At 38.6% G+C, this 72,089-nt stretch overlaps 2 protein-coding genes across 2 annotated transcripts; one reads left to right on the top strand and one right to left on the bottom strand.

Annotated features, from left to right (window-relative positions):
- Positions 1-12,162: 12,162 nt before the first annotated feature.
- LOC126702076 (LEAF RUST 10 DISEASE-RESISTANCE LOCUS RECEPTOR-LIKE PROTEIN KINASE-like 2.4) lies at positions 12,163-40,599 on the bottom strand. Its single transcript, XM_050400691.1, has 3 exons — positions 39,706-40,599; positions 13,453-13,488; positions 12,163-13,351 (listed from the first exon to the last, which is right to left on the bottom strand). The coding sequence occupies exons 1-3, from the start codon at positions 40,475-40,477 to the stop codon at positions 12,258-12,260; spliced, it is 1,902 nt and encodes a 633-aa protein (XP_050256648.1). The 5' UTR covers positions 40,478-40,599; the 3' UTR covers positions 12,163-12,257.
- A 14,904-nt stretch (positions 40,600-55,503) lies between these two features.
- Positions 55,504-56,526, top strand: LOC126704075 (zinc finger BED domain-containing protein RICESLEEPER 2-like). Its single transcript, XM_050403110.1, has one exon. The coding sequence runs from the start codon at positions 55,504-55,506 to the stop codon at positions 56,524-56,526; it is 1,023 nt and encodes a 340-aa protein (XP_050259067.1).
- The last annotated feature ends 15,563 nt before the right edge of the window (positions 56,527-72,089 follow it).

Raw genomic sequence — 72,089 nt, forward strand, 5'->3', positions numbered from 1 at the left:
AAAAGCTGCTGAAGCCTGATACTCAATAGCTAACTCAATAGATAAGCTATCTATCGAGATTTATGACTCCCATTTAAAAATTTTGCGACATGTGTCCCATGACTCCCATCTAAACTAAGTTTTTTAACTTTTATACCAAATGAGTTAATTAAGTGTAAAAAACTAGGAGTCCAATATAAGTAAATCATAAAAAACATAATTTTTAAATGATTTTATGTTTATGAGGCTTTTTTTTTTTTTTTTTGGGTAGAACTAAAAACAATTCAAGTTTATAAGTTATTTATATATATATATATATGTGTGTGTGTGTGTGTGTGTGTGTGTGTGTATACATATATATTTTATTAAGTAAAGTTAAGAGAAAATCCAATTAGATTTTAAATTGGAATTCAATTAGAGTCTAATTTTGCGTCATATGTCCTATCTAATCAAAATTTTTAAAATTTTGAACCAAGTTAGTTAGTTTAGTGTAAAAATTAGATTTCAATTAGAATTTAATTTTATGGCACGTGTTCTATCTAATCGAAGTTTTTTTTTAATTTTTGTGTCAAATGAGTTAATTTAGAGTAGAAAACGATGAGTCTAATATAAATAAATCATAATAAATAATCATTTGCCTATCACTATATATAAAATTAGAGGAAGAGAGAGTTTGAATGATTTTATATTTATGAGCCTTTTTTTATAACTAAAAACAATTCATTTGGCACAAAATATATATATATATATATATATATGTGTGTGTGTGTGTGTGTGTGTGTGTGTGTGTGTGTGTATTAATAGGAAAAGCTTAGAGAAATTCCAATTAGATTCTATAATTGAAGCCCAATTTTGCGCCATGTGTCCTAAATTATTTATTTTTAAAAAGAGTTTTATTTCTTAATTTTGGAATCAAATGTGGGACCATGTCATAAATATCCATTTAAATGAGTTATAGTGTACAAAAACCAAAGAGTCTAGAATTAATGAACATAAAAATATTTAAAAAATTGACAATTTATATGTTCTACCTAATAACATTCTTACGAGACTTTTTAAAGAGTTAAATATATATATATATATATATATATACATATATGAATGACTATCAATAATATTTTAATTATATATACTATGTATTTTAATGTGTATCTTTTAAGTATATCCATGAATATGCATGGGGTTACAAACTAACATATAATAATAAGTGAAACTGAGAGAAACTCAAATTAGAATTCTAAATTAGAGTTCCAATTTCGTGCCATGTGTCCTAAATTATTTATTTTTAAAGAGTTTTATTTCTTAATTTTAGAATCAAATGTGGGACCACATCATAAATATTCATCCAAGTGAGTTATTAAATACAAAAACCAAAGAGTGTAGAATAAATGAATTGTAAAAAAAAAAAAAAAAAAAAAAAAAAGTGCTTCATAATAATAATAATAATAATAACATGGACAATTTACATTTTATACCTAATAATATCCTTACAAATTGTTTTAAAGAATTAACAAAATATAAAAATAACTATCAATAGTATTTAAATTATATATATAAGAATTATATTATGCATCTTATTGTATATCTTTAAGTGAAATGCATAGAGTTACAAGCTGGTATGGATAATTATACAAATCCACCATAAACAAATGGGTACTTTCACTTTGCACTCCAAAATATAAAAAACTTTCCATTACCATCCTAATTAATCATAAAAAATATATATAAAAGAAGAGATCTTATGTGGGCAAGCGTTAAGTTTTGTCAAGTGACGCATTGTATGCAAAGAGAGTTGAAATATTCTCAAGTGCCACATTTGAGATAAGAACAAATTAAATATTGACCTTTTGTTTCATTTGATTCAATGTTTCAAAACTTTTCATCCCTCACACATACATACAAAAATCTTCGCATTTTAATTCACAATTTTCACCTCTTGCACTTCTACCCCTTTATATATACCCACCCATAGCCTTTCATGCGATCCCATGTCAAATTAACACATGACCAAAAACGATGTCATTTACCTTCAATCTTTTGACAAAACCTACCTAGCTCTAAAATTGCTATATCATCTAATCCTAATCCGTATGAGTTGGATACAACCAAGGAAGGGGATTTGTATTTTATATTGAGTGACAATGGCAATTACGATCTTTATGTTAAGGTCAGACGTTGTGGATTTGTGGATTTTGTAAATGATGTGATTGACTGTAGGTGTTTGAGATGTATATTTTGTTAGAATTAAGGAGAAAGAGAAAGACATATTCTATATCAACTTTTATTCTATAATATTCATTGTTTTTTTTTTATTTCTCATTACTTCAATTGAATAATTATAATGAATATGTATGTGCTATTTATAATTGCTATTTTTTATGATGAACTTATTACTAATAAAATTCTATAATGATTATGTTATAATACAGATACAAAATTCTCCAAAACCATTTTACATAAAATATTACAACATTATTTGTGTATCACACGGATAACTTACTAGTTGCACCTAAACATGGATATTGCACCCCATATTTTGAATGATGATTAAAATTAACAGTCACATGTAAGTCACATGATAATAAAATAATTAATTCTCCCTTCTACTCTTTTCCCAAGTTAATTTACTAAATTATTCTCAATTTTTCTATTTTCACATGGATAAAATTAACTAGCTCATTGTTCTTATTAAGGCTTACAAACTACTATAGATGTTGACAAAACTGAAATTGGTTTTCCCAAAAAATGCCCAAACTCAAAAGGTTGAATTAAGTTTTCTATAAGAAAATTAGATTTTCTTTTTAAACCATCATTGAACATAAAAACGAAAGTTGGAATTGAGATTCTCAGAAAGTCCCCCAAACTATCAAGCTAGTATTCCAATATCTAAATAAACATGCTCAAAGAATGGAATTGTAGTTGAAAAAAAGTGACATTGTTTCTTGAGATGTCACCAGAATAGATGTGAGAGAGCAAAGAACATTGAGTGCTTGATGAAGCAACTGACCAAAGTGGTTTCATGTACGAAAACCTCACTATGCTCTCACATGCGCCATGGTCTCTGCACTTGCGAGTTCATATCTACTTATTCTAAACAATGATATGAACCAATTACATATTTTTTCTCAAAATAAAAAATTTGGATTAATTGTATAAATTCACCATGACCACCCCAATTGCATATTTTACACTGCAAATTACAAAAACTTGCCATGACCGCCCCAATTGCACCAAAGCTTGTAAATTGCACCTCATATTTTGATTGGTTGTTAAAATTAATGGAAATTTGTTAGTCATGCGACCATAAAAGACATGATTTTTTTTTCCTTTTTCCGAGTTTTTTTGAACTGAAATTGAAATCTTAAAAAAAAAATTAAAAAAAAAAAAGAAGAAGAAGAAGAAAGATCTTTGTATTAGACTAGCATTGAACATAAATGAAAAAGAGAACTGAGTTTTTCAAAATATCCCCCAAACTATCGAGTGGGTAATCCCAAATCCAAAGAAACAAGCTATAAAAGTGTAAGGTTGAATTTAATCAACCATGTGTTGGCTTTATTCCATGACAAATTTGCTTGTAATATAGCACTTAGAAACCTTGTATTTAGGTGGGAATCATGTAAGGGTAGTGTGTGAGAGAGTGTGAAGAAATGCTCAAGACAGTGCAGTGAAGCAGAGACTCGCGGCTAGGACTCGCGGGTGGCTCGCGGCTTGCAAGCCGCCAAAAGTTGCTCACGTGCAGAGCATGCAGGGGAGCTGAACAGTCACGCCACCTGGAGCACTACACGACAAAAATCCAGACTGGCCATTAAGTTAGCTCGCGACTTGAACTCGCGACTCAGTCAAGTCGCGAGGTCAAGTCGCCAGCCAGCCCTGTTTTTGGAAAAACTGACTCTTCGTATTCCATTCTTACACCAGTATAAATACCCCTCATTCCCACAAGATATGTGTGGCTATTCAGAAAGAAAAACCCTAAGAGAGGTTTCTTCAAAACACCCACCCAATTAGAGAGAGCTACTCATTCTTAGAGAGAAATCTTTGTAGTCTCTTCTCATTCCCTCTCTCATTGTCATACCTATTGAGAGGAGATTTCTATCCAAACACTACCCACACCCATTTAGAGTGTTGAGTGTTCTTGGAGTTTTGGGAAGCATTGAAAGATGCCAAAGATGGCGGATGCTATGGTTTAGTAGCGGAATCCGGTAAGCTAGAAAAGAAAAAGGTTCGGTGCAACCTCGTTGGAGCAAGAAGCTTGGAGGGCTTAGGTACATCGGGTAGATTAGGCTTGGAGGGTCTATTGCTGTTCATGTATCCCAACTACATTTTCTAGTGGATTATTGACCGCTTGGAGGACGGCGGAGAGGTTTTACGCCGAGGGCTTCAGTTTCCTCTTCGATAACACATCGTGTGTTGTCCTTGTGTTTGCATCTCTCTTCCCTTTATCTTTGCCTTTTATTTTCTGCTGTGGATGTGATTTATAATTGGCTTAGATTGTTTTCCAATTCTGTTTATAGCTTATGTTCATTTTCCGCACACTAGTTGTTTGACATAAAGCTTGAATTGGTTAATTTGTAAATTGGGGGTCTAAACGTTCAAGGGTGTTTATACACGTTTTTGAACTTTCAATTGGTATCAGAGCGGGTACACTTGTTGTGGTTTAAATACCTAAATGTGATCCTTGAACCCTTGTGTTTATTTGCCATGGATTGTACTTTGTATGACTCTTTGCATGATTTGGTTGGTGATGAATGTAACATGCCAAATGTTTGTGAAAATGCCTCTATGAGTGTTAATCCTCATAAGTGTGATGACATGTTATTTGAATCTATGGGTGTTGTTGACAAACTCTTGAAGAAAAATGCTAAGAAGTTTCAAAAGAATTTGAGCAAGTTATTTTGTGAAAAGGATGATTTGATTGCTAAGCTCAATGAATCCAACAAATTGGTTGAGAAATATAAAAAACTTGCTGAAATTTCTCTTGAAAAGCTGAAAGAGTTTGAACGTTTGAATATGGACTTGGATGCTAAACTTGTTTTGTCTAACAAACTTGTTGATGATCTTAAATGTGAAAATGAATCTCTTAAGATGCATGCCAAGTGTTTGATTGCTGAACCTACTGTTAAAAAGGATGAAAATATGTGTTGCAATCATGTTGTGGTACCCGATTTTGTGCCTAGTGTGTGTTCTACCGTAAAGGACAAATCGGTGTATATTCCTCCACATAAAAGAAATCAAAAGGTGGAGAGAAAGGTTGTTAAGTCAAAGCCTCTGTTTAGGTCTCAACCTAAGGCTTTAGATGGATCTAAGTTTGTTCCAACTTGCCACCATTGTGGTGTGATTGGTCACATAAGACCCCAATGCCCCGAGTTAAAAAGGGAACAAACCTTTGTTGCTAGATCTCTTCCCAAAAAGCCTAGTAGACCTAAACACATTGTGTGTCACCATTGTGGTGCCTTTGGTCATGTAAGACCTCAATGCTCTAAGTTTCATACTTTTAAAAGAATCAATAGAAAAGAAAAACTTGAGCTTTTTGGAAGTTGTGCTAAAAAGAGTAAACCGGTTTTAAGTGAAAATAGCATGCTGTTAAAGAAAATGTTTAATGCTCTTAACTCCTTGACTATGTGCATCTCCGGTTCTCATTCTTCCAACCCTCATCTCATTTCTCATGAGACACTCATTCCAAACAATCATTCCGTTTGGATGAGGAAGGGTTCCTATGGTTGAGCTTTTGCTCTTTTGGTCCTTGATCTAATTCTTTCGATCTTTGTAGGACCCTTCATGCATTAAATGTCATATCTTCATGCATTTTGTGCATCCTGCATTTATTTGTATGCATTGTTTTGTTTTTGATCTTACTTTTATATTTCAGTTTTGTGTGAGTAAAAAATCCAAAACCACATAAAAAGTGAAAAATTCAAAAAGTTTGATCGTATATGTTTGAGCACATATCACATGTGAGTTTGGCCTTGTACCTTTGTACAAATGGCTTTGTGCATTTACGAGCTTAGCTTGTTATTTTTGCACTTATATCTTTGTGGGAAAAATCTTGACATCTTTGTGTGATTGTTGTAAATCGATCTTCAAGCTTGTCATGAATGATTAGTCAATAGTCATGTTGGTTTTGATACATGCGTAGACTTGTGCTTATATCTCTTCCCACTCTTTTATTTTTATTGCTTAAAGAGCTCAATAAATGTAAATCTCAAAATGAAAAGAGATAATGAGCTGCAAAAACCGTCGCACATACTAGTATTCGACTAGGAAAAAGGGAAAGTGACTTAAATGAAATTGTATGATGCCCAAAAAGCCAAAGGCTTGTTCATCAAATTGAAATATCACAAATTTTAGGCATCGATCTCAAAATGAGATGTTTTGATTCAAAATGATCAAATGTTATGAATTGTAAAGAAGCCAAATGAAAAGCTTCATCATATGTAATCATTTTCTTATGGGAGGTCATATATGTTCATTTCTATAATTGAGATAGACCACTTGACTTAGCACTAGTTGTGTATGACTTGATTGAATTGATCATTGAAGCTTCACTCTAGACTAAGGACTATTCCACATTTGATACACACACACAACACACATGCCTAATGTTCAATGAATGTCTCATTCATTTGTTAGATTGTACTTGTTTAAATGTGATGTGTGTGTGCTCAATCATATATGGTTCAATCCAAAAATATTTTTGATCATTTTATATGTTTTTGGAAGTGATTTTTATCACTTTTTGTGTTTATGTTTAGTGCTTACTTTGTTTTTCAATGTTTAAACATGTTCTGGTTTGAAAAACAAGTGTCAGATTTTTTGGCCACTCATTTTGGCTACTTGCGTGAGCTGCCAGTTTTGGCTACTCGGTTTGGCGGCTTGCAAGCCGCGAGTTTAAGCCGCGAGTTCATACAGAGAGGTTTCGCGGCTCACTCGCGACTTGGCTCGCGACTCGCCAGTCGCGAGTCGCCCAGAATCAGCTTTTTAAAGAGCTTTTTCGTGGGAAACTTGTTTTAAACCTCTCCCATCCTCTCTAAAACCCCTCTTTCAATATTTTTACATCAAAACCCAACCAATTTGAATGGTTTTTCAATCCATTAACATCTCTAAGGTAATTATAAACTCTTTTCATTGATTTTGATCTTTAGATTATGTTTTGGAGAGTTTTGTGCTCTTGGTTGGGATTTTCATCATAGGGGTTGGGAAAACTTATTTTTTGTCAATTTTCTTCATGGGATTGGTTTCTTTTGTTGATATGCATTGGATGTTGGCCCCTTGTGGCAGTAAGAACATATATTAAGGGTGGATTTCATGATGTTCATGCATTGTTTCACATTTTTGTTCATAGTGTGCATGTTAGGTGTTTGATAAAATGCCTCTTAGACATTTTCTCGCTTGTTTGGACTCCGATGAGTACCAAACTTTGGGGTTTCTCATGTTTCCTCATTAGGAACATGTTTGGTTCATTGGTTGTGTATTTAACACACCTTGCCCCACATGTGCATTTTTCATGCATTGGTCATGCATTGCACTTAGCCACCTCTTGCACACACCTTTGCTACCCTTGTCATGCATTGGTCTTGACCTTGCTGTTTCATCCTAGCATGTCTTGCTTACCTTATGCTTTGTAGCATGTTACTTTGTCTTAGGTTTGAGCTTCATTTTCTCATTCATCTTGCACCCCTCATGCATCATTAGCATTGTTCATACCTTCATCTCTTGCCCTCGTTTCTTCTTGACCCTTTGTCTATTCCTGACAAAAAGGGGGAGAGTATACTCTAGAGAATGTTTCGGAGTATTTTGTCATTTCTATATGACTCTTGTGCACATCTTTAGGGGGAGAAATTCTATTTCTCACATGCACATTTGTAGAGGGAGAGATATTCCATAGGGGAGATGCATATACCAAGGGAGAGAAGACATTGTGTTAACTAGAAAACTTTGTTTTGTTTGTTTTCTTGTTGGCTTTATGGTGCTTTGTGTTATGCTTTGGTGTTCTCATTGCATCATGTTTGTGCTTTGGACATGCATATATCCCTATGTTATTATGCTTCATTGAATGCATGTTCAGATGATCATTTGCTTTGCTATGTGATCATTGTAGTCATTTCTATACTTGTTATATTATACTTGTCATTTATTACTTGCTTTACCTTGAGGGTCTAATGTGTTTTGTGCAAGTGTTTCAGGGTACAAGTATAAATATGTTCCAAGTGCATCACAGCTTCTCATCACTTTGAAGGGGAGAAATTTTAAGCACTTTTAGTTTATATTATTTAAGTTTTTATTCAATATAATGTGTTTGTACCCATGTGCTTTTGTAAGCTTTTAGGGTTATGTTTTTATGCATATTTGTAGGCTTTATGGTTTGTACCTTGCTTTTTGCAGCCTTTATGCTATGTTGAAATCAGTACTTTAATCTAAATGTCTTGCATTTTGGTTTATGTACTGTCACTCTTGTGCCCTTGTAGGATTGTTCCTAGATGCATATACCTTGTGTATTATGCATTGGTTGAGTGTTGAGCATACAAGTGTCTTGCCTTGTGCTTGTTAACTTATATGTCCTTGTATTCATTCCAAGTGTGAATGAGCACTGTGATCACTACCTTGTGGTGTTCACTTGGTTGATCAAGCCATGGTTTGTTTCTTAACTCCATCTTTGCTTGATCACATATTGCCTGTTTCATATGCATTTTATGATTTTCTGCTTACAATGATCATGGTGTATTATTGTGTTTCAGGAGATTCATGTTCATATGATTCAAGACCTGCACAGCTTCTCGATTTAGGTGTGAGTGAGTTTTGCCATTGTTCCCAAACTCACGTTTAAGTCTAGAGTCTGTTTTAGGGTGTTTTGTCATGGAATAGCCAAAGGGGGAGATTGTAAGGTTGAATTTAATCAACCATGTGTTGGCTTTATTCCATGACAAATTTGCTTGTAATATAGCACTTAGAAACCTTGTATTTAGGTGGGAATCATGTAAGGGTAGTGTGTGAGAGAGTGTGAAGAAATGCTCAAGACAGTGCAGTGAAGCAGAGACTCGCGGCTAGGACTCGCGGGTGGCTCGCGGCTTGCAAGCCGCCAAAAGTTGCTCACGTGCAGAGCATGCAGGGGAGCTGAACAGTCACGCCACCTGGAGCACTACACGATAAAAATCCAGACTGGCCATTAAGTTAGCTCGCGACTTGAACTCGCGACTCAGTCAAGTCGCGAGGTCAAGTCGCCAGCCAGCCCTGTTTTTGGAAAAACTGACTCTTCGTATTCCATTCTCACACCAGTATAAATACCCCTCATTCCCATAAGATATGTGTGGCTATTCAGAAAGAAAAACCCTAAGAAAGGTTTCTTCAAAACATCCACCCAATTAGAGAGAGCTACTCATTCTTAGAGAGAAATCTTTGTAGTCTCTTCTCATTCCCTCTCTCATTGTCATACCTATTGAGAGGAGATTTCTATCCAAACACTACCCACACCCATTTAGAGTGTTGAGTGTTCTTGGAGTTTTGGGAAGCATTGGAAGATGCCAAAGATGGCGGATGCTATGGTTTAGTAGCGGAATCCGGTAAGCTAGAAAAGAAAAAGGTTCAGCGCAACCTTGTTGGAGCAAGAAGCTTGGAGGGCTTAGGTAGATCGGGTAGATTAGGCTTGGAGGGTCTATTGCTGTTCATGTATCCCAACTACATTTTCTAGTGGATTATTGACCGCTTGGAGGGCGGCGGAGAGGTTTTACGCCGAGGGCTTCGGTTTCCTCTTCGATAACACATCGTGTGTTGTCCTTGTGTTTGCATCTCCCTTCCCTTTATCTTTGCCTTTTATTTTCTGCTGTGGATGTGATTTATAATTGGCTTAGATTGTTTTCCAATTCTGTTTATAGCTTATGTTCATTTTCCGCACACTAGTTGTTTGACATAAAGCTTGAATTGGTTAATTTGTAAATTGGGGGTCTAAACGTTCAAGGGTGTTTATACACGTTTTTGAACTTTCAAAAAGGATGAAATTGGATTGAAAAAAAAGAAAGAAAAGTGACTCTTTTTTTGAAGGCCAAACAAGCAAAAAATAAAAAGAAAAGAAATCGTGACTTTAATGTTTCTTGAGATACCAAAATATATGTGGGTTTGGCTTATTTTTACTTTTTTTTTACTGGAGGTGTCCTTTGTTTTAAATACACAAAAGTAAGTGGTAGTGGGTTTTAATCTCCAGCTTTTATTTAGTTAGTGGGTGATATGACAATTTCTCATATATATATAACCGAAACCTCTGAAACTCTCACAATTTTCTACGTCAGCACAATATTTAAATAAAATTATCATTTTATTTAATTAAAATTATTTTTGTTTAGTTCAAACTTAACCAGGAGTGAAACTCCATCTCTCTAACAAGTCTAATTTAAACTGAAACTCATTATTAAATAAAATTATTTTTGTTTAGTTCAAACTTAACGAGGAGTGAAATGCTGTCTCTCTAATAAGTCCAACTTAAACTCAAACTCATTATTATAATTTATTTATTTATATATATATAACCGAAACCTCTGAATTTCTCACAATTTTCCATGTCAGCAGAATATTTAAATAAAATTATCAATTTATTTAATTAAAATTATTTTTATTTAGTTCAAACTTAACCAAGAGTGAAATACTGTCTCTCTAACAAGTCCAACTTAAACTCAAATTCATCATTATCATTTAAAAAAAATTATTTTTGTTTAATCAAAACTTAACAATGAGTGGAACCCTATATCTCTAAAAGTCCAACTTAAACTCAAACTCAAACGTTAATAATCTATATAAAAACAAAAATTATGACAGGATGACTCCAAAAAAAAAAAAGATTAACGTTGAAAAGAAAGAGGGTTTGGTTTTTAGGTTGAAATATCTACTAATTATTTTTTTTTATTGTACATGGCAGATAAAACATCTCTATTTTTTTGGAGAAAAATAAAAAAATGCAACCTATGTCTTCTAGCCCAGGAAACGATAATTTTTTATTTGATATGTTATATATAAATTTGTTGAATTTGGTTTGGTTTTGAAGTAGAATTTGGGGATTCTATAAATTTTGAAGTTTTAAGTCTTGGGGTTTTTGGTATTTGTGTCTTAGTAGGTTGATATTAATTCTTCACCTTAAATGCTTTTTATTTAGGTTCATGTGATTTTTTGTTTTCTTATTAAAAGTTATGATTTTTGGTTGATTAATTATTTGTTTGGATTCAAGATAAAAGATAATGGAATTAGGTATTATAATTTTGATATTGTTCCATGTTTTGAATTGTCAATATTGTTATTACTACGAGAAACTCATATTACTACTAAAATTTGAAACTTGGTGTTTCTTTCTCATATCATGGTCTTTATTTATATATTTGCAGTTTATATTAGTTTTGAGTGTGTGTGTGTGTGTGTATAACTATTAAGAGTTTTGCTTTATTAATTTAAGAACTGTAAATTATTTTGTAGGTTTCGGTAAGTATACACTTGCAACTTAATAACATTCAATATTAGACAACACTTCTAAACTATGGAAAAGTATAGAAGTTAAATATTTCTTCATTTTTTTTAAAAAAAATACTAACTAGCAAAATGTCTATTTACTCATTGTTGAATTTTTTTTTCAGAGTCAATAGTTTTTCCATACATCGCACGGGTTAACAACTGAAGGTAAGGCAAACCCAATATATGTAATGTCCCAAATCTAATGTATGATTTAGAGATGTGACAACCGGCTCACACCCATAAACTTTTCCACAACTTTGCCACAACTTTGCTATATGGCGATTTGTGAGTGATGAAAATAAAATAGTGGGTCCATGATTTCACCACTCATGAGTCGCCACATAGCAAAGTAGTGATAAAGTCGTGGAAAAATTTGTGGCACTAAATTTACTCGTGCAATTAATATCCCACTTAATGTCAGTAACTGTTTTTTAAAAGGGGTTCAATAATAAGTATCAATTCTTCCTATAAAAAAAATAAAATAAAATAACAAGTATAATTCCATTGAATATTCTCTCATAAACAAAAGTTTTTTTTTTTAGAAACTTTTTTGAGAAACAAAAGTTGGTAGCGCACACTCCCTTTCATGTCTTATAATTGAGTTTTTCTTAGCTTAGAGATCTTTCTCCGGTTAATGATTAAGGGACATTGAAGTGCACACTCCCTCTTTTATGTGAAAGTACATAATAACACCAACACTTGTCTTCAAGGAGCCCAATCCTTAAATTAAATGTAAGATAATAATAAAAAAGTTATCAAGAAAAAAAAGTATCTATAGGTATTATTACGTAGTATTAATATGTGGAGGATTCTTCTACGGGAGATCTTGGAGGTGACGATAAGAAAGGTTTTGGAGGGATTTGCAATGCTTCTATGTTTCCTTCTAACATTTCAATTACTTTACTCATGGACGGCCTATCAGATGGATTTGTCTGTATGCACCACAAACCCACTAAGATCATCTTTCTCACCATTGCAGTTTCCTCTATAGTCATGTTAATGGGAAATCCTAAATCATTGTACTGCTCAAGATGCTTATAAATCCAATGTGGAAAATATATCTCACTGGTATCACTTATTCCTACATCAATGTCCTTTTTTCCTCCAACCATCTCCAAAATCATCATTCCATAGCTATAGACATCAGATTTGTGTGAAACTACTCCAAAGTTTCTATTGAACACTTCAGGAGCTATATACCCTATTGTCCCTCTGGCTACTGCCATTGATATGTGACTCTCATTCCTTGGAGAAAGTTTAGCAAGTCCAAAATCAGAGATCTTTGGGGAAAAATTTTCATCCAGAAGAATGTTATGTGGTTTTATGTCAAAATGCAAGATTCTAGTATTGCAGCCACGGTGCAAGTACTCAAGCCCCCGGGCAATTCCGATTGCAATTTGGAACAATTTTTCCAATCCTAAGGGCATAGTGGTTGTCTCCGTGTTGTCACTGTGTATAAACTTTTCAAGTGATCCATTTGGCATAAACTCATAGATGAGAGCTCTTTTTTTACCTTCAAGACAAAATCCAAGAAGTGTGACAATATTAACATGGGAAGTTCTACTGATGCTTGCAACTTCATTGATAAATTCATCTCCAATTCCTTTTGATGCATTCAGGACCTTCACAGCTACGAGACAACCATTGAGTAGCTCTCCTTTGTAGACACCACCATAGCCTCCTTGACCAAGTTTAACCTTAAATGAATTGGTGAATTTCTTGACATCTGAGAATTTATATCTGTTTAGCGATACTGGTCCGTAATTTCTAACAAATGCCTCAAGATCTGTCGTTCCAGAGGGATCATATTTCTTCTTCATGCGGCATCGATGGATAATGAATATGACGCACAGTATTTGAAGGGCCATTATGAGACATGAGCCAGCACCTGGGTAAAAAAGGAAGTTCCAACTAGTTCAACTTCATAGTCTAAGTTGAGAAGTTTAGCAAACACTGCACAGAAGTGAGAGATGAAAATGGAAATATTACCTAAAGTATACTTCCACCACCTACTTCCTCGCTTATCTGTAACCAAGGCAGAATAAAAATAATTTTAGATAAATATATTGAACAGATATTTCTAAAATGTGTTTACATATATATATATATTTATATATATAAAATGAATATATGATATTGTTTATGTATGTATTTAATAAAGTTCATGTGTAAAAGAGAGACATATATGTAGCCATTAATTAATTATGTAAGTGCTATAAGTATCCACCTAACGTATAAATACCTGTAATCTACTCACTCATTGCAAGTCAGGAAAATGAGTTTTCTTGGGTGCTTCCTAATTTATTTGTCTTTTAGTATTTCTCCTATTATTCTAAGCATTTAGTGTGTGCTTTTAAATTCCAACACTAACAGTAAGCAACAAAAAGAACGAGGTGTCTGAACATTCATAACATCACAATAGAAATATAACAAGCTCATTCCATAACTTTTCTAAGCACTGAGGTAGGAATGGCAACGGGTCGGGTTCGGACCGGAATTTTTCATATCCGGACCCGACCCACGGGTCTTAGCCCGAACCCGGTCCATTTACTAACCGGGTTTTTTTCCCAGGGCCCGGACCCGCCTCTGTGGGCCCCGCGGGCCCTGCGGGGCCCATTAAGCCCTGCTAGATTTGGGCTCAATTCGCAGCCCAACCAAAAAAAAAAATTGAATGGCCATTGCCCATTTCTCTGTGCATTTTTTTCTTTTTAGTACATAAAATATAAATTATGGAGATGAGTAAGTAATAAAATTTATAGAATATAGTTTTAAACTCATTTTGAAAAGAATACTCTTTGGCCTAATCAGATCTATGATTTTCCGTTTTTCCCTTTCAAAATTACAAACCAAACACAAATCTCAGATCTATGATTTTCATTTTTCCCTTTCAGAAATCATAAACAGAAACAGAAACAGAAACACAAACCCACATGATTGAGGTGAACTGAACCCAGAAAAAAAAAATGGAGAACAGGGTGGAGTGAGGCCGTGTCACGCTTGTGGCCATGGGCGAGGAAGATGAGAGGGGTAGAGGACTGTGCGACACTGACAGTGCGAGATTGGCGACGGCGAGGATGAAACGGAGTTGAGAGAGTAGAGAGCTTGGGATTGGTGACACTGACAGAGCTTGGGACGGCGGCTAGAGTTGGACCAGCGGTGAGAGGGTTGGCCGACCTCGTACTGTCGGAGTGAGGGTGAGGACTGAGGGAGGGAGGCGTGGGTTTAGACGGTGCTAAAGAAATGAGAGATTTGGTTCAGACGGTGCTAAAGAAATGAGAGATTTGATTTAGGATTAGATTATAGGTGTATATATATAGGAGGGGTATTTTTGTAATTTTAGAGTACCAGGTTTTTATCCGGGTCGGGTTTCGGGTTGAGTCTCGGATTTTTTTATAAAACCCGGACCCGTTTCGGGTTTTTTTTTTAAAAACCCATACCCGACCCTATTCCTAATCGGATCGGGTAAAACCCAGCCCATTAGGATCGGGTTGGACCGGGTACCCGCGGGTCGGGTAAAAATTGCCTGAGGGTGTGCTTTTAAATATACAATGTGCTTCGATTGAACTTAAAGAAAAAGAAAAGATGCTCAAGGCCAAGAAGGAAGATAAACTTTAAGGTTAAGAATGTAGCACAGTTGCATCACGTATAACACAGGTAGAGTAGGTTTTCAGATAAGAGTAATGAAAGAGCAATACTTGGTATACAACTTTTCTCACACAACACTTTTCACAACTTCTTAAGGTGGCAAGCTGGGAATGAATCAACATACTTTCACATAAATCTATCACTAACACCTCTTTATTAACCAAAATAGATCAGAGGAGAAGTGAAAAGAAATTCTAGTCAAGCTCAAAACCCAATATATGTGTGTATACACTTTGAAAATGTATGACTATAGGGACATAATTTTGTTAGCAAATTGGTTGGATTTGAACCTGGTTTAGCTCATCCCAAATGTCCACAGAAACGGGTTACAAAGAAAAAGAGTGATTCTTGTTTTTTTTTTTTTTTTTGATAGGATGAGTGAGTGATTCTTGTTCGTTGTGGAGCTAATGTAGCGTTTTGTCTTCCAAGCTAAAATCTTTTTACTTTCTGGGAAGTGACTTAATTGGCACTCATTGATTTGACAGAATTTAGATGGGAATAAAAACTTAAAGAACTTCTAGACTATCAAAGGAACAGACTATGCAAAATAAAAGGTAAAACTAAACCAATTAGCCATTCGAAAATTCAGATTGTCATTTTCTACTCTTGAAGAAAAATCCAACAAATCATTCATCCTGCCTAATTCATTTAGACCTATTAGGTGCCCAAAAGAAAGTTCTCGAGTGTGTTAGATTTACTTTTGTTTTTGGTTTATGATTGGAGTTTGAAAAGGAGGGGAAAGACAAACAAAGGAACAAGCATCGACAAAAAATTTTGTTCTCTCTAACAACTACCAAAGTAAGTTGATGCACCAATTAAAAGTGATATAATTTCAATTACAATAAATCATATCAGTTGTAAAAAATGTTGTTTAACATTACTCTACATTAGAAGACTTAATAAAAGAATTAGTATGGATAATGATTAAATGGTTAGACTTAGAATTAAAGTTGATACAACTTTTCTTCAAATTTTTGAAAATAGATTATTTGAAAAAAAAAAAAAAAAAAAAAAACTATGCCTAGAAAACAAAAAATTGTGGTTATAACAATTATATTTTGGAAAAGTCTTCAAAACGAGCCAAATTGTATTTAGGTGACCAAGAGTTTGTCTGATCTATTAAATATTTCTTTCAATTCGGGATCATTAAGGCCAATACAAATCTCTTTTTTTTTTTTTTTTTTTTTTTTTTTGGAAGTTTTAATTTCATTTGTATTGACAATTTTGGAGTCCATGATAAGAAAGAGATTTGGACAAAAACTTGGACAAACATAGTCTTAGACTAAATATACCATCAATATCCCTATTCCCTAGTAATGTTGACATCATGATGATATGGTATAGTAGATATGTATTAGAGTAGGTAAAATATAAGTCAGACATACTAGAGAAAAAGAGCTACACCTACCAAGCAGTTGAGTGGAGCATAAGAAAATAGTGTACAAATTAGGCAGGGGCATTTGTGGCATTAACGTTTGAACACTATAATAATAAGAGTGGATGACTCTGAGTGAAGATTTGTTTGGTTGAACGGAAAGTGGAGAGTAGAAAAACGTTTGGAGCTAAGTCGAGATTTTGTATTTTGTCCACACACACACACAAACAATGCCTAATTTAATTAATCGCCTTTATTATGAGCATAAACCGTAGCAAGAAAACTACTAAGTGCGACTTGTCCTTTAACTTTATGTGTGATTGAGTGTATTAGTGAGTTATCATAAATAGTCCAACAAGTTTTGTTACAAGCATAGAATTCAAATATATCCCCTCCCTCTCCCCCCCCCCCCAAAAAAAAAAAAAAAAACAAAACAAAACAATACAAAACAAAAGTCCATAATTTTTAAATATTTACCTACAGTGAAGAAAGTGCTATACTAAACATGTACAAGTGAAATCAAAATGCTTAAAAGTCTAGAAAAACGTTCAAGAATATTCAAGGTTCCTAACGTGTTTCAAGAATTTAAAAATTATACCACCATTTTGTAAATCATCAAACACACACAAAGAAAAGGAAATAAAGTTCTTATCAGTACTTACTTGATACAGTTTATTCAGTCATTTTATTCTTATCTTTTCTAAGGGAGTTTGGAATTAAAAATTCTATGATTTGTTAATTACTAGTATTTCTATGAAACAAAAGTAGTTAATAGTACTATAATTATAGTTTGATTTTTGACTCTCATATGAAAATCCAGGCGGCTTCTAACAGCGTCATTTAAAGACTTTGTAACTAAAATCCACAATTTTGCCTGTCACTAGAAATATTGAAAACCATACATTAAAGTTTCACCCAAAAAAAAAAAAAACCATACATTGAAGTCACTAGGATTTGTTATTGCTAGCACCAAAAAAAAAAAAAAAAAACTCGTTTGGTAATGCTGTTATAGTAACATTGTTTAAATGTTGTGAAAATACATGTTATGTTGTTTAAACAATAAAATCAGTTATTTAAACAATACAATCAAATAGACCCAAAAGTCGCTAGGATTTGTTGTGAGTTCTCACCCAAGGGTTTGGTTATAGCTTGAAGTGTCCCAATTAATAGAGTCGTTTTCCTAGTGATTACTTCAATAAAATAAACGTAGTCCTTCTGTGGGGCCATTAGAGCAATAAAAGTCAACAAGATCGGTCAACACATATGACCCAGTCAATGGGGAAAATTTTTGGTAATTCTATTTACCATTCACGGTAAAAGACGAATTCCAAATGAGATACTTGGATGGAGTGCTATGCTATTCATAAACATATTGGAAACTCTAGCAAAAAATTAATATTATAGGATTGGTGATTCACTATCTTCATTCTTGCTTAAAATTCAATTATTACCCCCACACACCCCCCCCCCCCCCCCCAAAAAAAAAAAATCAATTATTATGTGCTTAACCAAACTCCGCTTGATGGGCCGGGCTTCGAATGGACTCACAATTTACTTGTATTAGTAGGCTTAGTGTTTCCTATTAAAGGTTGTTTCTGGCCGAGTGACCCGATGGCACCCATTATTCCTCACGAATTCTTTCTTTTCCCTCCCTGAGTAACACCCCCATTCTGTGTTGCTCTTTCTCCTAGCTCACTCTCTCTCTTTCTACTTTCTCTATAGAATTTCCAACCCCCTTTCCTTACACAATTCTTCTATTTATAGCTTGAGGTTTGCGGGGGTTTCATTATTACATTCTGATCTCACTCGTGTGGGTGGGGTCCGATGTGATTATTCCTGATATAGAATTTATCTCGTTGGAAATGGTGATAGTGGCTTTGGAACTGATTTTCGCCTCCAAAAGATTGCCTTGCAATGATACTCCCAAGGTAATACCAAGCCATAAGGGAGGTACATTGTTCCGGGCATACGCAATCCCGAACAGACAATGAATGGTCGGATATGGGCTTATCAATCATGCACTCAGGACGGATATGGACTCACTATGAGGTTTGGGCCCATCTTTGATTCTTGAGAATGTTTAGGCCAAGGCCCATTGTGCCCGAGGCTATACCCCGTACAATAGTCCCCCTTGATTTGTGCCCCGTTACCGAGAGCGAATCAAGAACAACCAAATAGGTACCAGAGACTCCTCGGGAAGTCCAACCATCAGTCATTAAATGAGTAGCACTATAACGATTATTAATTTCATCTTAAAAGTAGCTCTATGACAGCTTGTCAAGTCTAAGCGTAATCATGGCCTGGAGGTTCATGAACCGAGGCTACGCGTGTGAAAGTTACAAAAAGAAACTCAAAGGATTTTTCCCGCTTCTTCTCATTAAATGTCTTCCCCTTATAAATAGTACCTTTTGGCCCATCCCCCCACTCTTTACACCCTTACTCTCTAAATTTCATCCTTTGTCGAGTATACTTCTTCCGAGCATAGATTTTCAACCAAGATCTCCAATTCCTAGAGCCTGCAATAAGTTCCTCCACCCATGCCTCTTCTTTTTCAAAGTTTTTGTTTTTTTTCCTTCTCTGATTCTAGATTCAAAAATGGGTTATTCTCACCTTCTTAACATTGAGGCGTCTTTGACTAACTTTAGAGCAACCTGTGGTTTTCCTTAGGATGTAGAAGTAGCTTACTGCCATGAAGGTAACATCGCTCTTAAGCGGCGCCCTCAGGTAGTATTTTTCCCATTAATGGCCATCTTAGGAAGGGGGGGGGGGGTCAAGTTTCTCATGGACCCTCTGATACTTAGGACACTTAGATTCTACAAGTTGAGTCCCGACCAACTCCCTCCCAATTTTTACCAAGTAATGAGTTGCGTCAGCCGTTTAAACCAGTTATATGGATTGCAATTAGATCACCATGACATTAATTTCATGTATAGTCTGTGTGGTAACATTAGAACAGATTATTACTTGAAAGTTAGGGATGTACGGGTACGGCTTATATCATGCCTGCCCGATTCTAATAGAAATTCAACAGGAGAATATGTCTAGGTGAGTGGCAATTGGCATGCCAACGAGCTCATCTACCCAACCGTGCCTCGGGACGTTGGTTGGTATTGTGCATAATTAACTATTTGTACTTGTATTTTATTTATCCTTGTTACCGTCTAATTTTTTTTTTTTTTTTTAATAAACGCAGATGATAAGAGATCAACATCCTCTAACCACCTAAACCCGGAAAAGGCAGGGCATTGCAAACCCTTCCCGAGTACAAGAAGAAGCCCCCACGAGGACTCCCCTGGTCACTACAACAGGCAGTGTGGTTGTTCGGGAGCCCGTTGGCAGAGCTCGCCCTATGCGACAACTCAAATCCAACATGGCGTCTTCCTTCACACACCCGACAGTGGATTGGCAGACCATTTTTAGGTTCAGGAATGAGCCCCTTCCTGTGACAGCCAATGTGAGAACTTAAGCTTAGGGAGAGGGTGCCTAGGTCGCGCAAAGCCTGGGCCAGGGCCTGTAGCTTCTGGAAGACGTGCACTTCTTCTTAGGTGGTGCAAATGAATCCTTATCCTCCTGGCTTCAGGGGCACATTATAGTTGTAATACACTTTACTTTTCTTTCGTTTCACGGGTAACTGTTTATACTCTTCTCTCACACTTGTTAACATTGTGATTATAGGCAGCACAACTGGCATACATGCTCGAGGACCGACTAAAAGAGGCCGTCAAGGATGCTGACCAAGAGCGAGCTTTGAAGGACGTTGTAGTTGCCATGACAAAGGACAAGAGTAAGATTGCCGAGGATGTTGAAAAAAGAAAGAGGGAAGTTGAGAAGGCCCGGGCGTTGGCCGAGTAGAGCTTGGCAAAGACAGGTGAAAAACTGAGGGAGATGGAGCTTAAGCTAGTCGAGATAGAGAGCTTAAGTCTGGTGTAGGCCACCAAGATCGCGGAGCTAAAAGCAGCCCTTGCAGCGACTAAGGACAAATGGTACAATATAGGCTTCATGGATGCCGAAAATTTTGTGGAACCCATCATTTACCAATCACGGCACCATGGGTTCGGTAAGGGGTGAGTGGCTGCTCTAAAAGCAATGGGGGTGCCAGATGATTCATCATTAAGAAACCCCAAGAAAATACCTTACCCCAAGCCTTCTCCCCCTTCAGTTCAAAATCCTATAGATGTCGAGGAAGAAGGAGACACCCTTAGAATAAGGGCGCTGGTGGAGGCAATTGACTCTCACGTGGAGTTAGTTGATCTAGAGATTACCAGCAACCTTGATGCCCTGCCGCATAACGCCCCATCCTCTACTCCAAATCCTACCTCTCAGCCCACCGAAGATGCCCAAGCCAAGCACGGGGCAGACACTACTTCCCGTGAACTTGATGATCCTGCCGTTTAAAAGATTTTACTTATTCCTTCATTTGTTTTTATATTCATTTCGTTTGATTTGCCTATGGTCACGGGGATGTGGTGACAAAACATTTGCTTTGTTTTATCTTCTGCCTAGCTTATTTTGCTTTTATATTCATTTTGGTTGATTTGCCTATGGTCACTGAGATGTGGTGACAAAACACTTACTTTGTTTAAATCTATGGACAACTTTTACTGATGTTTACCTCGATGAATAGTTTTCATTAATATATTTGGAGTTGAATTACTTCGGCTACGTTTTTCTTTGCTTAACCAGATTAGGATGCTATTTTGATCGGCAATCAAGGTTGAAAAGGTTTCTACTTTTAGATTAAATAGAGGTTAGGATTAGGTTTCCACCTGTCCAATCTTGAAGGCCATATTGGGAATAGGTTTGTGTACTTTGAAAAAATAGAGACTAGGTTTGCACCTGCCCGGTGATAAGTATCAAACCGGGGACAGGCTTTTGTCCTTAGAAAATATAATAGACTAGGTTTCCACTTGGTCGGTGATAAGAATTGAACCGGGGACAGGCTTCTGTCCTTAGATAATAGAGACTAGTCAGCAAATTAATAATGACAATGCCGGGAGTGTGGATATACATCATGCATATACATTGTTTACATATTACATTGCATATTACGTTGTTATGTTCACATATTACATTGTTACTACATTCCAACGGTCAGTGGTAAAACTTTTTCAAGTTGTGTACATTCCATGACCAAGGAAGTGGTCTTGCATCCAAATCCTCTAGATAGTAAGCTCCTGCTCCAACAATGGCAGTAATTCTATACGGCGCTTCCCAGGTTAGGGCTAACTTTCTTATGCTGGTGTCCCTTGTGTTTCCCACTACTTTCCGTAGCACCAAGTCCCCAGCGCTAAATTCCCTCCTCTTCACATCCCTGTTGTACCCTCGGGAAAGTTTCTATTGATACTCAGCTAGCCGTATGATCACTAATTCTCAGTATTCCTCTAACAGGTCCAGTTGCTTCACCATTAATTTATAGTTCTTGGTAGGGACAAATCCTATAACCTGAGCACTGCATAAGTTCACCTCGGCCGGTATGACTACTTCCGCTCTATACGTTAGAGAAAATGTGGTTTCTCCCATGGACCTTCTGGGAGTTGTTCGATATGCCCACAAAACGTTGGGCAGCTCCTCGGCCCACCTAATGGCGGCCACCAAACACTATCTAGCCACTTGTTGGTTTCCCCTTACTATAGCAATACCTTGCTCAGTTTGAAATTTGACCTTAATATGCAGGGTGGACAGGACTGCCTCCATTGCATGAATCCATGGGCTTCCAAGGATCGCCGTATACAGAGAAAATGAAGCAACCACTATAAATGTCACCATTACTTCCTTACCTTCCATATTTACGGGAAGTGAAATCTATCATTCTAGGACCACCATCTGACCATCAAACCCCACCAGGGGTGTGTTGTACTTAAAGAGATCCTAATTCCTCAGGCCAAACCCCTTGAACAGGTCGGGGAACATCACTTCAACACCATTCCCCTAATCTATTAGTACCCTTTTCACTATAAAACCATTTATCTGGGTTGTGACCACCAAAGCATCGTCATACGACTGAATTGTTCCTTCTAGATCTGAAAGTTCAAAAACGTGTATTAAAACACCCTTGAACGTTTAGACCCCCAAATACAAAATAACCAATTCAAGCTTTATGACAAACAACAAGTGTGCAGAAAATGAACATAAGCTATAAACAGAATTGGAAATCAATCTAAGCCAATTATAAATCACATCCACAGCAGAAAATAAAAGGCAAAGATAAAGGGAAGAGAGATGCAAACACAAGGACAACACACGATGTGTTATCGAAGAGGAAACCGAAGCCCTCGGCGTAAAACCTCTCCGCCGCCCTCCAAGCGGTCAATAATCCACTAGAAAATGTAGTTGGGATACATGAACAGCAATAGACCCTCCAAGCCTAATCTACCCGATGTACCTAAGCCCTCCAAGCTTCTTGCTCCAACGAGGTTGCGCCGAACCTTTTTCTTTTCTAGCTTACCGGATTCCGCTACTAGACCATAGCATCCGCCATCCTTGGCATCTTCCAATGCTTCCCAAAACTCCAAAAACACTCAACACTATAAATGGGTGTGGGTAGTGTTTGGATAGAAATCTCCTCTCAATAGGTATGACAATGAGAGAGGGAATGAGAAGAGACTACAAAGGTTTCTCTCTAAGAATGAGTAGCTCTCTCTAATTGGGTGGGTGTTTTGAAGAAACCTCTCTTAGGGTTTTTCTTTCTGAATAGCCACACATATCTTGTGGGAATGAGGGGTATTTATACTGGTGTGAGAATGGAATACGAAGAGTCAGTTTTTCCAAAAACAGGGCTGGCTGGCAACTTGACCTCGCGACTTGACTGAGTCGCGAGTTCAAGTCGCGAGCTAACTTAATGGCCAGTCTGGATTTTTGTCGTGTAGTGCTCCAAGTGGCGTGACTGTTCAGCTCCCCTGTATACTCTGCATGTGAGCAACTTTTGGCGGCTTGCAAGCCGCGAGCCACCCGCGAGTCCTAGCCGCGAGTCTCTGCTTCACTGCACTGTCTTGAGCATTTCTTCACACTCTCTCACACACTACCCTTACATGATTCCCACCTAAATACAAGGTTTCTAAGTGCTATATTACAAGCAAATTTGTCATGGAATAAAGCCAACACATGGTTGATTAAATTCAACCTTACAAGATCATTGTCATTGAAGGCAATAGGTTCTCGAGTGTACTTCAACTTTTTCTTGGAGGGTTGTTCGCTTAGGAAACCCTCTATCGGAACCATGGCTAGTACCCCTCTCCTCTTGGACACCATGGTACCCCTTGAAGCTGCGTGGATGACCTCTATCACTCCTACTAGGGGTGGGAGAGGATTACCTCGAGGTCAAGTACCCTGCCCAGCCTTTTGATTTCTCAAGTCCACCACAAACTCTTTCAAATACCCTGCCTTTACCAGCTGCTCTAAATGATCTTTTAACACCTTGCATTGTTCAGTGGTATGCCCTTTATCTCTATGGTAAGTACAGTACAGGTTCTGATTTCTCCTCGACGGGTCACCCCCCATCTTGTTTGGCCATCGAAAGTATGGCTCATTCTTGATTCGATCCACGATCCTATGCACCGACTCCTTGAACGTCATGTTCACTTCCCCCACCTGTGCGCCCAGTTCCTGAATCTTCAAATCCTTTCGGGGCCTTGATGAAAAACCCCCTTGTTGAGGCTGACTTATGATCGGAGCCTTGCCTTTGTTCTGCCATTGGTCATCCTCTAATATTTTATACTCTTCGATTTGCCTTATCAACTGCCACATATCCTCGGGAAGCCTCCTTGTCAACGAGTCTTGTAACTCAGAGTCCTCGGGCAATCCTAATCAAAAGGTACTTGCTGCAATTTTTTCATTGCCCCCACCAATCTCGTTGTATAGTTCCCAGTACCAGCTAGTATAGTAGCGAAGGGTTTCCCCGACTCCCATTTTCATAGATAGCAACACGTCCACTGGTTGTGGCACTTAGCTGTAGGTCATAAACCAGACACTAAACTCTTATATCAGCTCAGTAAAACAATGAATCGAGCATTTCCTTAATCCATTGAACCACCTCAAAGTGGTGGGTGTGAGACTTGAAGGAAATACCTTACACATGAGCGCATCGTTATAAGTGTGCAAAGACATTATTTAGATATAATGGTTTACGTGCTCCACCGGATCCATTTTCCCATCATAAGAGTTAAATGGAGACTGCGTAAATCTACTCGGCATAGGAGCCCATTCGTTGTCCCCCGAGAACGGCAATCGAGCAGCTCTGCGTAATGCTCGGCTAATAGCTTCCATAGCGGCATTCTGAGGTCGTCGCTCTTCTGGGGAAATCTAGTCCTAGTCTACATACTCTCATAACCGGTCTTGGTATCGATGGGAATCGGATCAATGGGATCCCTTTCCATAGCGACCCCCCACACTAGCTGACTCTTCTTCACGCTCCTTGCAATCCCTTCTCCAACACTTATCTCTTGCTTCCAACTCCAAATCCCTTACCAACCTATGCAAAGGTTCAAGCTCCTCGTCCCTCCTATCAAAATGCTCATGCCCCGAAGCGCCTGACATTGTCTGGTGTGTTTGAAACGACCCTTCTCCAAGGCCAAACTACTCTTCCTCCTGCTCATGCTCCCTATCTTCACGCCTCTTCTGCCTTTTTTCCTGCCAAGTGGATGCTCGAGAAAACCTCCCAGAACCACTTTCAGCATAACTCCCTGATTGACCTTCAGACATTTTCCCCGTGCGAGTCTCGGTAGAACCACAGCTATGTAGGAAATCCCTACAGACAGCACCAATTGTGCGTACCCAAACTCCGCTTGATGGGCCGAGCTTAGAATGGGCTCAAAATTTACTTGTATTAGTGGGCTTAGTGTTTCCTACTAAGGGTTGTTTCTGGCCAAGTGACTCGATGGCACCCCTTATCCCCCATGAATTCTCTCTTTTCCCTACCTGAGTAACACCCCCACTCTGTGTTGCTCTTTCCCCTGGCTATCCTAACTCACTCCTCTCTCTTTCTACTTTCTCTACAGAATTTCCAACCCCCTTATCCTTACAATTCTTCTATTTATAACTAGAGGTTTATGGGGGTTTCATGATTACATTATGATCTCACTCGTGTGGGTGGGGTTCGTTGTGATTATTCCTGACATAGAATCTATCTCGTTGGAAATGGTGGTAGTGGCTTTGGAACTGATTTCTGCCTCCAAAAGATTGCCCTGTAGCAATACTCCCCAAGGCAATACCGAGACACAAGGGAGGTATGTTGTTCCTGGCATACGCAATTCCGAACAAACAATGAACGGTCGGATATAGGCTTATCGATCATGCACTTAGGATGGATATGGACTCACTATGAGGTTTGGGCCCAGCTCCGATTTTTGAGAATGTTCGGGCCAAGGCCCATTGGGCCCGAGGCCATACCCTGTACATATTACTTTCTAATTTTTTTCATCAAAATATTTTAGTTCAAGCTCTCATCTTATTTAAAATATTAATTTTTTTAAAAAAAAAAGAAAAAGAAAAAAAAAAGGGTAAAATCTCTCATCCCATCGTAAATATCAAATTTTAAAAAGAAAATGAAAAAAAAAAAAAAAAGAGAGAGTACTCAGCATTCATTCAAAGACCATATCTTATGAGCTAATTTGACTTTTTAAATATAAATAAATAAAATTCTGGCTATTCATTTTTTTGGTTTTAGGCAAATATCATAATAACTCACTTCAAATAAAAGAGAACACTCGAGACTAAAAGTACTAACTTTGAGTTGTGGATTGGGATGTTTACTGTGTGATGAGTGATGATAACATGATTTCACTATACATTGTTAATCCCAAAAACTTGGAACTTATTCGTAAACATATTGGAAACTCCAGCAAAAAATTAATATTATAGGATTGGTGATTCACCATCTTCAATCTTGCTTAAAGTCTTAAGGTTTTTTTTTTTTTTTTTTTTTTGGAGGGGCATTATGAATGGACTCGCTCAAAAGAAATTAAGATGATTCCACCATCCTAACAGATTATGACAACTTATTAAAGCATGACTTAGACCAGAATGAGGATCAAGTCTATTGCCTACTAAATGGACCCACATTTAGCTAAAGCAAACAAACCATGTGAATGCTATGCAATTGTTAACTATGCCGGCTACCCAAAGCCACCTAAAGCAAACAAACCATGAGAATGCTATGAAATTGTTAACTGTGCCGACTACCCAAAGCCAAAGAGAAGTGTTAAACTATGACATTATGTGAACTATAGCTAAGAATAGGAACTATATTCTAAGCAAAGGTCAAGAAATATGTGTTTCAGCTTAATCTAGGAAAGTGAGGAGAAACGAGCATGCATACCTTTACTTGAACAGACAGAAGGTTGCTCTCCATCACGGAAAAAGCAGACAAATTTATGTGAGGAGTTATAACCGCATGTCCCACCTGATGCCACACACAACCCACAGGCAATCGCCTAGGAATTACGGTAGTCCACATCAAAACCTTGATTCAATACATTCTGAAGTCCCAAAGACTCGTTTTTAAGAGCAGTCCCTAAAACTGGAACTCTAATATGTCTATAGCATTTCTCAAAAAGCGCGTCGATCCCCGTGAAGGATTCGTTTACAAAGTAATTAGCGGTATTATCTAAGCCGCAGGAAAAGTTCTTCGCGCCATCCAATCCGCTAACTTCAGAAGGGCAGTCATAGAACAAAGTTAGGTTTTGATCGGTTGGTGTGTAATAGTCGATGTTATTAAAATCCAGAGTGGTATTGACGAACTTTGAAGTTGAAGAACATGGACCATTCAAGAGGTCCAATCTTGCAATGGTCATGATATAATGAGATTGGTTGATGTTTAGTACGCGGAACTCTAGTTCTTCAAAACTGATAATAGGGTATTCATTGTGGCGGCACGTAAGCTTGAACTCTGGAAAACCGCAATGATCAGGTCGATCACCTCCCAAGAAAGGGTACGAAGTGTTTTTGATCCTTCCACAATCAAAGGGAATACTGCACTCAACAAAGCCTTCAACGGCGGTGCAGTAAGATGGTGGTAATATTGTTAAGAAGAAGAATAGGGTGATGAGGGAAGAGAGAGCTAGATGATAAGCATCCATGTGTTATGTGTAGGAGACTATAGAGGAAAGAATAAGGTGGAATAACACGCAATTGTTAATATATAACGTTGAATGAAGACTTATTTTTTTAGAAGCGTTGAACGAAGACTGGTAAATGGTAAGTCCTAAACAGATTAAAACGTCTTCTTCTCAAATTGATTTTTTAAACGGGATTAGTCTGGACTCTGGAGGCACAATTTTTCCACCGACTTTTTCACACCATTCTTTTATGTCTGAGACACTGCTGTTTTATGTTTCACCAGTCCTAAAGAGAATGATTTTCCTCAATCCCAGAAAGTTGCAATCATGTCCTAGTTGCCGAGTTCACCCAGTTATAAAATAAGATGAACCAACCTTTTAATTTTATCCGACCAATTGAGCGTCCTATAAAACAGAGCTGGCAAATAAATAAATAAATAAATAAATAATAATAGACTATTAGGGCCAAGTAGCTATTTATACTTATCTTTAACGTTCTGTTTAATTTGAGGGAGAAGGGAAGTAAAGTAAAGTAAAGTATGGTAGATTTGTTCCAAAATTAATCTATCTTAATTTTACTATACTCTCCTCCATTCCCTCTCTTTCTCCCCTCCATCCAAACAGAGGATCTCTCTTTTAGCTTTGCGGTAAAAGAATAGACGGAACTCTCTTTCTTGGTAAGTTCATCCTTTTGGCATTTTCACCTACAAAGCTCTTTGGTCAAACTTTCCGTAGAAAAGCCAGAACTGTCTTTCCTGGCAAGTTCTTTTCGTTTTTTTGGCATTTTCACCAACAAAGCTCAGACTGTAGTCGAACCACTTTGAAGGTCTGCTCGCCTCTGCTAATGCCTTGCCGAAAATGAAATTAATCTTTGAATTATTACGTCATTTTACCTTTGCTAAATATTCATGACTAATTAATAATTGACATTTTTCTTTAGGTTCGTCGTTACTTGAATGTTGATGAGCCCTCCATGTACCAATATGACAAATAACAGTGGTTGGATTTCTGGCCCAAATAATAATAATAACAATGGTTGGGTTTGATTGAAGTAACCTTTAAATATAATAACCTGCCCACTCAACTTTTTTACTAGAAAATTTATTAAAAAGAGAAGAAATGCTGCATAGACAACACTTTCACAACAAATTTTAAGTGAAAGGTTAAAAGTTTGTTACTGAATGTTATTAAAGATGCAAAAAAATAATTTCAGTAGTAAATTTAAATTAAAACTAAAAGCTCAAATAATGTAAAACACTATACCTTATTTAGACTTCCAATTTTAAACTTACAGCTAAATTGTTTTTACTCTAACTTATCGAAATGTAAAACAAGAGTAAATGATACGCAATAACCGAAACTACTCTCTAAGCCCTAACCACAAGCAAGCAATAACAAATATAAAGTTTAAAGAGTAAGGGAAGAAAGATGCAAACACAAGATAACACCGAGACGTGTTATACAAGAGAAAACCGAAAAACTCGGCGAAAAACCTCTCCGCGACTTTCCAAGTTAAAATCGATCCACTAGTGAATAAGTTGAAGTACAAAGATACCAAAAAGACCCTCTAAGCCTAATCTACTCAAAGTAATTGAGCCCTCCAAGTTCCAACTACTAGCGAACTTCTCGGAGTCTTATCTTCACTAGTTATTCGAATCTCGCAATACCGCCCAATTGCACTCGCCAAGCCTCACCAGCTTATTTTGGCAAATTCCCAATACTTTCCAAGCTCTAAATCACTCTCTACAATCTGAATAGGTGTGAGTTGTGTTTGAGTACAAATCTCTTATCAATGTATAACAATGAGAGAGGAAAGGAGAAGAGAGTACAAGGATATCTCTCTTGAGGATGAATAGCTCTCTCTAACTAGGTGGGTGTGTTGTAGAAACCTTCCTATGGTTTTCTTCTGAATAGCCCTCTTACAATTTTGTGAGTAATGAGAGTATATATAGTATGGGTGAAGGGTATAAGAGTCACTTAAAATCCCAATTATCAGTGCATTTCGTGGGTCATCTCGTGAGTTGGCCAAGTCGCAAAATGAGTCGCAAAACACACTGACTCTTCAGCTTTAGGTATGTGCTCCTCATGTGACCTTCGCGAGTTGCACCACTTGCGAGCCAAGTTGCGAGATCAACTTCTTGAGCAAATCTTCACCACTTAAGACTAAATCCATTACAAATAAAATTCTACAAATATAAGGAAATAAATTAATGCAATTATAATATTTTTTGTCATGGAATAAAGTCAACATAAACGTTATGTGAAAAACCATAACTTGACAAGAACTAATAATAACTACCTATGATTTTTTGAGAAAATATTAAGAAAATATTGCAAACTTAGCATTCTCTATAAGTATCGACACCAAAATTTCCTAAGTATTTGTTACCACCACTTTTTCACATTGTTCTGGACTAATGAACAAAGCCCAAGGCCAATGAATATGGGTCCCGAAGATAAAAAAAACTAGAGAGTACTCTAGGCTAGATAGCCGTTGGTAGAATGAAGCAGCCAATAGACCCAAGGTTGGCTTGAATGGGGAAAACGAGGCTAAGAACCCTTTAATGAAAACAACCTTTGAATAAGGTAGGAACAAGACCAAGAGATGGCCAAACTCACTAAAATAGAAAAGAAGAGAGAAGAGCCACAAAGAGCCACAAATAGCCGAACTACAGAATGGGCTACAAAGCAACATGTAAGCCCAAAAGTAACCCTAGTCCTTTGCGTGAAGTGGAAACTTAGAGAAGAAGACTTAACCTTTGTATAAAAGGGAAGAGAAATGGAAAGGGGAATAGGCTGTAGAGCGAGAAACCAAAGTAGTGTAAAATATAGCAAAGAGAGAGTTGCTTCAAAGAAGAAAATATCTCAAATTTTAAACACGATAGAAAGATCGATGGATGAAGCAAGGAAAGATATGCCATTATCATTGGAGCTTAGGGAGACGTAGCTTGGAGGAGGAGAGGAAGATCCTAGTTGGTTTGTCTAGTCGTGATCCATTTGGATGAGCTTTCACTCGAAAAGGTGTATTGAAAAGAGAAAGCAATGGTCATCATAAGGTGCATGCCATAAAAAAAACTATTTGCATTTAGACAAAAAATATTAATGCTCCATTTGTTTCAGAGAAAAATATTTTATATGTAAAAAATTCTACATTTAAATATTTTTTAGTGAAGACATTTTCAAGTGTTTGGTATGATTAAACACTGAAAAATGTAAGCACAAACTAGCCACTAGCCACCACAACCAAAGATAAGCACAACCCACCACCAACCACCCAAAATCTAGATTGAGAAGAGGAAACAAAAAGCCATCATTGCTCCATTGTCACCAAAATCTAGTGACTAAAACACTACCACCACAACAACAACAACAACCACCAATACGAAGGAACAACACCAAATGAAATATATATATATATATATATATAATTCAAAAATTAGAGATCAAAGAAATCCCACCCTTAATCAGCCACCATTAATATTAGAAACCCATCACCACCATCAAAACTCACAAACCACCCCAACCAAAGTCATGTCAGCCACGAAAACCCAATACCAAACCCCACCACCAAACTCAAAACCAAACCTGACAGCACAAACCCAACACCAATGACCCTCCCAACCACAATGACCACCGCAACCACAACCACCAAGATCTAAGAGATGAAGCCTAAAAAAAGAAGAGACAGAGAGAGAGAGAGAGAGAGAGCATCACTCAAATTTGACGATGACCCACCCCACCAACACCCTTATCACCAATCTACACCGTGAAAGGGTGGTGGTCATGGATCTTTGTCAATCTGCACCACCCTTACCGCCACGATACCCTCGCTAGAAACATTTATGTCGACGGTTAGAGTCCCAAGGGACTATGCCAAAGAGAAAGGAGGGAGTTTGTGTGAGAGAAGGAAGGAAGAAGCAAGGGTGGGCGTTGGTTTGTGCATGGGAGGGGGATTGGTGTGTGCGTGTGAGGAAGAATTAAAATTTTTTAATCTTGTTTTAAGAGTAAAACATTTTACGACTTGTTGCTCTAATTTTAGAGTCGATTGTAAAATATTTTACAGTTGATTATCTTTTTACATAAAAAAAAAAAAATAAAAAAAAAATAAAAAAAAAACATGGTAAAATGAGTAAAATATTTTTGGAAAAATATTTTACTTCAAAACAAATGGAGAGTAAATGTATTTCACCATATTATGCATAGAAAGCCTATTAGGTTTAATTCAACCAAAACCTGAAGCCTACACAAAAAACAAAGAATCTCCCATTTAGGGGAGCCAAAAAACCCTTTCATAGTATTAATTATCCAAATAGAGAAAGAAGACCAGAAAGGAAAGAGATAAGTCCAAGTACTATTCTTTAATTATAAATAGGAGAAACCTAAGAGGTCAACAAAGAGGGACAAAAAGGGAAAATGTCATTCAAATTTAAGTATAAAATGGGAGTGAATCCCACTCACCAAAGACATCACACAATCATATCACAACAGAGGCATATCAGAAAATCAGATAGAACCCCCAGCAAAAGAGCGTGAGAAAAAAATAGGAGTAAAATAAGAGTATCCCTATTATAAGTGTATCCTTATTGCAATGGATTATGTAAACATGATTGAAAAGAATCAAAATTTATAATTAACAAGTTATGGAGATTTTTCTTCTAACCTTTGTGTTTGAAGATTTGTGGAGCTTAGATGGTTATATTATGAGTCCAAATTTGATAAGAATAGGGTGTAAAGCTCATGGTTTACACCATTCAATAAAATATTGTCACATTGAATATTTACTTAAAACTTAATACATCGTATCTCATATAATAATAAGTCAATAAACTCACAGTCTCCAAAAAAAAAAAAAAAAAAAAAAAAAAAAAAAAGTTGGATTTTCAAATGGATAGTAAAATTGATTGAGTGTGGTTGTGTCTATTTTTTACTATGTAATATGATGCTATAGAATGTTGAGATTGGAGAGATAAAACTTGGGTTTTACACCACATCTTCATAGAATTTATCTCTTATATTATATGTAATTTAGTTAAACATGATTGTCACATGTTGTATGATTAATGTTAGGGTCATATTTTTCATGTGTTGGTATATCCTCTAACAAAACGCATTTTACTTGTATTTGGATAGTTCTAAGTGAATTCTAGAATATCATGAAGTATGTCTTGTTGCTATATCAAGTGGTGTTATTGAAGACATGAAAACTGCATAGAGAAATAAGTTTGAAAAATCTTAAATCAATAACCTTGACATAAACTACTATTGAGATTTAATGAAGCTTGATACCTAACTCATTACCTCTCCAACTATTGAGTTACGGGATTTCAGAATATAGTCAACACTGTTTGAATTCTGATTGAATATTGTTTATAGGTTTTTATAATCCTAATAAGAATAGGAGAGCATAAGGTTTGTGTAAACGTAATAACAATATGAAAGCCCATTTAAAAGGCCCATTAAACTCCTATATAAATATAGTGGTAGAGAAAGAAAACCCCACCTAACCCTAGAATGCTTCATAAGGTTTTATTATTGAAACCCTAGCCTCCATCTTTTGAACCTATGAGTTTAGAAAATAGAAGAATAAGATCTTGTGCGCTTTTGGATTTTGTACCAAGTAAAGTATCTGACACCAACAATTGAAGATCTTATTGGTGTTTTTATGTGAAATTGCTACAAATCAATCAAAAGGGTTGTTGTAGAATTAATCATATATTGTGATTCGTGCAAAGCATTAGTCACGTACTGGGATTACTACAAAGGGAAAAATTCTCTACAAAATTAAGACCAATTGGGAATTGGCATAAGAATTCTACTATAGGTAGATACTTTGGGATAGACTAGGTTTGGGTTAAGATTCCTTGTACTTGTAATCTCTTGATTTTGATTAGTGATTCTTGGGAGTGGTGACCTAAAAATCACCTGATGGGGTTTTCGGATCTTGTGAGAGGTTTTTCCCATTAGTCAACAAATCACCATGTTAATTTATTTTCTACTGTACTTTAGTTTATTTTGTGATTTATTTGTGCTTCCACGATTTGCATGTAATTTGACATAATTAATCAACTTGGATAATTGAATTAATTAACTGGAGTCAATCCTTAACCCAACAATTAACCTCAAAGCAGTCAACCCCAAAAAAATCCACACTCAACCAATTTAATTAGGACTCTTCAACACCCTCCATCCCATTCTAGCATCGAATACACATACATGCGTGAAAAGCTAACCAATAAACAAACCAAATTCGTTTCAATTTGCTTATTAGAACGAAATATTTTGGTACAGACCTATTTTGACATACTATTCCAGAATGATATATATATTGATACACACAATCAAGAAAAATATATATTAATGCCATTTGTATTATTATTTTGTTTGGGTCAATGGGTATTTGGACTCTTAAAAAAATTAGAGAGAGCATATATATATATATATATATAAATAAAATAAAAATAAAAACAACAAAAAACAAAAACAAAAACAAAAAACAAAAAACAAAAACAAAAACAAAACAAAACAAATAAAAGATGAGTGTTTTTAAAATGCCGATCAATCTATGTAAGGAAATTGAAACAATGATTTATAAGTTTTGGTGGGCCAAGGTGATTCAAAAAAGATCCATTTGGTGAAGTGGAGCTCTTTGTGCTTATCAAAATTAGTTGGTGGGATGGGTTTTAGAGACATCCAAAATTTTAACAATGCTTTATTGGCCAAACAAGTGTGAAGATTGATTCACCAAAAATACACATTGCCAGTGCGAAATATTTCCCTTATGGGAGTATTATGGAAGCCCCTATTCCTCAAAAGTGTTCTTATGCTTGACGGAGTATTTTGCAGGCTTGGGAGGTCATTGAGAAGTGTGCTATTTGGTGAGTGGGAAGTGGGCATGGAATTGACGAGTGGAAGCATAGATGGCTCACGAATCCAACCTATAACAAAATTGTGTCTCCAAAGGGTGAATCCTCCAAACACAAGGACCTGGGATCCTGGCAAACTTGAGGAAACGTTCTACCCGGGGGAAGCTGAGTTGGTGCGTCGGATTCAGGTGGGTGAAGGCTATGCCGAGGACCTCCTGGTCTGGCCTTTGCCTGTTGATGGCTCCTACAGTGTTCAGAGTGCATATCGCTTCCTAGCCTCAATAGAAACAAGTTCTCAACCATGCTCTTCCTCGGGTTCAGAGCAATAGAGCTTGTGGGAGATAATATTAAACACTTCATTTGGCGTACGGTAAAAGATTCGTTTTTGACAAAGCAAAACCTACGAGCTCGACACATTCCCAGTAATGAAACCTGTGATCTTTGCGATGAACATCAGGAGATGTTGCAGCACAGCCTTTGGTTGTGTGATCAAGCTCAATTTGTGTGGAAGCCTGATCCGGGATTTGCACCTTTTTTCCAGAAATCATATCGCTCTTTTGTTGACTTGCTTGAGGTGGTGATGCAGAGGGGATCTCAATTTCGGGTTGCTTTGTTCTCCACTATAGCTTGGAGCTTGTGGCAACGTCGAAACAGACTTAGAGAGAAGCAGCCATCTTGGAGTCTTCACGAGTTGGGTAGTCAAGCAAAGGACTACGTCATGGAATATCTCAATGCGAACCACCAATCATCTCCGGTTGCTTCTCGGTGTGTTCAGGTGCAATGGTCTCCGCCGTCTGAGTTGACTTACAAAGGTAACTTTGATGCGGCTTTCTTTGATGCCTCCAGATGTGCTGGTATTGGAGTGGTGTTTTGCGATTTTCAGGGACAAATAATTGCTACGTTGAGTCAAAAAATTCCTCTTGTTCAATCAGTAGAGCTGGCAGAGGCCATGGCAGCCTGTCGTGCAATGTTATTTGCCAAGGAACTTAGCTTGTTCAATGTTGAGATAGAGGGGGATTGCTCAAGGGTTCTTACTACCCTGAATATGACGAGGTGTGGTACTTTATTTGGTCATGTGATTGATGAATGTAAGAGTTTAGGTGTGACTCTCCGGTCTTGCAAGTTTAGCCATGTTTGACGGGAATGGAATAGGTTAGCTCGTGCTTTAGTTAAGAGAGAAGTTTTATTTATAGACACAGATGTATGGGCAGAATCCTTACCTAGTGATTTGGATTGTGTATTCCAATCAGATTCAGTTCAATAAAATTCTCTTACTTTTTTCTCAAAAAAAAAAAAAAAAAAAAAAAAAAAAAAAAAAGAAAGAAAGAAGAAAGAGAGGAAGAAATAACAAACCAGCCATGGGCTCACGTTCCACGCGAAAACTTTCTACTAGACCCATCCTTAAAAGATTCTATGAAATATGCTATCTACTAGTTAAAATCCTAGCCATCCATTATTTAATTAACTTCCACATTCTTTTTTCTAAATATTTATACTAATTGACCTCTACATTCACTTTCACTCTTAGTCCTTCACTCAGTTAATTCAGCTGCACAGCACGCGCTCTTCCACCAATGCCTCAGTTTTCTTTTGATGTGAATTTTGTGTCGACAAAGAGTTTTGAAAGGTGATTAAGAAAAAATACAGAGAATTCTGGTCTTAATGAAGATTGATAAGGAAAGTTAGATGGTAGTGAAGGGCAGCAGCTCAGATTGTTCGATATGAAGTTGAAGGTAAAAATAAAAATCTCAAATTCTATACCAGTCGAATCTTGAGTTTCAACTAGTATTTATTGAAATGCCCGAAACACACTGTAAGAGCATCCCCAGTGGGAATGCCAAATGGGAAATGTAAGGATTATTTAGCATTAGAGCCAAAAATCACCTAGCATTTGGACTTGTAAACATTCGGAATTGTAAAATTTTTACAATTGTGATAAGATGCTACTGTAGCACAATTGTATTTCTAAAAATTATTTTTTAATTGTCTCTCTCATGCTTTTTATAAAAATCTCCAACCAACTTTCCCTCTCCTCTCTCTCTCATTTCTTTTCTTTTCTCTATCTTCCTTCTCTCTCATTCTGCTCTCCTCTCTTTAGACTCAACCCCATAGCCACCACACCATGGCCTGACCCACTGTCACCGACCATGGCAAGTCACCACCCACTCATTATTTCTCTTCGCTCTCTTGTTGCAGATCAGTGTGGTGGCGTGGAGATCGACGTTTGGGGTTTGGCATAGAGATCAGTGTTTGGGTGTGGTGTGGAGATCGGCATTGGGTGTGGTGATCGGCATTGGGCGTGGGATGTGGAGATCAACGTTGGGCATGGATATCCTAGGATGTGGAGATCGGCGTTGGGCGTTAGGTGTGGAGATCGGTTTATGGGTTTTGTTCATTTATGGTGCGAGTTGTTCATTTATGGGTCTGATTTTGCTGGGTTTTTGTTGGTCATTTGTGGGTTTTGTTTTCACGGTAGTGGGTGATGGGCAGTGAAGCAAGGGTGGTTTGTTTGAGTTTTGTAGCCTTTTTGGACAGTCGAGGTGGTGATGGTTTCAGTGGAAGAGAGACAGAGGAAAAGAGTTAAAAATTAGAGAGAGGAGAGAGATGGGAGAGAATAGATATGGTTTTGGGATATCTTATTTTATTGGGTAGATATATTATTTTAAAGAGTAGAATAGGAAAATAAAAGTTGAGATATTGGGTATGTTATAAAATGGTATAGTATAAATGATAAAGTAACTTTTTGGGATGGTAAAATAGAATAGGATGACATATGCCATTGTGGATGCTCTAATAGGTTAGAGTTGGCAAATTGGATGCGACTATCTTTAAAAAATATTAATAAATAAATAAATTTACGCCCATCCTCAAAAGAAATTAAAAGTCTTGCTTTAAGGAGTTGAGCCCAATTCCCACATGGGTAAGGTGTGATATTGAGAAGAGGTTTATCACTTGCTCCGGACACTAACTGTTTTGGTGTTGGCGTGTGAGTGTATTCCCTTATCTCATTCATTTCTCCCATATATGTGTGTGTGTTTCTCAAATAAAAAAAAGGAGTTGAGCCCAATAACTTTTTCTTAGAACAACCAAACTTCGTTTCTCATCCCATATTTTTTCCCTAAAATAAATAAATACATAAATAATGAGGGCATTATCACGGTTTCACTTTCACCTACAAAGCTCTGACCATGGTCGAACGATCTGCTCGCCTCTACTAACACCAGACCAACAATGAAATTATTCTTAGAATAATTATGTCAGTAAACCTTTGATAAATTTTCATCACTAATTGCTAATTAACATATTTTTTAAAGTTTATCATTACTTGAATCATTGATATTTTTTTTTATAAAGGGAAAACGTAATTCTAATTTCATAATCAAAATCACCGAAAACAAAAGAGGAGTATAGTTAGACTTATATTGCAGTACAGTTCAACTTATCTTCAAACACTTGGTCAAAATTCAAAACCAAACCAAACCTAGAAGAAGAAATATGTTTCAGCCAAGTCCAGGAGAGTGAGAAGAGACAAGAGAGTAAATATTGTTACCTGGGCAGTTATAAGAGCGCTCTCCGTCACGGCAAAAGCAGACAAATTGGTGTGCTACATTAGAACCGCAATACCCACCTGAATGCTCACACCCGCTACAGACAACAATCAAGGCATTATAGTCCACTTCAAACCCCTTGATTCAATGCTTCATGAAGTTTATGGACTGCACCCGCAGACTCATCAATAATAGCATTTCGTAAAATTGGAACACGGAATCTTTCTCTGCATTGCGCAAGGCCAGGAATATGGATCATTGCTAACAATTCGTTAACATAGTAAGCGTTATTATTTGCATCACTACCTTCCAAGCTGCACGTAAATCTATTTTGGACCGGTATAAGTGTATTGACTTGAGGAGGGCAGCCGTAGAACAAAGTTGGTTGAAGCGTAATTAAAGATGATACTATAATTCAAAATGGTATTGAGGTTGGTTTGAGGACAAGAACCATCCCAGAGGTCCAATCCTGCAATGGTCATGATATTTTGAGATTGGTTGATGTTTAGAATGAGAAACTCTAGTTCTTAAAATTTGATAATCGGGTATTCATCGTTGTAGCACTCAAGCTTGAACCCTTGGCAACCGCAATGTTCAGGTCGATTACCTCCCCAGAAAGGGTAAGAAACGTTTTTGATTCTTCTACACTCATAGGGACGACTGCACTCAACAGAGCGTGCATCATCGGTGCAGTAAGATGGTGGCAATATTGCTAAGAAGAAGGAGAGGGTGATGAGGGAAGAGAGAGCTAGATGGATATCATTGTCCTTCAACTTTAGGAGTGGTTGAGTGTATTAGAGAGTTATCATAAATAGTCAAACAAGTTTTGTTACAGCAACTGAATTCATAAATAGTCAAGACTAGTCAACATGTATGACCCAGTCAATCGGGAAAATTTTGGGTTGATACTACGAACTTAGGAAGGAACTAATGGCTAATGCTATTCATATTTTTGACATTATGTTTTGCTTTAGAAATATAGTAACACTGTTCATCCCCCAAAAAAAAAAGAAATATAGTAATACTAGTCCGTAATCAGTACAATAGAAAATTCTAGCATAATATAATAAATTAAAAATAATATTAATCAAACAACTTCAATTTTATATATATTATAAATATTCAAGCTGTGATTAACTATCTTAACCATCTTCGTTCTTGCTTAAAGTGTAGGTTTCAACTTTCAACATCAACTTGATAACAGCCTAATAGATGATATTCATCCATGAAATAATCAATAATTTTTAAAAATTTAAAATTTAAAAAGATAACAGGTGCTATTCTAGGGGAAGAGTACCTATACAATTTTTTCTTTACAAGCTTTTGTTGAGAAAGATGAAGAGGAATGTCAAATTTTTGCAGATTGGTATAGGAAAGAGACATTATAGATGGTTTAATTAGAATTTGCATCTCTCACACTTCTTCTATGGATGACTCGAATTTATTGTTTTTTTTTTTTTTTCTTTTAAAGTGGTCTGTTGGTAAGACGTCTATTAGAAATACAAAGGATCAAGTTATTGGCCTACTAGATTGACCCACATTCCCCAAAAGAAAACAAACCATTACAATGGTATGCAATTGCTGTAGTATTAACTATGCCGACTGCCCAAAAAGAAGTAATTGAAGAAGGATCAACTATGCCTTACAGGCCTATAGCTGAGAACATTAAGTATATACCATCAAAACCAAACCAAGAACAAGAAGTATGCTATAGCCTAATCCAGGAAAGTGAAAAGAGAAAAGAGCAAGCATATTTTTACCTGGGCAGCTATAAGAGCGCTCTTGGTCAGAGCAAAAGCAGACAAATTGGTGTGCTGAATTAGAACCGCAATGCCCACCTGATTCCAGACACCCTTTACAGGCAGTATCGTGCAAGGTATTGTAGTCCACATCGAATCCTCGATTCAATACTTCCTGAAGTGCTGGGACTCCACTCGGAAGCTCGTTCATAAGAGCAGCCCGTAAAATTGGAACAAGGATGCTTTTACTGCAGTTCTTTAAGTCCTGAAGTTTGCTCGCCGTGAGGAATTCTTCACCGAAGTAAGCATTATTACGCGTAACAGTATCGCCTGATTTGCAAGTAAACCCATGTCCGTCCGGTATGTCTACTCCAGGAGAGCAGTCGTAGAACAAAGTTATGTTTTGAACGGTTGAAGCGTAATAGTCGAAGTTGGTAAAATTCAAGGTGGTATTGAAGTTTTTTTGAGGACAAGAACCATCCCAGAGGTCCAATCTTGCAATGGTCATGATTGGAAAAGATTTGTCGATTTTTAGTACGCGGAAATCTAGTGCTTCAAACCTGATAATCGGGATTTCATTTTCCTGGCACAAGAGTTTGAACCCTTCACGACCGCAATATTCAGGTCGATCACCTCCCCAGAAAGGGTAAGAAACGTTTTGGATGCTTCCACACCCATAGGGACGACTGCAATTAGCAAAGCGTTCATAGTCGGTGCAGTACGATGGTGTTAGTATGGATAAGAAGAAGTATAGGGTAATGAGGGAAGAGAGAGCTAGATGATGGGCATCCATGTTTAGAAGATTATGAAGAAAATTAGTAAAGGGTGATTGAGAGGTAATGCTTATGACACAGCCACATAATGTTGAACCAAGACTAGAAAGAGAGATAGAATGATAGATGGATGAGATGAACTCACTTATTTATTGTTTTGACGAAGAAAGGTGAGGTTTTTAGAATAGTATTCACGAGAAATAGATAGACAGAGAGAGAAGAGAATATTGACTTCGACTTTGTGAGATCAGCTAGCGTGACAAATCTTTGTTTGAATGTGAAGACGGGCGAAAGACGCAACGAAATTGCCAAAACAAATTCACCAAAAAAAGAAAGAAATTGCCAAAACAAAACAAAACAACAAAGTTTCCTACCTATTTCAGTACTACAATTAAACTGTTGTTTCGTCGAAATTACCAATTTTATTTAACTTTTCTATAGATTGATGTGGCGTGTTCGAATTAATTGTATACAAATTAAGAAATATAGAGCTGTTTGGTGTGGCATTTTAAACAACAGTTTTTAATTTTTAAACAATATTAAACGTATTTTTATACTTTTTTTTATCCGCGCGTATTTTAAAAAATGCAAACAACTTTATTAAAATAATATTACCAAACGAGCCATAGTACTTGTAGTTGCACGATTTTCCTGGCCCGAACCCTATTGATCAGGCCCTGACCCAAGGCGCAACACACAATAAATACTTGTAGAGGATGGGTCAAAGAACTTAGCCTCAGTGAGCTTAGTCGGCCTGAAGTATGGAAAATGTTGTTGCAGGAATAAAAACACCAGAATGGATACTCCACAGAAGATTCTATTTCTTGAGTGATGAATACAGTTTTTTCTGTTCCCTTCTTTGAGGGACTCCCTTACATTATATAGCTCTCTCATTCTTATCTGAACCTTACACTTGTTGATCATCTAAGCCCCCACTTGAGCACCTGTCTTATCAGACACCTTTATCACTCCCTTGTGAGTTGCAGTGGCCAAGGTAGTACTGTTCAGGGGTCTTTTCCTCATTAATGCGGCCAAGAGGGTGGTTGTGACACATTTAATGTGGCGGTAGCAGCTTTCCATGAGATATTTTGGGTTTTATTCTTTTTTATATGCTTGGAGGATGAGCTGCAGTGGTTGGGGCAAGCTTTTGGTCTGGACTTTGTAGTGTCCGAGGAAATGTTACTCCTCGGACAGGTTTCTTTTACCGCAGTTGGGCTTGAATAATGTTCTGACTAGGACTTCTCCTCGAACGCGATGCTTCTCGGACGGGCCTGTATTTAACTAGCCCATCATTTTGGGTCGGGCCCCACAATAGCCCCTCAAAACTCCGGTTTTTATCTCCTTCCGAGGAGAAAAGCGGGGTTTTGGTGTCAGTGAGAGGATGGAAGTAAGGAGGGCTTGGGGCGTGCGTGCGGGCAGTTACTTTGGACGCGCTACAATTTACGAGGCGCGGCCATTTACTTCCGGAGGCTTCTTGTCCCCTTCATCCAACGGTGAGGCGTGGATCGAACGACCATCATTATTTCTCGACTTTTTAGGCGAGGTCGATCTTTTCTCTCTCCTCCCGGCTATATAAGACGTCAGACAGACTCCCTTTCTCCTTTTTTTTTTTATCCGCACATCAGAATAGAGACCTCCAGAGAACTCCAGCGCCCAGAAATCCTTGAGCACATCCTTCCTTCAGATCCTCATAGTCATTTCTGCGAAGCACCCTCCATAGAAGAGCTTTCCGATTTCCTCATCGGCCATTTAAGAAGATACCTGTAAGTTCCGTTCGCTTTGTCGCTTCGACTTCCTCCTCGGACTTTGTTTTTCCCTTGGTCTTTATTTTCATTCTTCCAGTACAGCTCAGATGGGTAGATTCGAAAAATTAGTAAATACTCCGGCCGCTATGGAGGCCTTTAGGGCAAAATACCACATTCCCCCGGGGGTGGGGCTTCAGTACTGTCCTCTTGAAGGAGTATTGACAGATAGAGGCGAGGGAGAAGTTGTTATCCCCATGATTGCTTTCATAGAGGGAGGGATGACACTTCCCATGCGTAGGATTACAAGGGAATACCTGTTCAACCATAGGTTGACGCCGCATCAGTGTGCCCCAAATATGTTCAAGATACTAGGCTGTGTAGATGTTTTAGACGAGTGGATGAATCTAGGCCTTACTTGGCACGACGTGGTTTATCTGTACGAGTGTCATCGCCTCGAGAGCGGAGGGTATTATCTTAAATCCCGATCCGAGGTGGTTAGATTGATCTCTTGTCTTCCAGTATCCAATAAGACCGTGAAGAATGATTTCCTTATTGCATCGGGGGAGTGGTTCGATGGTATTCATTGTCCGACTCGGGCAGGAATTCCAGGTGCGGCGTCTTTAGGGCCAATCCTTTTGGGGAAAGGGTTTAGTATTGGGGGGTTATTTTTCTTGCTTTCTTTATACTTGGAGAATTTCATGAACTAATCCCACTTCTCTTGGATGTTTGCAGATAAAGTTCACGTCGCTCTTCGGCTAAACTTCGTGAATGTGCCGGCGCTGAACTTCCTTCTGAGGTCGGAAATTTACGTTACTGAGGACGGGCAGTTACGTGCGGCTCACCTGGTTCTGGGCTATCAACCTCTAAGCCGCTCTTTCCAAACTATTGGTCACGCCATAAGGGCTGGCAGTCCGAGGTTGGCTAGGATTGACGTGTCCAAGACCGGGTTCCTAGCTCAACGTGATCTTCCACCAATCATACTACCCGACGTTCGACATCCCTATCTAGCAGAGCAACTACCTCCGCCAGACGAGCCTGGTGTTGCTGTTCCAGTTGAGGGGCAAACCGAAGCATCTCGTCTTTCCCTTGAGGAAGAAATAGACGAGTTTTATTTTGAGGAGGAAGTTCAGCAAGATCCCGTGGTTGAGCTTTCTGATCCTGAAGGAGAGCAGAACCGCAATTCCGTGGCTGGTGGTCCAATCATAATAACCTGCTCGGACGACTCCTCGGACGGAGAAGGAGGTGATATGGGAAAGTCTCTGCGGGAGTTGATGTCCAGCCGAGGAAAGGGTCAGTCCTCAAAGGCGCCTGCCAAGGCACAAACCCAGGACCCTCCTCCAATCGCTCCTCAGGTTCCTACTGATCCTGGCCTCAAGGCTATCCCCGACCTAAAAAAGAAGAGGCAGGCTGACATCCCTGAGAAGGGTGAACTGGTTTCCTGACCTGCTATGCAGCAAAAGGCTACAAAGGGACAGAGGAGTAAGAGGGCAAACTCCTCGGAGAGCAGGGACGAGGAGAACCGTGCTGAGGTGCGGGCTACTCCGCGTACATGGAGCCCTAAGTTGGAGTTAGATGGGGTTGCCATCCCCTACAACTCTTCGATCCGAGAGTACAACCGGGGCCGAGCAGGGTACGTGGCTGATGCCTTAGAGCAACCCCTACTGCTTCCTCGGGATATGGAGGCCTATAGGCGGTTCTCTCAGCCTGAGATTTTCCTATCCCTCAAAAAGGATCTTGCGATGGTAAGTAATCCTTTTACTGTTTTATTAATTTATTTGACCTTGTTAAATTCTGAACCGATCTTGTTTCGTTCGCAGATTACTCAGCAGGTATTTGTGGCTAAGGAATTTTTTCGTGATAATCGCAGTCGGGCTAAGGCTGAGGCTCAGTCTCGGACGGAGATGGAGAAAGCCTTGAGGTCTCTCAAGCACGATCACCTTGAACTCACGGAGAAGTTCAAGGAGTCGGAGAAACGGCGCAAAAGCGCAGAGGCTGGTTTGAAAAGTGCTAAGACCCAGGCGGAGGACCAGCGCAAAGAGCTATACTTGACCCAGATCAACCTCGCCATCGAGAAGCAGGCAGTGCTGGATCTCAAGGCTGCTCTGTAAAAAGTCGAGGATGAGTTGCGACGGGTCAAAGAGGAGGCTCAGCTGATCCGAGAGGCCACAGAGGCTGAAAAGAATGCTGCTCGCCAGCTCGGGGTCCAAGAAACGGAGGCCAGGCTATCCGAGGAGATCCCCGAGGTGTGCAGGGACTATTGCAGCATCTCGTGGGCTCAGGCCCTTGATGCTGCAGGAGTTCCCGCGGATTCGGCACTAAGGTTGCCTGAGAACGTTTTCTACCCTCAGGAGATCCGAGAGAATCCTGACGGCATCCAAGCAGCCTCTGAGCCGAATTTGGCGGTGCCTGACGCCGTCCCCGTGCCTGACACATCGAAGGATCCTGCTACGGACCCCACCGTCGAGGTTCCTCCTCCTTAGCCAGAGCAGAAAGAAGATCCTCCTGCCAAGGCTTAGCTTTTAGGCTCTTTTTTTTTTTTTTTTTTTTTTTTTTTTTTTTTTATTTCCTTCCTCTTTTTATTACTATTATTTTTTTTTGAATGAGAGTCGTCCTGTTTTTGCACTCTCTTGTAAGGACCTCTCTTTTTGTATTGATCTCGGAATATTAATATAGGATGTTTCCTTCGTTTTTATGGATTTATGCTGGTACCATCCCTTTATTTAACGCTAGTAATGATATAAAGGATTAGGGTGAAGAGGATGCCATGTAACGAATTTGAATGAGGGTTATAATGGTGCTAGACTACGCGCACGCCTTGAAATGATTTCCCTTAGGTAATAGCTTTCCAAATTGTCATAAGTAATAATTTCCCCTAAGTCTGTGGTCCGGGGAGCCATGCAGAACTTAGGTTCTGTTTAAAACTTGTATAAATTGTCATGAGTAATAATTTTCCCTAAGTCTGTGGTCCGAGGATCCATGCAGGACTTAGGTTCTGTTTAAAACTATGAATAGTCGCCATAAGTAATAATTTCCCCTAAGTCTGTGGTCCGGGGAGCCATGCAGGACTTAGGTTCTGTTTAAAACTTGTATAAATTGTCATGAGTAATAATTTCCCCTAAGTCTGTGGTCCGAGGATCCATGCAGGACTTAGGTTCTGTTTAAAATTATGAATAAATGTAGATAGATCAGCAGGCAGAGGATAATCATGAAACAAAACATGGGCGAAGCCATTTTCATTAATAACAATATCTTTTGAGGTTATTTACATTCCATGGTCGAGGTACGGTTTTTTCATCCAGATCTTCTAGGTAGTAAGCGCCTATCCCGGCCACGGATGTGACACGGTATGGTCCTTCCCAATTGGGCCCCAACTTGCCCCAAGAGGGGTTTTTTTGCACTGCCGAGAATCTTTCTCATCACGAGATCACCTGGACCTAGAGGTCGCAGCTTAACATTGGCATCATACCCTTGCCTCAGCTTCTGGTGATAATAGGCCATATGAATCGTGGCTTTTTCCCTTCTTTCCTCGGCTAGGTCTAGACTTTTTCCCAATAACTCGTCGTTACCGTTTGGGGTAAACGAGTTAGACCTCAATGTGGGGAAGTTGTTCTCGATTGGGAGCACGGCCTCAGCCCCATAAGTCATCGAAAAGGGGGTCTCACCGGTTGAACATCACGGTGTAGTCCGATAGGTCCATAAGACGTGTGGGAGCTCTTCTACCCATCTCCCCTTTACCTCATCCAGTCTTTTCTTCAGTCCGTTCACTATGACCTTGTTCACGGCCTCGACTTGCCCATTTCCTTGGGGGTATGCGGGGGTGGAATATCGATTAATGATCCCAAACTCGCGGCAATACTCCCTAAAGCTCTTATTATCGAATTGGAGACCATTGTCGGAAATGAGTGTACGTGGAGTTCCGAAGCGGGTGATAATGTTTTTCCAGATGAATTTCTGGGCATCCACGTCCCTGATGTTGGCCAAAGGTTCAGCTTCCACCCATTTAGTGAAGTAATCGGTTCCGACTATTATGTATCGCTTGTTCCCCGCAGCTTTGGGGAAAGGTCCTACAATATAAAGACCCCATTGTGCGAACGGCCATGGGCTAGAGAGTGGGTTGAGAACCCCTCCGGGTTGGTGGATATTCAGGGCAAATCTTTGGCACTGATCGCACTTCTTAGCGTATTCTTGGGCCTCTCTTTGCATGTTCAGCCACCAGTATCCTTGGGTGAGTGCCCTGTGCGCCAGCAACCTTCCTCCGGTGTGACTTCCACAAATTCCCTCATGTAACTCTTCAAGTAGAGACTCGGACTCTTCTGGATGTACACAAAGTAGGTACGGTCCAGAATAGGAGCGCCGATATAGTTTGTGGTCCTCTGATAGCCAGAACCGAGGAGCATTTCTATGTATCTTCTCGGCCTTTAGTTTTTCTTCCGGTAAGATATCGTCCTGGAGGAAATTCTTTATGGGGTCCATCCAGCTGGGACTCTGTCTAATCTGATGGACTTGGGCCGAGTTTCTGCTAGTGGGACTCACCCTGACTAGATCTTCTACAAGGATCATTCGTGGCAGATTATGCGCCGAGGACGTGGCAAGAAGGGCCAGCGAGTTTGCATGAGTGTTTACACTTCTGGAAACGTGCGTCAGATTAAATGACTCAAAACTCGTCTGCAGGCGTTTGACTTGTCCTAGATACTCTTGCATCCTAGCATCTCTGGCTTCCAGCTCACCCATCACTTGTCCGACGACCAACCTGGAGTCCGAGAATGCTTCTATTACTCTTCCACCCAATCTTTGAACCATAGTCATCCCTTGAAGCAAGGCCTCGTATTCGGCTTCATTGTTCGTAGCCGAAAATCCGAGCCTCAGTGATTTTTCAATGGCGGCACTGTCTGGTGATATTAAAACTATCCCAACTCCAGATCCTCTCTGGTTGGCCGCGCCATCCACGAAGACCTTCCAATGCAAGGTTCCCCCTGCTGAAATTACGCCAACCGATTTTCCATCCATGTCTTTCTTCACGGTTATTGTTTCTATAGAGGGTTCAGCAAACTCCGCTACCAGGTCTACGAGGACTTGACCTTCGATGGAGGATCTGGGCATATATTTAATATCAAAGGCTCCCAAAAGCGCACTCCACATGGCGATCCTTCCTGTGTAGTCAGCGCTTCGAAGTACTGCTCGGAAGGGAAGCTGAGTTAGAACGATGACCGTGTGCGCCTGAAAGTAGTGGGGGAGCTTCCGGGTGGCATGTACTAGCGCCAGAATTGCCTTTTCTAGAGGTAGGTATCGCACCTCAGCCTCATGTAATGATTTGCTCACGTAGTACACCGGTCGCTGCACCCCATTATCATCCCGTATCAGTACCAGGCTTACGGCATGGGGAGCTACAGCGATGTACGCAAACAACACCTCGTCTGCCTCGGGGCTGGACATGATGGGGGGTCGTGAAAGATATTCCTTAAGCTGCTGGAAAGCCCGAACACAATCCTCCGACCATTCAAACCTTTTCCACTTATTTATCAGGAGGTAAAAGGGTCGACATCGATCCGCTGACCGCGATATGAACCGGTTTAATGCTGCAATCATGCCAGTGAGCTTCTGCACTTCCTTCGGATTCCGAGGAGCCTGTAGGCTGTTTATTGCTTTAATTTGATCGGGGCTCACTTCTATTCTCCTGTGGGTTACCATGTACCCTAAAAATCTCCCCGACCTGACCCCGAATGAACATTTGGAAGTATTCAATCGCAACCGGTGTTCCCTTAAGATAGCGAAGATTTTTTCGAGGTCTTTCACGTGCTCGGACACCCTTTTACTCTTTATAACCATATCGTCTATGTAAACCTCAATGATCTTACCCAGCTGTGGTTCGAACATCCAGGTCATCATCCTTTGGTAGGTTGAGCCTGCGTTCTTCAGCCCAAACGGCATCACCTTTTAGTGATAATTTCCGATGGGCGTCATGAAAGCCCATGTAATGATTTGCTCACGTAGTACACCGGTCGCTGCACCCCATTATCATCCCGTATCAGTACCAGGCTTACGGCATGGGGAGCTACAGCGATGTACGCAAACAACACCTCATCTGCCTCGGGGCTGGACATGATGGGGGGTCGTGACAGATATTCCTTAAGCTGCTGGAAAACCCGAACACAATCCTCCGACCATTCAAACCCTTTCCACTTATTTATCAGGAGGTAAAAGGGTCGACATCGATCCGCTGACCGCGATATGAACCGGTTTAATGCTGCAATCATGCCAGTGAGCTTCTGCACTTCCTTCGGATTCCGAGGAGCCTGTAGGCTGTTTATTGCTTTAATTTGATCGGGGCTCACTTCTATTCCCTTGTGGGTTACCATGTACCCTAAAAATCTCCCCGACCCGACCCCGAATGAACATTTGGAAGTATTCAATCGCAACCGGTGTTCCCTTAAGATAGCAAAGATTTTTTCGAGGTCTTTCACGTGCTCGGACACCCTTTTACTCTTTATAACCATATCGTCTATGTAAACCTCAATGATCTTGCCCAGCTGTGGTTCGAACATCCAGGTCATCATCCTTTGGTAGGTTGAGCCTGCGTTCTTCAGCCCAAACGGCATCACCTTTTAGTGATAATTTCCGATGGCCGTCATGAAAGCCGTCTTCTCCTGGTCTTCTGGCGCAAGGAGGATCTGATGATAGCCTTGGAAGGCATCCAAGAAGCTCATCCGAGGGTGACCCACGGTTGCATCCACCAACCTGTCGATTCGGGGTAGGGGGAATGGGTCCTTTGGGCATGCCTTGTTCAGGTCCGTGAAGTCCACGCAGATCCTCCACTTCCCTGTCTTCTTCCTTACCACCACCGTGTTTGCCAACCATTCGGGGGTAAAAGACTTCTTTAATAGCCCTTGCTTTTTTCAGTTTTGCCACCTCGTCTCTTACGGCACTAGCATGTTCCTTTGAAGGGCATCGGGGTGGCTGCTTCTTCGGAGTGGAAGAGGGGTTGACGTTCAGGTGGTGACAAATAAGGCTAGGATTAACTCCCGGGGCATCGTAGGCGTCCCATGCAAACACGTCGACATTTCCTCTGAGAAATCTAACCAGTTCCTCTTTTTCTTGAGAAGGCAACTCAGAGCCGACTTGAAAAAACTTGTCCGGGTCGTTGTTAACAGTGATCTTATCTAAACTTTCACACCTTATCTCCTCGACTAGCCTGTCCCCTTGCCTGGCCGAGAAGGCTGGTTGCTATGAGCTCTGTGGGGCCAAGGACTCGGCAACGGGTCGATGTAAGATGGCGGCAACCATACACTTCCTGGCTAGGGCCTGATCTCCTCGAATCTCTTCTACTTGTCCTCTGGATGGGTATTTTACTTTTTGGTGGAGTGTGGAGGATACCGCTTCTAGGGCGTGGATCCACGGCCTAGCGACTATTACGGTGTAGGGGGAGTAAGCGTCGACCATGATAAAATTTACCTCCACCACCTCCGACCCAGTCTACACGGGTAGCCGGATCTGCCCTTTTGGTGTAACCATCCTTCCTTCGAAGCTGAGAAGTGGGGAATCATAAGCTGCCAAATCTTCCGGCTTCAGGTTCAGCCCCTTGTATAGATCAGGGTACATTATCTCTACCACACTTCCTGAGTCTACTAACACCCTTCTCACATCGAAGCCTCCAATTCTTAACGTAACCACCAAGGCATCGTCGTGAGGTTGAATAGTTCCCCTCTTATCCTCGTCCGAGAATCCCAGTATCAAAGAGCTTCGCTTTTTCGACCTTTTGGGTTCCCTATGCCCGTCCTCGGAGTGGAGCCGATCAATAGCCAGTACCCTGGGGATGGGTGGCCCAGTTCTTCCTGGTGCAGCGAGGATGACATGTATCGTTCCAGTAGGGGGTCTTAAGGACACATCCTTTCGAGAATCTGGTATTGCTTGACCGGGATGGCCGCTCGATGGGTGCAGAAGGTGACGTAGCTTCCCTTCTCGGACCAACTGATCTAGGTGATTCCATAAATTCCTGCAATCCTCAGTGGTATGCTCATGGTCTTGATGGTAGTGACAGTATAGGTCCTGGTTACGCTTGGAAGGGTCTCCGGCCATCTTTCCTGGCCATCTAAAATAGGGCTCGTTCCTTACTTTCTCCAGCACCTGTTGTACTGGCTCCCTGAACACGGCATTTACTGTTTGTGGGTTGCTCTGTCTAGCCTGTCGCGAGAAATCTCTCCTCGGCTGGCTAGGGTTATACCGTTCCGACCTAAAGTCATTCGCTTTGGGGGGAATGACCTTCTCCTTTCCCCTTCCTTGCAGCTGATCTTCTTCTACCCTTTTGTACTTGTCGATCCTATCCATCAACTGATGAACGTCGGCAACTGGTTTACCAGTGAGGGATTTCCTTAAGCCATGCTGGGTGGGGAGGCCGCTTTTGAACGTGCTGATAGCAACGTCATCATGGTTGTCATCTAAGTCGTTATACACCTCCCAATATCTATCCGAGTATGCTTTCAGGGTTTCTCCTTCGTGCATGGATAAGGACAATAATGAACTAAGGGGTCAAGGGACTCTGGTGTTAGTGATAAAACGGGAGCAGAAAGCCTGAGTGAGCTGCTTGTAGGAGCCTATGGAATTTGTCTTCAGGCTGTTAAACCACCTCATCGCCATTGATCCCAAGCTGGATGGGAAGATTTTGCACATTAGGGCTTCATTTTGCGAGTAGATTGCCATTTTCTGATTAAACTGGCTCACATGCTCTACCGGGTCTGCTCGGCCGTTATAGATGGCGAACGCCGGTTGGTTGAAGCGTCGTGGCAGCTTAGCCCCTTCAATTCTATACGTGAAGGGTGATCTTGAAACCTGGTCCAGCGCCTTCTTCATAACATCATTCCCTGAACCCTTGCTGGATGGGTTCTCATATTTCCGTACAGGGCGTGGTTCCCTTCGTAGGAAAAGGTTTCACTTGGGGGGGTCCTTAACCTCCGTCGGTAACTCGCATCCTCCGCATTAGAAGACTCATCTGAGTCAGAGGGGGATCGTTTTCGCCGCACACGTCGTAACTCCCTTTTCAGGTCATCTATCTCCCGCTGCATGGCCTGATGACTATTTCGCCTCTGGGACACGTGACTACCTGTCTGAGTGTGACTCTGGCTCGTCCGGATAGTATGCACACTTCCCTTACGATTCCCCCTGCCGCCTGGGTTGGTGGGGTTATTTTGCCTCTGGGACTCGGCGGGTTGTGTTTGTTGGGAGTTTGCCTGGTGAGGATTCTCCTGGTGTAGGCCTAGTTCTGCCATACTCGACCGTTGTGCTAGCTGATGCTCTAGTTCTTCCCACAGACGACGCCAATTGTAGTTGCACGATTTTCCTGGCCCGAACCCTATTGATCAGGCCTTGGTCCAAGGCGCAACACACAATAAATACTTGTAGAGGATGGGTCAAAGAACTTAGCCTCAATGAGCTTAGTCGGCCTAAAGTATGGAAAATGTTGTTGCAGGAATAAAAACACCAAAATGGATACTCCACAGAAGATTCTATTTCCTGAGTGATGAATACAGTTTTTTCTGTTCCCTTCTTTGAGGGACTCCCTTACATTATATAGCTCTCTCATTCTTATCTGAACCTTACACTTGTTGATCATCTAAGCCCCCACTTGAGCACCTGTCTTATCAGACACCTTTATCACTTCCTTGTGAGTTGCAGTGGCCAAGGTAATACTGTTCAGGGGTCTTTTCCTCATTAATGCGGCCAAGAGGGTGGTTGTGACACATTTAATGTGGCGGTAGCAGCTTTCCATGAGATATTTTGGGTTTTATTCTTTTTTATATGCTTGGAGGATGAGCTGCAGTGGTTGGGGCGAGCTTTTGGTTTGGACTTCGTAGTGTCCAAGGAGATGTTACTCATCGGACAGGTTTCTTTTACCGCAGTTGGGCTTGAATAATGTTCTGGCTAGGACTTCTCCTCGGACGCGATGCTTCTCGGACGGGCCTGTATTTAACTAGCCCATCATTTTGGGCCGGGCCCCACAGTACTCTCCTTTCAATTCTTTTCTTTTTCTATCTTTTACCTTCTAAAATATTGAACAGCATTTTATATGAATTTTACAGTTCAACTTGTTTTTTAAATCCTTTTACAGTTTACCTATGAAAAAAAAAAGTACATAAACTACTTTTCCAAAACAAGTTAAAAGGAAAAGGCGTAAAAATATTCTTTATTAATTGGACAGATATTGCAAATTTGCAATGGATCATGTAAACATGATTGAAAAGAATCAAAATTCAAAATCAACAAGATATGGAGATATTTTTCTAATAACCGTGTTTGAAGATCTGAGGAGCTTAGATGGTTTGAAGGCATGAATAATTTCTTCCAAACCCAACAGCCTTTTTCCTGATTTCTAAAGGATCAAAACTAAATAAAGAGATGGCTATGCAAATCTTAAGATGGAAATCAACTATATATAAAATAAAAATATATTAAAAAAAATATTAAAAAATCTGCAAAAACTAGTTATCCCAATATCTCATCCCTAAAAGTTTGTTTTCTTTTTTTCTTTTGTGGGCTTGTACCATCTAAGAGATGGCTATTTTTTTTTTTTTTTTTTTTTTTTAGAAAGTGATGCTTGCTAATTTAGTTGACCATGCGTGTCACATGCTATATACAATTGACCTTAAAAAATGTCCGTACTTGGACTCTTCAACAACCTCTCTAAAATCTTGGCCCCAAATACACATACACGCGTGAAAAGCTAACCAATAAACAAACTACACTTAGAGAATCTAACCAATACCTACACTATAAGGTGAAGATGTACATTCACCAAAAAAAAAAAAAAAAACTAGTACATCTGTACATATATAAATCATACTAAAGTCTCCTTCTAAGCAACGTGAAACTTTCCAACAATTTGACACATTCACTTTTTTTGTTTCTTCAATGTATATACAATGGTTGAAAATGATATTTTATCTCACGTTGAAATTTCAACGCAATTTTGCGTTGTTCAATCTCACCAGACAATGACATAAATGGCCCCTAATTTCATATCTTTGCATGTAAGGGTGTGCAGAAAATCCACCAACTCGTCAAATTTGACCCGATTTAATCTGACCAATCGTACTGAGTCGGTTTTTAGAGTTTAGTGGGTTGAGTTGGATTACAAAAATTTTTTATAACAGGTCGGGTTGAATTTAGGTCATAAAATTACAAATTCATCAAACCCGACCAGACGAGCCTTTCATATTTAATATACATTTAAAATATATTATATATTTAATAGTTTTTTTTAAACCAGCTGTAGTCCTACTATCGTATATATTATATATTTAATAAAAAAAAATAAAAAAAAAATAAAAAAAAACCAGCTGTACTGCACTAAAATAAAGTGGAATGCTATAGGTAAACGTGTAACACTATCCCTTGCAATTCACATGAGTTCTGAGTCTTCTGACTTCTGATAACTTCTGCAAAGTGACATGATAACCCATAGTATAGAAAAAGTGAAATGCTTCCCAACCATAACGTGTACAACTTGTACTTTGGAGAAAAATATTAAAATTTTTAAAAGTCTAGTAAGAAGACAGGGTGCGGGTGGTGACTAAACTATGACTAGAGAGTGTTTACTGTTTAGTTCCATTTCAATTCCTTACCAACAAATCAGCCTTTAGAGCACTTCCTGAGTGTAAAATCCTATGACTATTAGTTCTTTTAACATAAATTCAAATATGTTATATAATTAATATATTTTACTCAAAAAAGATATATTATATAATTAATAAAAAAAATTAAAAAATAGCTGTCCAACACTTCCTTAGTTACCTCCTGTCATATATAACATTCTATTAGTTCACAATCATACAAATGACAAACCTAATGTGCCGCCCCCCTCTTCCCCTCCCCTTTCTGCTTCTCACACAGTCATACTTCACTCTCATTTGAACTTTAACACTCTCTCCATCTACTTAGCCACTGCCGTCTATTAGCTATCATCATCGCCTCGACGGTAGTTCTATCTTTTTGGTTGTAACTATCTCTTCCGATGTTAGGTAAAGTTTCTCAATGTTTTCTCTCTCTCACTCACTCTATCTGTTTATCTCTCTTGCTATGGTGGATCAATGCTTAGCTTTTGCTTTGTTGATTTCTTAGTTTTCTTTTGGCTGATTTTTAAATGTTTTTGCTTTGTCTCAACCTACAGGTGTATTTCTTACTCTATAATATTTTCTTTTGTCGAGTTGCCATGTCCCTCTCTCTATCTTACTTTTCAGGTTTGTTTCTGTCTGGCCCTCTCCCTACTGTTTTTACTATTGTTGTTTAGTTATAAGTGTTGTTTGCATTTAAGGAGTTACATTATACTAATCTTTGGGGTTTTAAAAAATATATATATTTATATTTATAAAATGGCATCTAAAACTCAATGCAACACAAATGAGGTTCCTGTGCACCCACTCCCACAAATGAGGCTCCTCAAATGGCGACAACGGACACTAGTGTTATTGCCTCAAATCTCCCTCCCATAGAAGCAAAAGGTATAAAAAAAAACCTAACCAAACATCATATGTATGGGGTCACTTTATCTTATTATAAGGTGAGAGAGCTGAATGTAAGTATTGTGGCAAAACTTATGGCACTACTCACTTAAGAACTCATTTGGAAGCTAGGTGTAAAAAATATCCTTATGATAAGAAGAATAAAGAGGATAAGACTCAAATGACTTTAACCTTCAGGCCTAAAAAGAGTGATGATGCAGAGGGTGCTAATAGTAATAGTCTTATTGTTGTAAGCTATAATGAGAGCTTGTGTAGGGAAGCACTTGCTAAGATGATTATTGTGGATGAATTGCCATTTAAATTTGTTGAGCATGAAGGGTTTAGGTACTATAGTAATGTGTTGCAGCCTAGGTTCACTGTCCCAACTCGCATTGCTGTTGCGAGAGATTGCATAAGACTTTATTTAATAGAGAGGGATAGGTTGAAAATATTTTTGGAAAAATCTACTCAAAGGATTTCCCTCACCACTGACACTTGGACTTCAATCCAAAATATGAATTACATGTGCCTTACTGCACATTTCATTGATGATGATTGGCAATATCACAAAAGAATTTTAAATTTTCATCAAGTCCCTAATCATAAAGGTGAAACCATTGGAAAGGTGGTGGAGTCATTATTGCTTAGTTGGGGCATTGATAAAATTTTCACCCTCACAGTTGACAATGCAGCCTCTAACAGTGGGACCGTAACCTACTTGGATAGGATAACTAATGAGTGGGGTGCTTCTATCTTGGGTGGTGAGTTTAGGCACATGAGAGATGTTGTGCACACATTGTGAACCTTATTGTGATGGAAGGTTTGAAAAGCCTTCATGAGTCAATTGTCAAAGTCCGTAATGCAGTAAGGTATGTGAGGTCCTCTCCATCTAGGTATGATAAGTTTAAAGCATGTGCGGAAAAAGTAAAGATTGCTAGCAAGGGTTGTGTATGTCTTGATGTTCCAACTAGATGGAACTCGACCTACATGATGCTAGAGAATGTAGAAAAATTTCAAAGGGCATTTGAAAGATTACGTGTTAATGATGCACAATATATTCATTACTTCTTGGATGATGGAAATGGGAAAAAAATATTAGGACCACCTAATTTTGAGGATTGGAATAATGTGAAGGTGTTTGTGAAATTTTTGAAGTTGTTTTATGAAGTTACATTACGAGTTTCTGGTTCTCTATATGTCACATCTAATGTATTTTTTCATGAACTTTGTGTGATGAAGACTAAATTGACAAACTTGTGTGAAAGTGAAGATCCTCTTTTGAGTATGATGGCAAGGGATATGCATGAGAAATTTGATAAGTATTGGGGGGACATTGAGAAGCTTAATTTGATGATGTTTGTTGCTGTTGTACTAGACTTGAGGTACAAGTTGAGGTTTGTAAATTTTTGGTTTGCCAAATGGAATCCAGGAGTAGTGGCAAACAACATAACAAAAAAGATGAAAAAGGCTCTTGTTCGTATGTATGAACACTACTGTGATTGTGACGGGTATTCAAATGGGCAAGGTCAAGATGGCTCTTCATCAAACAATGTTGAGACTAGACTTGTGCAAGATCCCCATGCATTGGTGAAATCTATTTATAAGATGCATTTGGCAACGGATAGTTTGGAAAGCAAATCAGAGGTGGAAAGATATTTGGCTGATTGTGTGGAAGAAGATTCTCCAAATTTTTGTATTTTGAATTGGTGGAAGGTGAATTCCTCAAAATATCGGCTTCTCTCAAAAGTAGCTCGTGATGTGTTAGCCATTCCTCTCTTTACAGTTGCCTCTGAGTCCGCATTTAGTACTAGGGGTTGTGTTTTGGATCCATTTTGAAGCTCTTTGTTGCCTAACACAGTTGAAATGCTGATTTGTGCTCAAAATTGGTTAAGAGCTACTGATATAATTGATCTTCAAGAATCAATGGAGGAAGTTGAATCCTATGAAAGTCTTGAATCAGGTAATTTTTCAACAAAGTAATTTTTTTTATTGTAATTTTTTTATTGTTATATAAGCCTTTTGGGTTTTGAAATTCCACTGTATAATTTATTTATTTATTATTATTATTATTTTTTTGGATTTGTCTCAGAGTTTTCATCTCAAAGCACCATAACAGGGAAGAGGAGGATTAGTTGGAAATTGGAATGCTGGATTGCTTGGATATTTTGGTTCTTAGTGGGACTAGTATAAAACTCTTTTGAAATCCACTCATAGAACTAGTTCTGTATATTTTGTTTATAAACTCAGTTTGATATATTTTGTTTAGAACTGACTTAGGAGCTTAAGATGCTAGTTCTGTATATTTTGTTTACTGGCTCAGTCACATATATTTTGTTTATAACTGAGTCAAGAACTTTGGACACTAGTTCAATAGTTCATATATATTTAGTTTATCAACTCAGTTAGATATATTTTGTTTATAATTGAGTAAGGAACTCTTATATTTTGTTTATAAGTGAATTAGGATACTAGTTCATTTATATTTTGTTTATCAACTCAGGTGGCAAGTGTGACATATTTTGTTTACAATTGAGTTGGAATATTAGTTTATATATTAATGTATATTTTGTTTATCAACTCAGGTAGCAAGTGTGATATATTTTTTTCTGCTCAATTTAATAGTAATAGTAATAAAAAAAATTGTCCAACCCATGGGTTCAATCCGACCCATGTGGGTTGGGTTGGGTCAAAAAATTTCCTCAACTCGACCCAACCCGACCCATGCACACTCCTATTTGCATGCCATTAGTAAATTTTTTAAGGTTAGAAATTATTTTAAACATATATTCAAATCTCAATATCATATTAATTGATGGATATCCTAGCAACTCGCCTAGTCACTGATGATGTTGAGATTGTCATTAGTTGGGATTGTCCAGATAAACCAATACAAGCTCGTCCAACCTCCTACACGATCAATGAAAAGAAAGGGGCCTTTTAGGTGGTCACCGGTGTGGTGCCGGCCACGGAGTCTCTGATGGTAAAGTCAGTGAATAGAGTTTAGGAAATGGAAAGAATTTGGTGATCAGAGTAAGAGGTGATCAATGTGTCTCTCCTTTATCTAGGATTTGGTTGGTCCTATAAATGGGCTCACCTTACTAGCTGCTGTCCTCCTTGAATGGTGACTTGAAAGCTTGTTTGGTAACGCCTCAGGCATACTTAATTCGGCCTTAATGGAGGTTCCAATGGTCTTATCTAATATGTAACCATCGGGGCATTGAATTGATGTCTTTATGACACTCTACCTTGTCCAGGCTGGCTTATCTGTACAAGGACAATTGTTTGGTCTATCAGTTGTCCCCTATTCTGAGATTGTCCTTGCGTGATGATGATCTGAAGAATATGAAAGGTCCTTTGCTTGGATGTGACTCTTGAGTTTTTTTCTATTGTGTCCGCATTTAATGCGGAGTGGCGGCACCATACATGTCGTGGCCACATGCACACTTTGAATGGTGGATGGCAGTGTTTTGTTTGAGGGTCTTTTGGGTTTTCCGCTAATTTTCAGTTTCCCAAGTCTAGCTTTTTAAATCACTTAACCTTTCCTTTCCTTCTTTACTTTTTCTCTTTTTCTTCTCACCATTGTTGCTCTGCATTTTTCCTCTCCAAGCCTTTTGAACTCCATCAACCTTTTCCTTTCTAAGCTTGGCTTTTTGGAGGTACGATTTCTTTTCTTTTCCTTTTTCTTTTTTTCCTTTTATAGTGAAATTTATCCTCATTTCCTTTTCCGTTTAGGGATAGAAATTCTTATCTCTTCCTTTTATATTCCTTGGTTGAAAGCTCTAAGGTTAGGAAACTCTGCCCCTCTATTTCGTTTTCTTCGCGCTTAAGGACATCTCTAGGTTCCTTAAGCACCCATTGCCCCCAAATTGAGGGTTTCGTATCTAGTGGCAGTAGTTTAGGTTTTGTGTTGGTTGATCTGCACCCTTTATTACATCAGTCTCTGAATTGGTTTAAGGAGATGGTGGGTGAGAGAGAAGTAGTGTCTGAAGTAAGGTCCAGCGAGCTTGAAACTATGTTGTCATCTAGTGATGACCTCATTGAGGCAGAAGTTGACACAGTTGCCTCTGGCCCATCGTCACCTGGACGAAGGGAGGTTAGGTCCTTTCATGCCCTCAAGGAGGAGTGTGCTTTGGAGGCTGACACCCTTTTTTAGGTTTAGAGATAAGTTTCAGTACACTGAGGAAGTCAAGATTCATCTTCATAAAGGAGGGGAAAAAGCCTGTCATTTTTTGCCTGGTGAAGTGTTCTTCTACAAGGCTACTTTTCAATGTGGCCTTAGGTTCCCTGTCCACTCCTTCATCATGGAACTCCTGAACCACTTCAATATTGCTACTAGGCAACTTATGCCAAATTTATGGAGGATAGTGATTAGCTGTATGGAGATTTGGATGGTCGTCACTGAGGGAGACACGATCAGGTTGGACGAGTTCGTTCACCTGTACTGTTTAAAGAAGTATAAGGAGTACGAGTACTACAAACTTGTGCCCTGGGTCAGGAAGGCAAGGATCGTCACAGATCTTTCTTCATCATTCTGATACTAGAAGTCTAGGTACTTTTTTGTGTCTAGGATGGATGGGAGACTCTTTCCGATGACTTTTGGGGCGAAGTTCCTAGGTTGCTGTTGTGAAATTTTAAAATACTCGCAAGTGTACGAACCGTACCGAAGTATAGTTGGACAAGAACGAGGTCAAACCCACAGAGATTTGTATGAATGTAGGAAAATTAATTAAACCTTAACCAAATTAATCCTAATCTAGTTTAAATAAAAATTGGTTGGTTGCAATAAAATAAACTAAGCAAATAATAAAATTAAGCAAATAATTAAACTAAGCAAAGATATAAAGCAATAAAAAGATGTAAACAATTAAGAGAAAGGAATTAAGGTTTTGGAATCCGCCTTGTAAATCATATCAGCATATATTTATGATCATTAATTTTTCCCAACCACTGCATGATAATCTAGAAATCAATCTTGCTATCATGGAAAATATCATCATTAAAATCCTTATTTTAAAAATCAAAAGCATGTTCTTCTTCGCTTCTTAAGTATAAAATCAAATCATCAATTTTATCAGTAGCCAAACAAATCACAAGATATATCCAACTCTAAAAATCAAATCATAAATTGTATCCATTGACAAACAAATCACAAGTGATATCCAATTTTATAATCAAGAATTAATAAACCAAGCATTCAATTAATTAAGATAAATCCTAAATCATGAGAAAAACATGATTGAACTCATATCTAGAATTCCATTTTAGTCAATTGATATGAAGTAAGAACAATTTAAATCATTAAAGAACAACTATATTGGGAAAAATCAAATCACATAAATATAACTGATAATCCTTAACAAAGTTTCATCCTCAACCCTAATTATAAATTTAGCTACTCATAGTAATTGAAAGAAAACACGAAAATAAAATACTAAACATTAAACTAGAAAAATAAAATAAAACTAACTATCATAGAAGAAAACCAAAGAAGTAGCCGCACTCTCTATACATTCAGCCCTCAGCCCTAGCACTAGCCTCCCTGAATTTTGCCCTAAAGAGCCTTTAAATAGGTTAAAGAATTCTATTACAAGTTGAATTCCCGTTTGGAGAAAATCCCAGATTTTTAGGCTTCAATTAACCGACTATTTTGGCCCATTTAACGTCAGAATTTGGACTTTTGGTGAACAACAAAGTTTTAGCCCTTTAAGTTATCGTTCCAGCCCAACTTGAATCATCTTGATTGGACATCTGAGCTGAAAGTTATGCCAAAAATACTAACTGATGTGCAGTCTAAAATCTTAATCCGAATTGGACTTGGATTTGGCGCAAATTTCCTTTGATTCCTTACTCCAATTGGACTTAATTTTAATTGGGTTGGTCTTTTCTTGAATTCATGCCTGTCTGGATGTAAGTTGGCTTGATTCAATTGGCCTAGCCCCACTTTGCATGTAAAGCCCTTGTTACCTACAACACAAAGATATTATATAATCAGTCACAAAATAACATAAAAGTAAGGATAAAAATGTAGATATGTGAGTACTTTATTGTATATATTTCATGCACATCAGTTGCTTCATTGGTGGAAGGCCTCAAGTCTAGGTGCACTGTCCTTTTGATTATTTTTTTCAGTTACTTCTTTTTCTTCTTCTTCCTTAACTTGTTACTAACCTTTTATTTGTTGTGTCTTTACAATTAAGAAGCGTCCAAAGCTTAAGAATAGATACAAGACACACGTCCAAGTAGTTGTTGAGTACACGAAGACGGTTGACGACTTTGATGATCTTGTTAACCCTAGAACCTTAGCTTGTCACTGTCTTGGTCCAGAGCCTTCTCCCTTCATCTTGCGTGCCATTGAAATTAAAGAAAAGAGTGAGTTTTCTCCGTCTTTTCCTTTTCTTTTTTTTCTTTTTTAATATATATCCTTTTGGTCATGTAGAGATGATGACCAAATTTAACCAAAAGATGTATACTCGGATAAAGGCCAAAAGGAACGAGCCTCTTTCTAGCCTGGGAAAGAAAATGGAGCGAGTTGTCAAGAAAGGGACCCCGATCACCTCAGCTACCTCTGTCCCTGAAGCCACAAAGGCAACCTCTACCACTACTTCCTTGGAAGAGCTCACTCCTCATCCAAAGAGGCAGGGGACTTTGGCAAAAGGGAAGGAGAAAGTGGGCTTCCAGGCGTCTAGTGTTTAGGACGATGCTGGAATTGCCTTGGCAAGGGCCCATCTGCTGTTACTACTGAAGACCTCAAGGCACTTTCTGGCATTTCTTCTCATAAGGTTGTGAACCGCCATATCCATAAGCTCGTCCAGGTAAACCTTTTTTCACTTTGTTTGCATAACTCACAGGGTGGGATGGTTCTCGATGTTTTATAACTCTTCCCTCCTTATGATTTTTAGGCACTAGGAGAGGCGATCCACATATCTTCTGAGTACCTTGGCCAGGAGGAGAAGGTCGTGGTGGTAGGGTCCAAGGTGGAGGCTTTGGACGCTAAGGTTTTGAAGTGGAAGAGAGATCTCATTACTTCCATGGACGATGCCAACACAGCTAAAGAGAATGATAAGGCGTTGGCCGACGAGCTCAAGGTCGAGAAGCAATTAACAGTGCAAAAGGGCGAATAGCTCCAAGCTGCGAACCAAAAGGTTAAATCCATGGCTGCCAACACTATTCAGGCTTTCCAACTGACTGAAGAGTACAACACTGTACTTTTTAGTTGGTATTATAAAGGCTTCGAGCTCCTTAGGCGGAACATGGTAAAGCACCTCCGTACAGTCAACTTGGAGGAATTAAACTTCAAGGAAGGGGACAAGGAGATGGAGGCTGACGAGGCTGCCCAAGCTGTTGCTGCTCTAGAAGAGAACGCTCCAAAGGGAAACAACCCTGAACTTGAGGACGCTCTTATTGATGCTGCTGGTGGGGACGAGGCCACGATCTGAAGCACTTTTCTCTTTTGCTCTTGTTATTTTTCCCCTTTTTTTTTGTGTGGAGCCTAGTATGTTTTTGGGCTTTAGATGGTAACTCTAGAACAATTGCATTATATATATATATATATATATCATATGTTTGCTTTCTTTACCTTCAATGGTTGTCTTTTCCTGTTGTATGAACTTTCTTCTTTTCTTTGCCCTTTGCCATGAGGTGGCAATCTTTTAGCCTCGCCTAGATGATTCTTGTCTTTGCCAAGGGTTGCATCATTTGCTTTTCTTCTCTGGTAGCTTACATCTCACTTAGCTTCGTTAGTGATTTACATCCGTTTAGAGAATCTTATCACTTAGCCGTTTTAGGTGATTTGCATCCATTTAAGGAATTTTATCACTTGGCTTCGTCAGTGATTTACATCCATTTAAGGAGTCTTATCACTTGGCTTCGTCAGTGATTTACATCTGTACTTAGCCATTTTTGGTGATTTACATCTATTTAAGGAATCTTATCACTTGGCTTTGTCAGTGATTTACATTCGTGTTAGGAATCTTATCACTTAACCATTTTTGGTGATTTACATCCATTTAAGGAATCTTATCACTTAGCTTCATCAGTGATTTACATCCATTTAAAGAATCTTATCACTTGACTTCGTCAATGATTTACATCCATTTAAGGAATCTTATCACTTAGCTTCTTTTAAGTGGTTTACCATATTGATAATAAGATTGTCCATGGTTTGTTTGTGTATGACTTTCGAGAATATTTACTGAATAATACTTTTATTGCTTTATTTCCTTCAATAAAGGATTTATTTTATGATTACAAAAATGGTTTATCTCTTGAAGTACTATCACAGGCAACCAAAAATAAAACCTATACTCCTAAAAATACATGTAGTGGTGTAAGCAAGGATCGTTTCTACGAAAAGTATCTAGCCTAGTTTTATGCTATGTGAACAAGGATGGGGGAGGAGGGTTTAAGTATAACGAAAAAAATTTCAAGAAAAACAACTAAGGAACAATTCAAATTAAAGTTGTTAGGACATATGTGAATCATGTTAGGAACATATGTCATCTAGAATTCGCTAATCTTTTGACAAAATACACTTTGCTTGTACTTGGGTAGATCTAGGATGTGTTTAATACTTCAAGAAATAAGAGTTTAAGTCCAAGTGTTAAAATCATGCAAATCTGTCCATGAAACAAAGTGAAGAAGTGCTGGATTTTAAAGCTCGACAGTTAGCTCAACGGATAGCATCTATCAAGGTTTAAAAGGGATCTTCAACCCGATGCTCGACAACTACTCGATAGATAACCTATCTATCGAGATTTAAGAAAATCAATATTTCAGATCTGATTTCACACAAATCTATGTGTATTTGTTTAGGCTTTCTTTTTGCACTACCTTAAACATATATAAGGATTATTTTAAGGGCCGTCATAGCTGATGAAAGTGGATGCAACTTAATGTAAAAAAATTTCACAACAATATTGTGATCGGAGACATATACCCTAGTTCATCTTTCTCTTGAAGAAGTTGTTGCATTTGTACGTCGTAGGGTTTTGTAACCAAGGAGTTTCGTGATCTTCATCGTGTTGATGGACTGAAGAACTTTATAGCCAATATCCTTTCCAAGTTGGTGGTTAGTCAAATACTTGGATCCGTGAATCGTTTGGTCAGTCACGTACTAAGAGCCGTACATTGAAAATGAGAGATTGTTACTACAAAACAAGTCTAATAGGGTATTGGGGTAAGGGTTCAACTGTAAGTTGGTATAAGGTACTGGGATTCCTTTACTTGTAACTGCTTGTTGTGATAATAGTGGATTCTCGGGAGTGGTGACCTTAAAATCACCTGGTGGGGTTTTGCCTTAGAGGTTTTCCCCATTCGTAAACAAATCACCGTATCAACTTTATTTTCCATTGCATATTAACTTGGTTATCGAAATCAATCAAAAAAAAAAAAAAACTTGGTCTAAATCAAAATTCACCATCAGAATTTTACAATTGATCATCGATGCAAGTATATATCAATTCACACTTTCAATATTCACCATTAGAACTATTTTTCTATCTCTCCTTAGTCACAGTTAATTAGAAAACAAGCGATCTAATTAACCCTAACTACTAAACAACCCAAGACAAGCACTAAAGGTTTAATCTAGTAGCGGCCTCAAGAATTAGAGAGATCAATGAAGCTAAACAAACCAAGCACAAGTGGTTGCATTTAATTTAGTTGAGCGTTCTTCCTAAGATCTAATAATTTCTGACATAGCAAATCATTAAATCTTGGTTGCTTCACAAATTAGAGGGATCAAATAATTACGGATTTGATATCTAACCTAGTTGTAGATTGCAACAAGTAATAAACTAGTAGGTCTCCTAGTAATTAAACGAGACAATTATGAAAATAGGCACAGAAAAACATCTGATACTTAAAGCATAAATTGAACAATAAAACCAAATTAGATCTCACAATTTTATTGATTCCGAGTCTTTTGTTTCCTTTGACAAATTATAAAAGTTTAGCCATGCAAGGCCATGATGAAAACTCGAAGGAGAAGTTAGAGAAGAGGGGAGAGAGAGGCGTGTGTCAAGTCTAGTGATTTCTCCTCCTTTTACACGTTAATTCCCCCTTTTAGAAGCCTACAAAATCTCCTAAAAATATTCTAAATAATAATATCCAAATCTGACTAATTAAGGAAAATATTAAAAATAAAATAAAGTCCTAATATAACTAGGAAAGTGGTGTTTTCAGCTGGAATTTTCGTGCACCAGATCTAGAAGCTTTCGAAAATAAACCGCATTAGATCCACGTATTAGAATTGCAAGCTAAGGATAGAAAGTCAGCAATGCAGGTACAGCAAATTTAAGCCCGATTTCGACCTTGATGCAACCAGTATCTCTCAAAACTCAAAACATGAAAGTTGTAGAGATTTTTCTTGACATTCCATAGCATCTTGAATCATCTCAATCTAAGCTCAGATGAGAGAGTTATGCCCAGATTATGAAGCGATGTCAAAACTGTCCAGAATCGCCCAATTAGCTTCATTTTGCACTTAACGCCTCCATTTGCATCCTATATCAAAATATAAGAATAATGAGTACATTTAGGCACCAAATGAGTGTGGAATGATGATACCTCTTAAAATGCTCAATGTTTCATGGTCATGGCAATCTCTTCCCATCCATCGATTCTAGGTGATAGCTTCCTTGTCTCGAGTAGTGGACGATCTTGTAGGGTCCTTCCCAAGTTGATCCGAGCTTTCCCTATATTGAGTCCTTTGTTTCCGGTTCTGTGTAAAATGCGATCTCCTATGTTCAATCCTCTGAGCTTTACTCTTTTGTTGTAGTACTCAGTCATCTTTTGCTGGTACTTGGTCATTCTCTTGGATGCTTCCTCCCTTGTCTCATCCAGGCAATCCAGGTTGACCTTCAGCTGATCGTCATTGCTGCCTCCTTGTTGTTGGTGATCCCATTTCGACTGGTATTACTGCTTCAGTACCATAGGTGAGCCTGAATGGTGTTTCTCCAATCGGGGTTCTAGCCACGCACTCTTTGCCCCCTCTAGGCAAACTTTGATGATCTTCAGCAACATTCGGTTTGTCACTTTTGTCTATTTGTTGGCTTGTGGGTGTCTTGGTGAAGAGAACTGGTTCTTGATTCCGAGCTTTGAACAAAAGCTTTTGAATTCTTAGCTATCGAATTGACGACCATTATTTGAGATGATTGTCCTTGGTATGCCGAACCTATAAACTATATTTTTCCACACAAAGTTTTGGATCCTTGCTCCCATGATTGTTGACAAAGCTTCTGCTTCACCCACTTAGTGAAATAATCAATTGCAACTAACAAAAATGTTACCTGCTTTTCGCCTTGGGGTAGGGGGCCCATGATGTCGATCCCCCATTGCGCGAAGGGCCATGGAGAGGTTATGGCCGTCATCTTTTCTCCAGGGACATGTTAAACATTCCCGAATCTCAAACATTTGTCACACTTTTTCACATACTCCTTCGCGTCCTTCTGCATGGTCAACCAGTAATAACCTGTTCTAATAATTTTGCTAACCAAGGACCTCGGTACTGCATGGTCTCCACAAACTCCTTCGTGAACCTCCTCCAAGATGTATTTGGCTTCCTCTTCCTCGACGCACCTCAAATAGGGCATTGAAAAGCCCCTCTTATATAGAGCATCGTTTAGGATTGTGAACCTGGCTATTCGCTTCCTAACCTGCCTTGCTTCGTCTGTGTCTACAAGGAGATGTCCATCTCGGTGGAAAGAGATGATTGGACTTGTCCAGCCATTTTGGCTTTGGATCGCGAAATTGTGAAGTTCGTCAATGCTTGGCTGTCTTTATACCTCCACTTTCAAATCCGGTGGATCCATTCCTTCCTCTAACGATGCTTGCTTTGCTACCTTGTTTGCTTTTGAATTTTGGCTTCGAGGGACTTGCATGAAATCCACTTGGTCGAATTCCCAAACTAATTGGTTTGTTAACTTGAGGTACTTTTGCATCCTGCTTTCTTTCACTTCGTATTCTCCTTTTATCTACCCTATTATCAGCTTAGAATCGCTTTTAAGGAGTATGTTTTTGGCTCCCAAGGCTCTCCCAATCTTGAGTCTTGTCAGTATGTCTTCGTACTGTGCTTCATTGTTGATGGTGGGGAATTGAAGCCGTACTCCATACTTGAGGGTTTCCCCTTTAGGAGTATTAATGATGACCCCAACCCCTCCTCTTTTCTAAATTGACGATCCATCTATCAATATTGTCCAGCTTTCTGATTCGTCTTGTGCTTTTTCGTTATCCGATAGGGTGAACTCGGTGATGAAGTCAGCCAATGCCTGAGCTTTGAAGGCTATTCTGGGACGATATTCGATATTGAGTTGACTCAGCTCAATTGCCCATTGTACTAACCTCCCTGCTGCTTCGGGCTTGTTCATTGCTTTCTTTATGGGTTGGTCCGTCTTCACCAAAATGGGGTTCGCCTGGAAGTAGGGACAAAGCTTACGTGAAGCTACGATTAAGGTGAAAACAATCTTTTCCATGCGTGGATATCTAGCCTCAACTCCTTGGAATGCTTGACTCACGTAGTAAATAGGGAGCTGTACCCTATTCTCTTCTCGAATTAAAGCTGCACTCACAGCCGTGGTTGACACTGCAAGGTATAGGAACAAATCATCCCCCTCATTTGATAGGCTCAGGAAGGGAGGATTGCTCAAATAACGCTTCAGCTCCTAAAAGGCCTTTTCGCACTCACTCATCCAAGCAAAAGCTTGCTTCAGGGTTTTAAAGAACGACAGACATTTGTCTATAGTTTTTGAGATGAAACTGTTGAGGGTGACGATCCTTCTTGTCAGCATCAGTACCTCCTTCACTGTCTTTGGAGAGGTCATTTCTAGTATGGCCAATATCTTCTTTGGATTGGCTTCTATTCCTCGTTGAGACACCATAAACCTGAGGAATTTTCCTAATGACACCCCAAAAGCGCATTTGCCAAGGTTCAACCTTATTTGGTATTGCCTAAGGGTCGCAAAGGTCTCTTTAAGGTTGTCCAGGTGTGTATTCTCTTCTCTGCTCTTAACGAGCAGATCATCAACATATACCTCCATGTTTCTTCTAATTTGTCTACTAAACATCCAGTTGACCGACCTCTGGTAAGTGGCTCTTGTATTCTTCAGCCTGAATGACATTACTTTGTTGCATTAAAGCCCTTAGCTAGTGATGAAGGCAGTCTTCTCCTAGTCTTTTTCTGACATTTTGATCTGGTTATAGCTTGAAAAGGCATCCATAAAAGTGAGGAGCATATGCCTGGCGGTGGAGTTTACCAACTGATCAATTCTTGGCGATGGGAAGCTATCTTTAGGGCAAGCACTGTTCAAGTCGATGAAGTCCACACACATCCTCCACTTCCCATTTTCTTTCTTCACTAAGATGACATTGGCCAGCCAGTCAGGGTAGTAAACCTCTCGGATGAAACTAGCTGCAAGTATCTTGTCCACTTCGTCCATGATGGCCTTGTTACATTCGGGGGCAAAGACTCGTTGTCTTTGTTGGACAGGCTTCCTTTTAGGATTGACATTTAGACAATGCCGGATAACCTCTGCCACTATGCCGAGCATATCTTCGTGACTCCATGTGAAAATGTCTAGGTTCTCCATAAGAAATTACACCATCATTTTCTTCATTTGATCATTCAGGTTTGTCCCTATTTTTGTCATCTTCGTTGGTTCTTCATCTACCAACTCTACTATTTCTAGGGCTTTCATCTTCTCTTTCGCTTCCTTCTTGATCATCCAGGTGTGGTTCTTCTTCGTGGCTAGAACGGCTTGGTAGCATTCTCTAGCTAACACCTGGTCTCCTTTGACTTCACCTATACTGTGTTCAGTTGGGAATTTTACCTTCAGGCAATACGTAGATGTTGCTGCTTTACAACAATTGAGCGTGGGTCTTCCGATGATCACATTGTACGATGACAAGCAGTCCACCACTAGGAAGTCAAGTTGTTTGGTGATTTGCAGGGGATAGGAACCTGCTGTGACCGTCAGTGTCACTATTCCTCAGGGGTACACCCTGTCTCCGCTGAAACTGACGAGAAGAGATTCGAATGGTTGTAGACACTCAATTTTGCACCCATGATTTAATCAAGGAGAATGACTTGAATGACCATTCATGTGCCTTAAAAAATCATGATTGCATTACATGCATGAACTTGTCTTTGTATTACATGCATCAATTCATTCATTGCATATCATAAAAATGATCTTGAGATTCTAACGGTCACAATAGTATTTTTGGTTTCTAAATTGGACCATCAAATCGAAAGATATCACATGATCAAGTTTGCACGGTCAACATGCATTGTTTCTAGGTGAGGTCGACCACGCATAATTGATTTAAATTAATTCTGATTGGTTAAGCAATTAAAATTAATTAAATAATTTTGTAATTGGTTGATAATTAGTGTTTAAAATAAGGATGCATGCATAGGAATAAAAGGGATGATTGGATAATAATAAAATTGTGGATAATTTGAACTTTATCAAGATTTATTTTAGGGTATTTATCTACATGATAATTGTTCTTAAATATCCTGAATTATCCAAAAAAGAGATGAAAAATCATAAACTGATGATGAAAACACCTCTAGGTACAAGGACCGGTCAAAAACCCTAGAAGAAGAGTCCAAACGGCACCCGAACACGAAATAGTGTTCAGTGCCAAAAGGCTAATTCAACACTTTTAGAGTGCCGTTCGGCATTCCAAAAGGGCCGAATTTCCATGATTAGGGCTTGGCCCAACGGCCTTCAAGTGACAATAAGGCACACCCTTTTCGATCTTTTCACAAAAGGATGCATCTGGATTCACACCCTAATCGCTCGTGCCTATTTTTTAGAGTCCTTTGACCTTTATAAATAGAGACTAAACCTCATAATTTAGCACCTTTTTTTTTTTACACTCTGGGAGGAATACGTTTTCGGCTCTCAAATTGCTCATATTTTCTAATCCCCTCTTTGAGTGTTGCTACCTAAATTAGGGTTTTTAGGTTTCAAAGGGAATTGAACAAATTTTTCTAAACCCTAAAACATCCTCTCAAGAACAAAGTGTGCTCATGCAAGAGGTTTTTTTCCAACCCTTTTGTTTTTATGCTTTTCTTTATCATGATGATGCATGTTTAATTGTTTCAGATATTCATACTCTACCTTGTTAATTTAGTTTAAGAAAATATGTTTTTCTTTATTCCTTTATTGTTGATATAATTTGTTTCTTAGTTTTAAAGATCTGCATGTAGTCAACTCTCTTTCTTCAAAATAAAACAAATCTACATCTTCCTTAGATGTAGATCTGAATTTTACTTCACAATAAAACATATCTTCCTTAGATGTAGATCTAAATTCTTCTTCAAAATAAAACAGATCTGCATCTTCCTTAGATGCAGATCTAAATTTTTCTTCAAAATAAAATAGATCTGCATCTTCCTTAAATGTAGATTTGAATTTTCTTTAATCAGAACTAATCTGCATCTTCATTAGATGTAGATCTAAATTTTTCTTCAAAATAAAATAGATCTGCATCTTCCTTAGATGCAGATCTAAATTTTTCTTCAAATAAAACGGATCTGCATCTTCTTTAGATGTAGATTTGAATTTTTTTTAATCAAAACTGATTTGTATCTTCCTTAGATACAGATCTGAATTTTTTTAATACATGTAGATTTTTGAAATAAAGAGAAGGGTTAAGCATGATTGCGTTTGTGTTTGTTTTTATTAATTCATATTGCATAAATTCATATTATGAGTGAAATTCTCTTCTTAAAAAAATCTTTTCCAAAAACCCTTTTTTTTAGTTCTTTCAAAGAATAGATCTGATGCTTTTTCGAATCAAAAGACTTTATTTTTATGAGATAAACATAGATCTGAATTTTCATCTCCAACAACCATTTTTTTACGTACTACAAAACCGATTTGGTATTTTGACAAATCAAAATCAATTTTTTTTTACTAATTAAAACAAATTTGAATTTTTTTTAAAAAAAAACAAATGAAGAGACTTCATTCATAAATATATTTATGTGATCTAGTTTTTAATTCACATGTTCAACATATCATTCATGACATGCATAAAACGGTACATAGGTCATAAGAGTCTAGAATACCAGACTCTGTCCGAGCAGAATGGGTGCCTAACACCTTCCCATTCCGTAACCTAGCCTCCGGATTTAGGTCTTTGGCTAAGTAGATCTAGCCTTGTCTTTACTTTTTATTTTGGGTAGAATGTAACTAGGACAACAAACCATTAATTATTTTGGTAGATTATAACTAGAACAAACATCTCTCTCTTTTGAGGGACACTTATTTTGAGGTCTTTCACAGTGGCGACTCTACTGGAGATGTTGAGGGCTAAGTTTTGTATTAGACTTAAGTAACCAAATGAGTGCCTTTGTTATGAATGGTCTTGTATGATATAGTTGTTTGTTTGTTTGTTTATTTATGTTTGATGGTATGTTGTATGATATTTTTGGTGTATGATAATTTGTTGATTGTATTGTTTGTTAAAAGCTCTCCCTAATTGTCATAGTGTGTGCCATTCAAACAACTATGTATGCACCCCCTTTTAACAATTTTGTGGTAGTAGTAACCATGGATCACCGATCTTCATTAGATTTGGGTACCCAGTGGCAAACGCATCAACTCATAGCCCAAAGTCAATGGATCATTTACTGTTGACTATAAAGGATAGACCATGCCGTTTGGACCAACACAATGTTCATTACATTACAAGTTGGGAGGTGTAACGTCCTGGCTATGGGAAACAATGAAACAACAAACCCACCCTACAACATAATGACTTAGAACCTACCCTTAGGTCGGTCCCGGTTAAAATTGAATTGCATGTTGTGTGTATTTTTTTTGGTTGCTTGATGGATGTGGATGGGGTCTTAGCTACGATTAACCTGACCAAGCCTATCATTAGGGGAGAATCTAGTCAAGATCTGAAGGAAGGTTGCAAAGAGAACCTAAGCCCGACATTCAAGCTAGTAGCTCCAGTTCCAAGCCTGTTACTCCCATCACAATACTGAAGCCTTCAAGCATAGAAGAAACTCTATTGCTACAACATCACAACCCCATCTTTGACCTCTAAGATAGTTCAAGCCACAAGAAGTTTGAAGCTCCTAGCAATATGGTAGAAGAGAGAGAACACCTAAACACAGAGGAACCCATGAACATCCAAGAGCTACTCAACACCATGGTAGCTAGTCAAATTCAGCTGAGGGAAGACATGAACCGTATGATGCAACAGTTTCAGAATTCGAAGAGTAATCAAGATGGGGACAGTACTGATCATGATCCACCAACCCTAAAGAATGAGAAGAAGATCAATAAGAGGATGAATAAAATGGAGGGGATGATTAGAAGAGCCTGTAAGATGGAAGAACTTATGGACTACGATTCTCTCTCCCTATTCCTTAATGCAAG

Source organism: Quercus robur, chromosome 10 (assembly GCF_932294415.1).
Source record: "Quercus robur chromosome 10, dhQueRobu3.1, whole genome shotgun sequence".
NCBI classification, from domain to species: domain Eukaryota; kingdom Viridiplantae; phylum Streptophyta; class Magnoliopsida; order Fagales; family Fagaceae; genus Quercus; species Quercus robur.

What these genes read in the sequence shown, in the direction of transcription:
- LOC126702076 (XM_050400691.1), bottom strand. Translation starts at nt 40,477, where the DNA reads ATGGATGCCCATCATCTAGCTCTCTCTTCCCTCATTACCCTATACTTC. An exon ending in GCGCTCTTATAGCTGCCCAG is followed by an intron (nt 13,489 to 39,705) that starts GTAAAAATATGC and finishes CCTTGGTTACAG; the next exon opens with ATAAGCGAGGAAGTAGGTGG. An exon ending in GTGGTGGAAGTATACTTTAG is followed by an intron (nt 13,352 to 13,452) that starts GTAATATTTCCA and finishes TTTTTTACCCAG; the next exon opens with GTGCTGGCTCATGTCTCATA.
- LOC126704075 (XM_050403110.1), top strand. Translation starts at nt 55,504, where the DNA reads ATGGAAGGTTTGAAAAGCCTTCATGAGTCAATTGTCAAAGTCCGTAAT.